At 38.9% G+C, this 72,089-nt stretch overlaps 5 non-coding genes across 5 annotated transcripts; 3 read left to right on the forward strand and 2 right to left on the reverse strand.

Annotated features, from left to right (window-relative positions):
- Positions 1-5,895: 5,895 nt before the first annotated feature.
- On the reverse strand, positions 5,896-6,002 carry LOC131238415 (small nucleolar RNA R71). The gene has a single exon (XR_009167825.1). It is a non-coding gene; the product is annotated as a small nucleolar RNA R71 (small nucleolar RNA).
- Positions 6,003-21,737: 15,735 nt separating this feature from the next.
- LOC131238389 (small nucleolar RNA R71) lies at positions 21,738-21,844 on the reverse strand. Its single transcript, XR_009167794.1, has one exon. It is a non-coding gene; the product is annotated as a small nucleolar RNA R71 (small nucleolar RNA).
- Positions 21,845-47,184: 25,340 nt separating this feature from the next.
- LOC131238165 (small nucleolar RNA R71) lies at positions 47,185-47,292 on the forward strand. Its single transcript, XR_009167575.1, has one exon. It is a non-coding gene; the product is annotated as a small nucleolar RNA R71 (small nucleolar RNA).
- Positions 47,293-55,023: 7,731 nt separating this feature from the next.
- Positions 55,024-55,130, forward strand: LOC131238283 (small nucleolar RNA R71). Its single transcript, XR_009167688.1, has one exon. It is a non-coding gene; the product is annotated as a small nucleolar RNA R71 (small nucleolar RNA).
- Positions 55,131-64,607: 9,477 nt separating this feature from the next.
- On the forward strand, positions 64,608-64,714 carry LOC131238132 (small nucleolar RNA R71). Its single transcript, XR_009167545.1, has one exon. It is a non-coding gene; the product is annotated as a small nucleolar RNA R71 (small nucleolar RNA).
- Positions 64,715-72,089: the final 7,375 nt, after the last annotated feature.

Genomic DNA, 72,089 nt, shown 5'->3' on the forward strand with positions numbered 1-72,089 from the left:
AGAATGGTGGAACATACATTGACTATGGCCCAAGCATTCATTTGATCAAGATCAGAGTTGGAATACAAGGTTTATGTAACTGGACCCTACAAATGAATGGGAAAGATCTATTGTACTTCATTTCTAGGGTAGAGATGTAGACGTTCAATGTTTCTAAAATTGCACGTGAAGGACCCACATGCTATGTGCAAAAGCTTGGTGGAGCTAAGGAATGATGGCTATATCTTAGAAGGGGGTCATTAGGACGAATTAAAAATTATGCCTTTTAAAACACAATTACTTAACTTAAACTAATATGTAGATTTAACTGAGAGTCCAATCACATAGAGTATAAAAGATTTGACAATTAAGCAATTAGTCTATAAGCATGATAGTTTACATGTGTGTGTAGGATGTGCTACTTATCAACTCCTAGCATTCATATAATCATGCATACATATAATTAAACATTTATCATAGAAGCATAATTAAATAAGTGCTCAAATGTAATTCCAAACACAAGCGTGTATAGCAGTTCGATTTTTCTACTCCACTCCTAAAGGACACACTCTCTTTTAGAGTGTAATGGTACTCACTATCTTAAAGATTTTAAATTAGGTTTTTCTCTAATATTTACAATCCTACACAAGGACCGACTCTCTCAAAGACTTACATGATTTTCTACAAGCTAACCACAAACCTCGATCCTACCCAAGAACCTTACATGCACATACCCGTGTTAGTGGCCTATATAATGACTTAATTTAGTTCCTGCACATGAACCTAATCAAGTTTGGCAATTAAACTCTTACATTTAATCTTACACAAGGAATAAGTGTATATGTACTATACAAATGACAACCTAACTTATCAGATTGAGCCCCGTTGATGTGTCGACCTTGAGTTGCTTCTTCAAATCTTTTCTGTGCTTGAATCCTCTCCTCAAATGCTCCCCCGATCATGATGTCGATGTATTGCCAATGCTTCAGCTTCAAGATTAAACACATTATATGTGATGCTCCTTTGAGTTGCCTAAGGTGATGGGAGTTGTGTGAATCTCCTACAACTAATGATAGGATTGAGTTCCTAGTAGGGATTCACATAGATGACCATTTTAGAGGTTATTTAGACAAAGAATATATCTATTGGGGTTTAGTTTAACCTCTAGAAAATATGATATGTCAAGTTCTTCCACAAATGGAGCATTTGAATGCTCATAGAGTGATGAACCACTTGGAAGAGGGTATAAATCAATGGGTGAGAACTTAGAAGGATTTGGAAGTATTGGACACTCTAAGGTCTTTTTCTCACTCCAAATCATCATCTCCACAAAGATTTGATTGTAAGATTTACAGGAAAAAGGCTCTAATGGATCTATAACATTTAGTCTTTGGTCGGATCGAATGTAGGTTCGGTCGCACCAACTAATATTTAGTCGCATCTGTTGAGACTCAAATAATGCATAATTTTCCCCATTTATATCTTGGTTTTATGAACATGAATCAACTTAATGTTCTATTTTACTCATATATGTATTGCAAGGTGAATTTAAGAGCTTGGATTGAAAAAGGAAAAGCATGAATTTGATGCTCAAGAATCACCAAGGCAAGGGATGGATCTTAGGAGACCAAGATTGAAGAATTCACATGTCAAAGATCCAAGAAAACCAAGTGAGGAATGAAAAGAATCGAAGATTTGAAGTGAAGAATCCTGAAATCATCCTGAAAAGTGTATTCTGAAGCTCTGAAGTATATTTTGGAAAACTGTGTAGCAGAAAATCTATTTTAAACAAACTGTGCAGTGAGAAGTCTATTTTGAGAAACTTTATAAATTTGAGGCGGTTTCTAGAGTTTTCTTACTCTGTATGATAATTGGAGTTCCCCACTTATAAATAGGGCTTCCTAGGGCATTCCTATAGATCATTCAAGGCATCCCAAAGTAAAATTTAGAATTTTTTTAAGAGTTTTAAGTTTTATTAAAGCTTTATAAGTTGTTTTAAAAAAAATTTAGATATTTTCTATTTGCATTTTTTTCTTTCTTGTTGCTTTTTATTTCTGTAATTTAATTATGTTTTTCTAAGTTCCTTTTAGCCCAAGCTAGAAAGGAAGCACATGGGTTTAATAATTCTTTAAGTTATGATGATTGATTGTTTTAATAATGAGAAGAATGGTGTATGTATGTTATCTATTGTTTAAGTTTTATTTTTTTATCCTCTTGTGAGATCCATATGTTTCCATCATATGAGATCCACATTGATAGATAGGCTTACCCTTGATCAATCAGATTTCCTAGATAGGAGAGGTTCTCAACCTGTTATATTTCTTTGATTTTCATTATCTCATTGATATTGAATTCTTAAAATCACTGACGCTTGAGAATATATATCAATGGTGCAAATCCATGATTTTTTAATATTTTATATCACTCATTAAAATATTTAAACTGTTTTATTTTCCGATTAGGCTGACCATAGTGCTCAGATCCTAGTTGTGCTATCCAAGTCATCATGATTTTAGAACATTAACCTATAAGTAGAACTTTGAAGCTTGGGTATTATTTTAATTTAGTTGAATTACATCCATTCAAAAATTCCGAAATCAAATCATCAGTTTAGTTTTTATTACTTAGTTTGTTTTGCATTTGATTTTTCCTTCTTGCATTTCATCTCCCTGTGGGATCGACCCTATATTCATGGGATACTACTTACGAACCTCTGCACTTTGAGGCAAGCAATCAAGTTTTTGGAGCCGTTGCCGGGGAGAGACTGAGATAGATTAGATCTATGCAAGATAGCTAAGGTAAGTTCTTTTCTAAGGTAAGTTCTCTTTTAAACCCTCCAAATTTTCTGTAGATTTTTTTTCTTTGAAAGTTAATTCAGTTGGGTCTTTCAAGCACTAACTATGACATAAGGTTGCCCTGCTTGGGATTTTATCACCCAAGTGCTATGGTTGTCCTACAGTTCCTGTTTAATCACAAAGATCATCCGCTAAATCTATTTTCTAGATTTGCATAGTTTAATTTCTGCATTAGTTTTACTTTTATTGATTTATTTATTTTTATTATTATTATTTTTGTGGATTGAACCTTCTGAAAAGGCCAAGCTAGAGTCCTCGAGAGAGGGGGGGTGAATAGGACTATGCCAAATTAAAAATGATAACAGCGGAATTTAAACAATTAAAGGAAAGATAGCACTATAAACAATCCATAATATGGAAATGTAAAGCAACCTCAAAATTCTAGTATTGAGAGGTTGATACAAATGTTGTTTTAAGGACAACCTTATACCATAAAAACCAAGGGTTTATGGCAGGACAACCTTACTAGAATAGTTTGTGTATCAAAAACTCAAACTAAAGAGGAATAAAAAGGAAATAGCTAGAAAGAAAATATAAGCTATTACAACATTCCCAACAATGCTTAAAATGTAAAAGATTACAACATTCACATCCACAAATACATCCCACAAACTTGAATGATAAAAGATATAGAAAATAAACCACACATCCACAAAGCACAAAGAATTATAATGGTTCGCCTATGTGTACACCAACTGTTAAACAATAGCCACACAGCTACTCCACTCCTAATATCCTCACAGAGTGGATATTAGCATTTACTACGAAAATAGGTTTTTCTAGGTTCACCTAAAACCCTCACAATTGTGTCTTTCAAGTGGGCTTAAACAATTCAAAAAACCCCACACTCTGAGTTTTCTGGATCTCCTCAAATAACCAAAAGAATGAGATTTTTCTGGCTCAATCTCAAAAGAAACCAATACAAAGGAAATTACAATAATGTAAAATACCTGGATATTCTTCTTTTGTTGCAGTCCAGAAGAACCAAATCAGACTAGAAGTTCGAATATAGAAGTTCAATGTCAACACTCACTATGAAAAGGTTTTAGGTTCTAAATTGATTTTAAATTAAATCAAGTTGGGCTAGCTCTATTTGATTTTGATTCCAAGAAGTGGGAATACTTCAATCCCTCTTTCAAATCAGATTGGAATGCAGAATACAAAATCAAATATAAAAAGTTAATAAAAGAGAATATTAAATATGCACAATATAGCTTAAGAAGTTTACAAACTTATCACTCAGAGTGATGTCTTGATTATACTTGAATTGAATATCAAACTCTGAAAATCGTGCTCTATTTATAGGTGAAGAAATCATGTTCACGACTGGTCTTATGGACACTATGACTGGTCGTAGGACTAATGAAATTTTGAAATTTAGAGTGCGATAAGATAAAGCCGTTCCACAACTAGTCGTAGGCCCTACACGACTGGTCGTGAGACCTCCACAACTGGTCGTGACTTGTTCACGACTAGTCGTGTGGAACCAAAAACAGTTGTTGGAGTTTGAGTCGTGGTTACAGGACTAATCATGAACGAGTCGTGCACTGTTCACATGACCGATCAAGTAGTCTCTAGGACTGGTCGTGGCTTAACAAAAAATTCTGAAAATTTGCAACAAACTTAGGACTGGTCAAGGCAGTACTAGGACTAGTCAAACAGAGTCTGGGACTAGTCGAAGAATAGTCCAAACACTTATAAAATGATTCAATTTGAATTATGTATAGAAAATGACCTACCCTAAGGTCAATCTAAGGTCTTTCATACCTTGGACATGATGTATGAACATTGAACCTTCTTTTCTTCAAATGATAAATGATCTTTGAAGTTCATGAAGCTTAAGATCTCGACACATAATGGAGCAGCTGCTTGAGATCTTTTGAAGCTTGAATTTGTAGTACTTGAGTTGTACTTCACTTTGAGTCTTGAGTATGAACAGTTGACTTGTCTTTTGATGTCGCTTTAAAACATTGAACTTTGAAGCTTAAAGGAGTGAACAATGTACTTGATCTTTGAATTTCTTGAAGTAGATCTTTGTTCTTAACTTGAAGCATTGTCCTTATATATGTAATACATTACCTTGAACAGATATATCAATGTGCTACACAAGACACAGATTGTGGTTTTGGCACTACAAAATTTGACAATCAAAGAAGCAAGAAACCATAACACTTACACCCTCATGGTCAGCCCTGCCGCCTGGGTTGTTGATTTATTTTTGTTTTATAGACTAAACCCTCATGGTCGGCCCTGCCGCCTGGGTTGTTGATTTATTTTTGCTTTGTGGACTGAACCCTCATGGTCAGCCTTACCGCCTGGATTATTGATTTATTTTGCTTTGTGGACTGAACCCTCATGGTCGGCCCTATCGCCCGGTTTGTTGGTTAAGTTTTTATTTTTATTTTAAATATCATACTTACTATTTGAATTATTGATATTTGTTATGTGGTGTGGATTGTTTATGTCCCGTTGGAGTAAAGATCAAAACAATCGACTCTCCCCCTAAGGTGGACTAGTTCTAGGCCTTAATTATTCACTTAGAAGAGGCACTCAACATCATTTGGATTTCATGGCAGACCTAATTGATAATCCAAATCCAAATCTACCAGATCCAACTATAAATCAAAACAGAGAAAATCAACCTAGTCCTCCTCTTGAGGATGAAAATGAAGTTCATAGGAATGTGTTAAACCAACCATATACTTTACGTGAACATTTACACCCTGAGAGATCAACTTTATCATCTTGCATAGTGTTCCCTGCTCACACATGGAACATTGATTTTAAACCAAGTGTGATTCAATTGATTTTTAAATTTCATGGCTTGGATTCTGAAAGCCCCTACTTACACCCCAAGGACTTTGAGGAAGTAATTGCAACATTACAAGTAAATAATGACACTAGGGATGAACTTAAACTTAGGTTATCCTCATTTTCTTAAGAGAGGATAAAGGATCGGGCCAAAGCATAGCTCAACTCTCTAAGACCTAATACCATCACTTCATGGCAAGCCTTAAGTAGAGAGTTTTTGAAAAAATTCTTTCCCAAGTACAAAACAAATGCACTAAAATAAGAAATCATGTCATTCTCCCAAAAGGGGAATTAACTATTTTTTCAAGCTTGGGAGCGCTTCAAAGGCCTTCTAATTACTTGTCCACATCATGGTTATGAACCATGGCACGTGATTGATGCGTTCCGAAAGAGGCTCACCATAGATACCCGTCAGTTCATATAGATGATGTATGGTGGAACCTTTCTTAACAAGGATCATAATGAGGCTTGGGATTTTCTAGATATGTTAGCAGAGAATGCGCAGACATGGGATATCTCTGCTAAACCAAACCAAACTAGACCCATTCCTAGAGAGAAAGCGAGAATGTATGTCTTAAGAGAGGAAGACGACCTTAATGCAAAATTTATTGCATTGGCTAGAAAGGTTGAAGCCTTGGAAATTAAGAAAGTTGATATGGTTAAAGCAAACACTTCCTTAGGTAATTTTTATAGCATTTATGGTGGTACAGACCATGACACAAAGGATTGTCAAATAATCTCAGTTGTACAAAATATCACACATGAGCATGACCAAGCAAATACTATAAATAATTACCAAAGGTCAGTTATGCAACCAATGGAAAACACGTATTATCCAAATTGGCGTAACCATCCTAATCTTAGTTGGAGGAATGGACCATAAATTAATGCACCTAATGCACCTCAAATACCTCCTCAAAATAACTTTTTTAGGGCACCTAACAATGCATCATATGTGCCTCCACTAAAGCGATCATCTGTAGAGGATGCATTGACCACATTCATAAACTCTTAAGCTCAAATGAATCAGTCTCTAATCCAATAAAATCATGAATTAAAGACGGTCGTGGCTAGGATTGAGACTTAATTAAATGCTAGGGAAAAAGGCACCCTTCCTTCTTAACCTGTGCCAAACCCTAGAAACACACATTTCATTGGAGACTCAAATCCAAGTGAGCTACATCATGAACAAGCTAAGGCCATCATTATCTTGAGAAGTGGAAAAGAGGTTAATACCAAAATAATGCAATCGGTAGAAATACCGGAGAATGAGCCACCGTCTCAAGAGAAAGATGAACCGGCTATGGTTCAAGAGCCACAACAACAAAAGGATAAAGAGACTAAGTCATATGAGCCTCCAGTTCTGTTCCCATCTAGACTTTGGAATCCAACTGTCCCTATGAAATATCAAGAGGTGTTGGATGTGCTCCAAAAGGTTACTGTCAATATTCCTCTGCTTGATGCCATTAGACAAATTTCATCATATGTTAAATATCTCAAGGAGTTGTGCATTATAAAGAGGAAATTAAATGTGCACAAAAGGCCTTCCTTACTGAGAAAGTGAGCGCTATTATTCAACAAAGGGCTATACCCAAATACAAAGAGTCGGGAAGTTCCACTATTCCTTGTATTATTGAAAATTTTCAAATTAAGCATGCTTTGCTAGATTTGGGTGCACGTGTCAACTTAGTACCTTATTCGGTTTACAAATAAATGGGGTTAGGCGAGCTTAAACCAACCACAATTACACTCCAACTTGCTGACCGCTCCATTAAGGTACCAAGGGAAATTTTAGAGGATGTGCTAGTCTAAGATAAGAAATTCTACTTCCCCGTGTATTTTATTGTACTAGACACTGAACTATATGTAAATTCTAGTGCTCAAGTTTCCATCATTTTAGGCTGCCCATTCTTAGCAACTTCAAATGCAATCATAAATTACAGGAATGGAATGATGAACTTGTCTTTTGGTAACATGACTCTAGAGCTAAATATTTTTAATTTATGTAAGCAGCCCATTGATAATAATGAGATCTATGAGTTGAATTTCATAGACTACTTGATAGAAGAAGAGGAATTAGAACCTAGTCTGACTGAGGAATTGATTCAAGTCATTGGGGACTTGAAAAATTCTGATTTAGAAAAAGTACTTGTTGAAATTTGTGATGATAATGAGAGCACTACCACCCAGGACATTGGTATGTACCAATGTAGACTGCGCACTCAAATCCTATCTATCGAGGACTCATGACCTCTGTCATCACCAACCAATGTTCTAAGGTTTGATTTAAAACCACTACCAAATGAGCTTAAGTATGTATACGTAAGTGAAAATAAAACGTATCTTGTGGTGATCTCTTCATTTTTAGACAAGGATCAAGAGATTAAATTGTTGAATGTTCTAAGGGACCACAAAGGAGCCTTGGGCTGGATGATTTCTGGCATCAAGGGTATAAGCCCTTTCATATGCACCCATCGGATTCACCTCGATGAGGACGACAAACCAATTAGATAACCTCAAAGGTGTCTCAATCCAAACATGATGAAAGTTGTAAAAAATGAGGTGATCAAATTATTGAATGTGGAAATCATCTACCCAATATCCGATAGTATTTGAGTGAGTCCAACTCAAGTAATTCCAAAGAAATCTAGAATAACTATTGTGAAAAATTTTAATAATGAACTCATACCAATACGTGTCACCACAGGTTGGCATGTTTGCATTGACTATAGAAAATTAAATTAGGTCACAAAGAAGGACCATTTTCCTCTACCATTCATTGATCAAGTTTTAGAGAGGGTAGCAGGTCACTCCTTCTATAGTTTTCTTGATGGATATTCCGGATATAACCAAGTAGATATGGCCCTGGAAGACCAAGAGAAAATCACGTTCACTTGTCCATTTGGCATGGTTGCTTTCAAACGGATGCCATTTGGATTGTGTAACGCCCCAGCAACTTTTCAATGGTGTATGTTAAGTATTTTTTCAAATATGGTTGGAAAGTTTCTTGAGGTTTTCATAGATGACTTCTCTGTATTTGGGAGTAGTTTTGAGGAATGCTTCAACAATTTATCTCTTGTCTTATCTAGGTGTGAAGAGAAGCACCTTGTCTTAAATTAGGAGAAATATTATTTCATGGTTTAAAAAGAAATTGTTTTGGGCCATGTTATCTCCAAAAATGGAATCGAGGTAGATCGCTCAATACTCGACATTATAGCTAATCTACTTATCCCCCGAACTGTTAGAGATATTAGATCACTTATAGGGCATGCTAGTTTTTATAGAAGATTCATCAAGGACTTTAGTACCATTATTAGACCTTTGACTAATGTTCTTCAAAAGGATGTTCCATTCAAAAGGATGTTCCATTTAAGTGGACAAATGAGTGTGCAAGTACCTTTAATAAAATTAAATCATCCCTTACCATTACACCTATCATGCATCCACTGGATTGGACTCTTCCTTTTGAACTAATGTGTAATGCAAGTGATTATACCATGGGGGCTATTTTGGGTCAAAGAAAAGATAAACGGCCCTATGTTATTCACTATGCAAGTAAAACTCTAAACTCGGCCCAAGTGAACTACTTAATAACTGAAAAAGAGTTACTTGTAGTAGTTTTTACTTTGGATAAGTTTAGATCCTACCTGCTGGGATCCAAAGTGGTCATTTTCATGGACCAATCAGCTTTTAAATATTTACTATCTAAGAAGGATGCAAAGCCAAGACTTTTAAGATGGATCATCCTACTCCAAGAATTTAACTTAGATATAAAAGATAAGAAAGGAGTAGAAAACGTAGTGGCTAATCACCTTTCCAGATTAATGTTAGATGATTCCACTGAGGAGATGCATATCTAGGAAACTTTTCCTGATGAACAATTATTTACGGTCTCCAAATTGCTTTGGTATACGGATATAGTGAACTATCTTGTAAAGGAAAAAATGCTCTATCATTAAAAGTCATAAGATAGGAAGCGTTTTGAAACCAAGGTTAGGAACTTCTTCTGGGATGACCCGTATTTATATAAATCTAGGATTGATCAGATTTTTAGACATTGTGTCCCAGAGGATGAAGTTCAGAGTTTTATTTCCTTTTGTCACATGGAAGTATGTGGTGGTCATTTTTCTGCTAAGAAAGCCACTGCAAAAATCCTACAGTGTGGTTTTTACTAGCTCACCATGTTTAAAGACATCCATGCTTTCTGTGTTGCTTGTGATAGATGTCAAAGGTTGGGAAGAGTGTCTCGGCGTAACATATGCCTTTATCCTTAATTTTACCATTGGAGATATTTGATTGTTGGGGTATTGATTTTATGAGCCCATTTTCATCTTCTTTTAGATTTATTTATATATTGGTTGGTGTGGACTATGTTTCAAAGTGGATTGAGGCAGTTCGAAGTAGGACCAATGACAATAAAGTGGTCATACGATTCCTAAAGGAAAATATTTTTTCTAGATTTGAAACTCCAAAGGCCATCATTAATGATGGCGGGTCTCACTTTTGTAATAAGACGTTTGAGGCTTTGATGAAGAAATATGGCATCAAGCATAAAGTGAGTACCCCATATCACCCACAAACGAGTGGGCAAGCTGAGATTTCTAATCAGGAAATCAAACACATTTTATAGAAAACTATAAGGACAAATAGGAAGGATTGGTCCCTTAGACTATCCGACACTTTATGGGCTTATAGGACTACTTATAAGACCTCGATTGGAATGTCTCTATACAGATTGGTGTATGAGAAGCTTGTCACTTGCCTGTAGAATTGGAACATAGAGCCTACTGGGCAATAAAGAAATTAAACTTTGATATGGACCAAGCGAGTGGACAAAGGAAATTAAAGTTGAATGAATTAGAGGAGCTGAGGAGAGACTCCTATGAAAATTCTAAAATCTACAAAGAGAAGACCAAAGCTTTTCATGACAAAAACATCCTAAGGAAGAATTTTGATCCTCAGTAAAAGGTCCTATTGTACAATTCCCGTCTCCATTTCTTTCCGGAAAAGTTAAGATGAAGATAGACAGACCCTTTTATTGTGAAGAATGTTTATACTCATGAGGTTGTTGAAATTGAGAATCCATGTAATGGCAATGTGTACAAGATTAATGGTCAGAGATTAAAGCCTTATATGGAAAACTTTCATTTGGGAGAGGAGTTCGTCCCTCTTCATGAGCTAGAATATTTAAATAGATACTCCTAGTCTGATGGAGCATGTATGTAGGATTTGTATCATATTCAATTTTTTTAGTGTCACCTAGCAGGTGAGTTCTTCATGGTAGGTACTATTCACCCTTTCTTTTATTTTTATTGTTCTCTGCATTATATTATCATTACATTGGGGACGATGTAGATTTTAGGTTGGGGGTGTGGATAGTCATCCATGTGAGGTTTTTTTTTTAAAGGTTTCAGTTTATTTTATTATTATTATTATTATTATTTTAGGTTTCAGTTAGGTTCAAGTTCATATTTTTTAGGTTTATGGGGATTTTTTTTCAACATTTTCAAAATAATATATTTATATACAAGAATGTGAATATGATATTATGCGAATTTCAAAGGCAAAGTTGATAGTAGTCAAATTTATGATAACTGAAAATTATAAAATTGAGTTCAATTATCTAATCACTAATTTAAAGCGAGTTGTAATTTAATGTACTGAATTCACAATACACCCTAGCTAACTAAGTGAGGAATATGATATGAGAACTAGAATAATAACTTTTGATTCAAATAAGGTTGAATAAACTAGTACCATTGATATATGTTTAAAAGAGAGAATATTGAAGAAAAAAAAGTGATGGAAAAAGAAAATTTATTATAAAGCATGAATGCAATGACCATAACAATCGTGTTAGTAATCCGGAGTAAGGATACCTAAGTATCCATTACTGTTACCATTACAAGTACAATATCTTAGGTTATGAAGCAAACCCAATGGGAATCTTCATCTAAGGGTGGTCTATAATAATGAGGATATGATGATAAAAGAAGAAACGTCATGAAGAAAATGAGATAACTAGAGATTTCATATTCTTGGAATGATTGAAAGGAGTTAGAATAGAGAACATGCATATTTCTCAAAGTTAGACTAGTGTCAAGGAGCACCTAAGTATATTGGATCATAACTATTCTAAATTTTGATTAAGTCTCTGAACTTAAGGATGTAATGGATTAGGAAATTGAGATTCTAACTAACTTCAGACTTAGGGTAAGTTGTTTTGGAATTCATATGATGAATGGAGGCATAATTGTATAAATTTCTAAGTGTTGAACTATTTTTCATATTTTCAATGTTTATGGGTAACATTTCTGGAAACCCTCAGGAGACTATAACTCATCCATTAGGGGTAACTTAGGGGTTTAAAGGCTTTTTGCATATGCTAAATGCAATCGAGATTACCTGCGAAAGTGATGTAAGTAGATTTTTTTTTTCATTTTAATTTTGTTTCTAAAATTAATTTTATTCTTTTTTTTTTGCTTATTTTGCTCAGGACTAGCTAAATGCTAGTTGGGGAGTGTGTTGAGACTCAAATAATGCATAATTTGCCCCATTTATATCTTGGTTTTATGAATATGAATCAGCTTAATGTTTTATTTTACTCATGTATGTATTGCAATGTGAATTTAAGAACTTAGATTAAAAAAGGATGCTAAAAAGTATGACTTTGATGCTCAAGAATCACCAAGGTAAGGGATGGATCTTAGGAGACCAAGATTGAAGAATTCACATGTCAAAGATCTAAGAAAACAAGTGAGGAATGAAAATAATCGAAGATTTGAAGTAAAGAATCCTGAAATCGTCCTGAAAAGTGTATTCTGAAGCTTTGAAGTATATTTTGGAAAACTGTGCAGCGGAAAATCTATTTTAAACAAACTGTGCAGTGAGAAGTCTATTTTGGGAAACTGCGTAAATTTAAGGCGGTTTCTAGAGTTCTCCAACTCTGTATGAAAATTGGAGTTGCCCACTTATAAATAGGGCTTCCTAGGGTATTCCTAAGGATCATTTAAGGCATCCCAAAGCAAAATTTAGGATTTTTAAAGAGTTTTTAGTTTTATTAAACCTTTATAAGTTGTTTTTTTTTAAAAAAAAAAAATTTAGATCTTTTCTATTTACATTTTTTTCTTTCTTGTTGCTTTTTATTTCTGCAATTTAATTATGTTTTTCTAAGTTCCTTCTAGCTCAAGCTAGAAGGGAAGCACATGGGTTTAATAATTCTTTTAAGTTATGATGATTGATTATTTTAATGATGAGAAGAATGGTGTATGTATGTTATCTATTATTTAGGTTTTATTTTTTTATCCTCTTATGAGATCCATATGTTTCCATCATATGAGATCCACATTGATGGATAGGTTTACCCTAGATCAATCAGATTTCCTAGATAGTAAAGGTTCTCAACCTGTTATATTTCTTTGATTTTCATTATTTCATTGATATTGAATTCTTAAAATCACTGACGCTTGAGAATATATATCAATGGTGCAAATCCATGATTTTTTAATATTTTATATCACTTATTAAAATATTTAAACTGTTTTATTTTCTGATTAGGCTGACCATAGTGCTCAGATCCTAGTTGTGTTATCCAAGTTATCATGATTTGGGAACATTAACCTATGTGTGGAACGTTGAAGCTTAGGTGTTATTTTAATTAAGTTGAATTACATCCATTCAAAAATCCCAAAATCAAATCATCAGTTTAGTTTTTATTACTTAGTTTTTTTTGTATTCACAATTCATCTCCCTGTGGGATCGACCCTGTATTCACGGGATACTACTTACGAACCTTTGCACTTGGAGGTAAGCAATCAGCATTGAATTTATGTTTGGTTGCACCAAATTTAGACATGAAAGCCCTTAGACAAATTGTCAGCACTTTCGGTCGCACTGAAAGTGGTATTTCGTGAGACCAAATGTAGCACTCAGTTGCACCCGAATTACTCATAATTCTGCCCCAGCACACTATCCTATTTTAATAATTTTCAATCAAATTGAAGATGGGTTTGATGAGACCAAAGGTTGCTAAAATTGTGCAGTTTTCTCAGTAACACGGGACTTCTAAATCCAATATAAGGATGGTTAATTTAGGCTCATATAGTTTAAGGGATGATCTATAAAAGGTTTATTTGTTAGGTTTAACATCATCTAGAGGTTTAGGTTCTTTTGGGTCAAGGGTTAGGGTCACCAAGGCATCGCGTTTACCTATTCTTCACTCCATGATGCTTCATCTTCACTTGTATCTTCGATCTTCAGCTTCCAAAATCTCAATCGAGTACATGACATATATATGGGCTCACGTGATTGACAAATGGGGTGCATAAATTAGTGCACGAACCATCTTTCCCTTTGTTAATTATGTGATAAAAACCTAACCTAGACAATGTCATGGTCCATACCAATGACATACCAAAACAAGTCAAAATATTACATGCCTAATATTACAATAATTTACAAATTTAAATACAGGGCTCGAGACATGTAACATTTGTAATGCTCCCCCATACGTGATCCCCCTATATCATCAACCCATGCAATAATAAACAAACAAATCCTATAAAACAGAATTCATTAGTTTTGTGGGACTTGATTTTTCTCCCACTTTTTATCAGTATTTAACAAAGAGTTAGTTCTAATAAATATACAAATAAAAACATAACATGAAAGTACTCAATAAGTCATAGATTTACCAATTATAAGGCACATGCTAATAGGGGTTTAAAGGGTGCATATAATCATTAAAAACATTAAGCATGCTTATGGTCATTCATGTGATGAATCAATTAAAATTTGGAATGACCAATGATAATCTAAGTTAAAAACATGTGATATCAAAATTCACCAACTTTAAAGCTTAAACTATCAAAACGAATGTGGCTTAGTCCTTAAATTTACCAATAAGCACAAGATGAGGTTATTCTCAGATTTTCCTATTTGCTTAAAATGATGCTAAAATCCTCAAAATTTCAAATTAGGCTCATAAATTAGGCTAAAATCCTCATATTTATCAATTGAGCCCAAAGGGACCTTCTAAGGTCACCTTCTTGAGGTGTTATAGTCTCACAAATCTCTAGGGAGGAATATCATGGTATAGGCCATTAAGACACACAAATGACTAAGGTCTTCAACAGTAGAGCTAGGGGTTTATTGGTGTGTACCTTTCACTGTAGATTGGTCCTCTATTTATAAGCCAAGAGTCAATTACGTGGGGAGAAATGCTTCTTAAATTATTGGCATGCATTTAGCAATCGTTTCTTGACTGTTTCCCGAGATCCTCGATGGTGATAAGATTGAACGGCCGGGATCTGAAGACACGTGGTCGGTGGTCGAGGTCGACCATCTGAGCCAAGCTCATGATTTAAAGTTTATGGACATCCCAAGGAAGACCATCCTAAGCAGAGTTCTTTGGTAGGATGTGGTTGGGCTTCCCTCTAACGCTACAGTTCATGTCATGAAAACAGGTCTTTGGTATTGAATTCTTAGGGTTTGACCAGATTGTCGATCTGCTCACGAAGGTTGTGTCATAACACTGGGACTGAACTCTCTTTGGGACCTTGATGGCATCTTGGAGGCACTAGGGATGACCATCCTCTTGATCTTATCGTACGGTGTGAGGGCTCCCTTACAGGTCTCGAGCAACGCGAGTGTAGCAGCTCCACATTTGGTCCTGTGTGAGACCGTGCCTCGGATGCTTCTCTAGGGGATCTGAGTGAGAGGTTGGAAATGGATGGGACCGTGGGAGAAATCGGTGTTCGTCCTCTTTTGAAGGAAGTGGAGGTACTTCATCTCCTAGCGAACGAGGCCATCGAGCAGGCAGATCTCCTAGCGGTGGATCATTGCTACTATCTGGCCGTTGAAGAACTCCTTGATTAGGATTCACGCCAGCTGACCATGTAACAAGTACATATATCCGAGTCGACTTCATCTCTCTGACTAGTTCACATAATAGCCCCCAACTTCCGAGATGGCTGCGTAATATCAGGAAGTAAGTCGGCGTAATGAGGTGGATTTATAATATTTTTCACGTGGGAAGCCGAGCCAACTCCCCATTATTACGGAGAAGGGTGGTAGGCACAGAGATCGAGGAGGATCTTCAATGATAGTACGATGCGCTCAAGGCAGTGTGCACTGGCAAGGCGGCTTTTTGGTTTCTGACTAATGGGGCACGGACGGGTGGCGCTACCTGGGAAGTTGGGTCATTTATCGAGTGGGAGGCCTCCAGTGGCAGTGCGCATGCATCGAGGTGCCTATTCAGCTATTGCATTTAATGCAAGTAATTAATGCATGCGGCCGAGGTCCCTATGAAAAAGAGGGGAGCCCTAGCAGCCTCATTCATTTACCTCTGTCGCCTCTCCCAGACTTCCCGGACTTGACGATTTCCTGTAAGTCAAAATTCTCTTCTCTGGCAAGCTTTGTTTCTTCGAATCCTCTTCATTTTTCCTTCTCTTTTTCATTTTTTCTTTTCTACTTCTACTTCCTGACTACTTTCCGATCAGAAATGTCGGATATGTCAGATGAATGGGATGAACCTATGGCTTTTTAGGGTGACTTAGGGCTGAAGAGTTGGGGTTCATCGTTGGGCCACCCCCTATGATCCACCATCTCTGATTCCACTGTTGAGTGATAGGGAGACTGCGTCTACCTCAATAAAGAGGACGATGACCTAGTCCTCTGCTGAGCGGCCTATAGATGCTAAAGAGGGGTCTACTTTAGCGAAGAGAGGGATGGCTTGATCCCCTATGGAGGGACCCGAAGAAATTGGCCTATTCGAGTTGAGACTTAAGGAATCTAACCTAGTTCAGATCAGGTCAGAGTATCACAGTCCTGACTCAGTGGTACTCCGAGCTCCTGTACTTGGTGAGATTCTGGGCGATCCTCGTGAGGGTGAAGTGGCCATATACTTGGTCGCTTTACAATGTGGCCTCAGACTCCCCTTTCACCGTATTGTTAGGGAGGTCATATCTCATTTAAGGTTGGCCCCAGGCCAAACAATTTTGAATGCCTGGAGGGCTCTGCTGGGGGCCTTTATATTGTAGTTTTAGCTTGGGATTACCGAGCTGACCACCGACGAGTTCCTCCACCTCTTCCAGACGAAGTCTAACCCAAAGTATACGAGTTAGTATTATTTCTCAGCCTGGTCGAACAAGGGTCAAGCCCTTATTACAAATAACCCGTCCTCCAACAAAAATTGGAAGGACTAGTAGTTTCGGACATCTGGAGATTGGGAAGCTCCGACAGTTGATTGGGTATGACCTCGAGTCCCCACCTGATTTTCCAACCCAGGTTGGATGTATCCGAACTACAGACCTCATAGTTTTATATCCATTTCATATTATCTCTTGCTAACCGTAGTAGTCTTTTATAGTTCTTCCCAAGAAGCCTGCTCTGATAACCAAGTCAGAGCACAATCAGATCGCCTACACGAGGTTGGTGAATGCTTCTAAGAGATCTTGGAAGAAGTTGATCACCCCAGAACTCCTTTACCAATTCGGCCACACCCCATCCATCTCAGGAGGTAAACATACTAGATTCTTCTGAACTCATGTGGCCTTTTATTTTCATTTCTAATCGGCATTTGTCATTACGTAGGAATGGTTGATCTCCCTTGTTCTATCAAAAGATCTCGTGCCCCTTCTGAGGTTGAATTGACCCAGAAGAAACCATCTTCGAAGAGGAGGGCGGTCATACCCCCAGTTAAGCAACAATTGAGCTCTTCCATGGTCGTGGAGGGGAGGTTGATGCCGGGCACTGGTCAGCCCGTAGTGGAGTAGTTGAGCTCGGCTGCCATTGAAGGGGGGCTCAGGGCGCCCTTACCATTACAAATCCTCTAACAGCTCTGAAGGTGGTGCATTTGGAACCCTCCCTGGCACGGGAGGTCACTCCCACCATCGAGTCTCAGTCCCCCCCGGCCCAGGTTCAAGAGGTCACCTCATCTGGTCAGAAACGTGCGAAGCTCAGGACAACCCTTTTCCACAGGGGTACTATACGCAGGGTCTTATCCCATGGGTGGCCCGACACGTTCCTAAGGCCGACATCATAGCTTTGATAAGGACTCATCTGGTCACCTTTCTAGGCGAGGTGGCTGTGGCCTTTTATAAGGTAGAGCTCTTTCCTTATATTCTATTTGCTTTTGTAATCTAACGTTATCTAATGTATGTCTTCATTTGTCTTTTTAGCTCACCCCTGTTATCTTATCCACTCACCGAGCAATGATACACGCCATGAGGGAATGTGAGGAAGTAGAGGCGATGCTTCAAGCTAAGACTATCAAGGCCAATCAATTTCAATCTGCCTTGGAGAAATTTAGGGAGGAGCAAACAACTCGGAAGATCCAGATGGAGGAGGCCCAAAAGGGGGAAGCCCAAGTGAAGGCTGATCTGGAGGTGTTGCGGTCATGCCTTAACAAGGCAGAGGGTAAAGCTGAAAGGCTAGAGGCCAAACTAGCCAAGTTAAAGGTTAGCTCGGTAGTGAAGTTGGCAAGCTCAGCAGCGAAGTTGGATGAGGTCGAGGCATCCATCCTGTTGGCTAAGGTAGTGATGGTTGTTGACGGTCAAATATTGCATATTAGACCCCAGTTATTACCTGAATTACGAACATGATAATGTTTTAACGGGCTATTTTAACCGCGTTTGTGATGCAAGGAGAATTGAAGAGCATGGATTGAAAGGATGCTAAAGGCATGGATTTAATGCTCAATCATCACCAAGGCATTGGACGAGACTCCATGGGAACAAGATAGAGGATTTACACGCAGGAGATCAGAGAAATTCCAACCACTCACATCAAACAGGCCTGGAAGACGTCCATAATGCAAGATCACAGTGTTTCTACCATCTGATCGGCTCCAAACTTTATACATGGCCTGAGGACCATAAATGAACCGTACACGTAAAATTTCAGCTCCTGGATCCTTGTGGAAATGGCCCAATGGACAGATCAGCCCATAATATCTAATCTAGGGCCCACCTGATATCTGGATATGCTTCAATTTTGGTCTCAACCCCTTAAATCAGATGAGTAAGGAGATAGACGGTGCAGATATCTCACACTACATCACTGTGGACCCCACCTCGGGTAGTGTGTACACGAGCACATGTATATCGGATGTGCACCGGATAGCTCAAGCCGGTCAAACTTGGTTTGACCGAGTCTTCTTCACAAAAAAAGGAAACAGCAGCTTCCTCTTCCAGCGTCCGTGTAACGGACGGACTCTGTCTGTCTTGCGGAAGTTAGTGGGCCCCACACATCAGTCATTTGAAGGATTTGGACCGTCCATTGTGTCCAGAGGGGGCGTGTAACTCTCGCCTAGCTCTCCTTTTGACACCATTCAAGTGATTGAAAGATCCTAGCCATTAAATGCAGGATGGACGGCAAAATAAAAGATCCTATGGGCCACATCAAAAGAAGGTCAAAAATACACCTTCCCGACTGAAATTCCGAGAGAAATTCAATGGATGGATCGGATCTCTCCTATAACATCAATCATGGGCCCCACTGACGCCGAAAATCTGAAATTCCGCACTTCTTACGCACTACGCCCGTCCGGACGTTGTCCGATTTTGACGATCATTTTGTGAACAAGATCACGGTTGAATCTTTAATCCAGACCGTCCACACGTTGCAACAGGTGGCCAAGACCATGACCATGCAGTCAAAACCAAAGATGAGACGTCCACTGTCCAGAAATTCAAGCCAAACGCAAGCTGATTTACGTTGTTCTTCCGCATGTGCACGGTGATGCGTAAAGGCTACGAAACCGACTTCAGCAACACCGACATCTCCCTTGCTAGCTATAAAATAGAAGAAGAAACGAGAGAGTGGGGATCGAAGAGGGAAGGGGAACGTGGAGCCGAGAAAGAAGTGAAGCACGGGCAAGCTGCAAAGAGTTCTTTTTCTTTTCTTCGTTTCTGCTTATGTTTATTTGAGATGCTTAGCCTCATCACGTTCATGAGTAGCTAAACGTCTTAGCTAGGGCTAAGAGGTGAAGCTTGTGGTGTGATGGGAACGATTCTATAGCTTTGATTCATGTTAGACTAAATTGATGTTGATTTAGTTTGATTAATAGGAATGCTTCCAGTTTTTAATAGTTTGTTGTGACTAAAATTACAATAGATCTGCGATGGCTTTGAGCATGTTCTTAGCATTATATGGTTTATGAATTTGGGAACCCTGTTGTTCACCATCGTCTCTTGGGCATGGTTGGATGAAGGAACTCTTCCTGACATTCATACATCATTCAGATTGGCTATGAATTGGTTTAATTCTGTTGTTTGCTTTGTCTCATGGGCATGGTTTTGTGATGGAATCCATTCTAATTTACACCTGTCTGATCTCTTGAAAACTAGATTAAATAAAGTTAAGAATTGATTTTCAGGTTATATCTTCTAACTAGATGAAGATGGGACTCGAAGTCCAGTTGAGTTCATGAATCGACCGTAGATCTCCCTGATCTCTACAAGTGGATCCTCTGAATCCCTAGTTTCCTACCTCTGAATTCTTTAAGTTTTAGATTAATATTTCACCATTATTCCCTCAAATTCATTCGATTTAGATTTCATCTTAGTCTAATTCTAATTCTACCTAGTTTTAGATAACGTACAGGTTTCAGTCCTTTGGGATTCAACCTCGGTCTCACCGAGTTTATTACTACATCACAACCCTATACTTGGGGAGTGAACAAGTTTTTGGCGTCGTTGCCAGGGATTGACAGTTATGATTCTTTAAAATTAATTAGTTTTAGAATTAGTTTGAGATTAGGATTTTTACTAACTTTAGTTTTAGGTTTTTATTTCTATTTAATTTCTAGAACTAACTTGTTTCCTATTTTGTAGGATCCTGACATAAACTTCTAAATTGGTAATCCTTTTCTAATTCCTCTACTTTTTCTATTTTTAAAATTAGGGCTTGAGTTTTAGAAATTTTCTAATTCTAGTAGTTTTCTATTTTTAGGAAATAGTTTATTTTTAGAAACTTTCCTCTTTTGTTTTTAGAAACTAGGTTAGTTATTTCCCTTTTTAGAAATTCTTTCTAATTTTAGAAACTAACTTTCTATTTTTTATTTTTAGTAACCTTCTAATTCTAACTCTTTTAGAATCTAACTTTGTTTCCTAATTTTATTTTTAGAAATTTTCTACTTGTAGACTTTTTTTTTTTAGAAACTAACTTTCCTATTTTGTAAGCTTTTAAGATAGAAATTTCTAATTCGGTAAGTTCTTTCTCTACTTCCAATTTTTCAGATCTCTTTTAGTAACTTACTTTCTAGTTTAGGACTTCCCTAATTTATTTTAGAAATTTCCACTTTACTTTAGGAATTTCTTCTTTTAGAAACTAGTTTACTTCTATCTTTCTTTTTAAGGATTTTCTAATTCTAGACCTTCTCTTTAGAAACTGACTTATTTTGTTTTCTTTTGCAGGTTTTTAACTTAGAGACTCCAATTTGGTAACTTCTTTCCAACCCTCTCTTTCTTTTTAGATTTTCTTTTCCTTTCTTAGGATTAGGTCTCGAATTTGATTGAGGGCTGCGAGTGTTTCATGCCCAAGTGGGCCCGTGACAACACTCGATGTCTCTTGACTGAAGGAGGATTGGTTGAGGGGTTAAATATCCATCACAAGACTAGACACCACTCGAAATCCCCTGAGTTAATTGAAGTGATGGCTGAAAACCAACCTCTTCTACCCCAACCTAGGGTGAAAGACATTCAGGATGAGAATGAGGTGCATCAAGCACCCCTGCCTCATACTTTACGAGATTCTTTACAACTAGCGGGGGTGAGTACGCTCTCATGCATGATTTTTTCTGAAAATACAGGACATATGGTCATCAAGCCAGGGGTTATCCAACTCCTTCCTAAGTTCCATAGGCTTGAATTTGAAGAACCATATCTACATTTGAAAGAGTTTGATGAGATCATAGCCACTTTATATTTTCAAAATGTGTCTGAGGGCATAGTCAGGTTGAGACTCTTTCCTTTTTCCTTAAAGGAGAAGGCTAAGACGTGGTTACATTCACTGCGTCCTAGATCTATTGGCACATGGAATGATATGCAAAGGGAATTTATAAAGAAATTCTTTCCACATCATAAAACGATTACCCTTAGAAAAGTAATTATGAACTTCACCCAAAAGGAGGATGAAACATTTTACCAATGTTGGAAAAGGTTCAAGGATTTGGTCAGTTCATGCCCACAATACGGCTTTGAAATGTGACACATCACAAATTTTTTCTACGATGGACTGACATCTTCCATGCGCCAAATGGTCAAGAAAATGTGTAATGGAGAATTCATTAATAAAAATGTCAACGAGGTATGGGATTACCTCGATAGTCTTGATGAAAAAACACAATCATGGGATTATTACCCAAAATCGAACACCATGTCTAGGCCGACTCAATCTGAGGAGAAAGGTGGATTGTATCTCTTGAAAGAAGAGGATGATCTCAAGTATAAAGTGACTACGCTCATAAGAAAAGTTAAGGCCATGGAAGGAAAGAAGGATAAGGCTAAGGAAAGTGTTTGCGACATCTGTAATTACAACATTCATATAACTGAAAATTATCCTACGATACCCACCTTTCGAGAAGTGTTGAATGAACAATCCAATACCGTAAATAATTATCAAAGACCTTTCAATGGACCGACCTCTAATACATACAATCCTGGTTGGAAAAATCATCCAAACTTTAGTTAGAGAAATGGACAAACTACTACTCCTCAAAGTTTCTTCAATCAAAATCCAAATCAGGGGAAACCTCAAGAAGAACCAGTTTAAAATTCCATGCAAGAACTGACCCAGGCAATGCGAGATTTTATGCAAAAGATGGATTCACGTATGACGGTTATAGAAAAGGGGATGCTTCCTGCACAACCGCTCCCCAATCCTAAACCATAATACGAGATAAGTAATCCCAGCTCTTCAAATTAAATGGAGCACGCTAAATCCATCACCACTCTTAGGAGTGGGAAGATCATTAATAAAACCCTTCCGGTTAGGCCCGAAAAGCCTCAAGAACCAGAAGAGGACAATAATGATGGATCTAGTGAGGCTCCACAAAAATTAGAACCGGAACTTCTAGAAAAGCCAGTTGCTCCATTTTCCTAACGGTTGGTCGTACCAAAACCTCTTTCTAACTCTCAGGATATCATAGAGGTGTTGAAACAAGTGAAAGTCAACATTCCTCTACTTGATGTGGTAAAACAGATACCTTTATATATAAAATTCTTAAAAGACTTATGCACGACCAAACGACCACAGAGTATTCAAAAGAAGATCTTCTTGACCGAGAAAGTGAGTGTCATCCTAAAGCAAGATGTGCCACAGAAATTCAAAGATCCTGGTAGCCCAACCATATCATGTGTAATCGGGGACCATCGAATTGATCATGCACTTCTTGACTTAGGAGCGAGCGTCAATCTGATTCCCTACTCGGTATACAGACAGTTAGGTTTGGGAGAATTAAAACCCACTATAACCACACTACAACTTACTGATCGCTCTGTTCGTGTACTAAGAGGGACAATTGAGGATGTGTTGGTCCAAGTTGATAGATTTTACTACCCTGTAGATTTTATCATCCTGGACACCGAACCCATCAATAACATGAACACTCAGATTTTCGTCATTCTTGGTCGCCCATTCCTTGCCACTTCAAATGCAATTATTAATTGTAGGAATGGTGTTATGACTATGTCTTTTGGGAATATGACATTAGAGTCAAACATCTTTTTCAATAACGGTAGAAACGTAGAGGATGATGACGATTTCCACGACATTAACATGATTGACTCTTTAGTGGAAGATACGACACCTCTGACCTTATCCTCTGACCCTCTAGAGATGTGCCTGGCCCACTCCCATGATTTTGATGATGACATGATTAGGGAGACATGTGCCTTGATTGATACTGCACCGGTACTTGAAGTTAACCGGTGGAGGTCACAATTTGAAGAGTTGCCCCAAACTGATGTAGTGCCTTTACCGTCTAAACTCAAGCCACCAAAGCTTGACCTAAAACCTTTGCCTTCTGATTTGAAATATGTCTATTTAGGTCAAGATGAGACATACTCGGTGGTAATCTCTGCCCACCTAGAGAAAGATTAGGAGAGTATGCTTATATCTACTCTCATTGAGCATAAGAGAGCCCTTGGATGGACGATAGCAGACCTCAAGGGAATCGACCCCTCGATTTGTACTCACCGCATATATCTTGAGGATAATGCGAAGACCGCTCGGCAATCACAACGTAGACTAAATCTAAACATGAGGGAAGTGGTTAAGTCTGAGGTTCTTAAACTATTGGATGTGGGTATCATATACCCCATATCCGATAGTCAATGGGTGAGTCCAACTCAGGTGGTTCCTAAGAAATCTGGGATCACCATCGTAGCCAATGCCAATAATGAACTCATGCCAACTAGAGTTACTACTGGTTGGAGAATATGCATTGACTACAGGAAGCTGAATATCGTCATGAGGAAGGACCACTTTCCTTTGCCCTTCATTGATTAAATCTTGGAAAGGCTAGCTGGTCATTCCTATTACTGTTTCCTTGATGGGTATTCGGGCTACAATCAGATTGAAATCGCCCCTGAGGACCAGGAAAAGACCACATTTACATGTCCCTACGACACTTTTGCCTATAGAAGGATGTCATTCAGATTATGTAATGCCCCTGCAACCTTTTAGCGATGTATGATGGGTATCTTTTCTGACATGGTGGGGAAATATCTAGAGGTCTTCATGGACGATTTCTCTATTTTCGGTTCATCTTTCAACGAGTGCTTAGAGAGTCTTAAATGTGTGCTGAAAAGATGTGAAGAAAAGAACCTGGTACTTAATTGGGAGAAGTGTCATTTCATAGTTCATAAGGAAATTGTCCTTGGACATATTATCTCATCCAAAGGAATCGAGGTGGATAAGGCAAAAATTGATCTTATTTATAACCTACCTCCACTCAAGAACATACGGGATGTGTGATCCTTCTTAGGACATGCTGGGTTTTACAGAAGATTCATAAAGGAGTTTAGTCTCATCTCTCGTCCTTTATATAATCTACTTCAAAAGGATGTAGCATACGAGTGGACTGAGCCATGTCAGGAAGCTTTCACTAAGCTTAAGGGCATGTTGACTAGTGCACCCATCATACAACCACCCGACTGGGCCATTCCTTTTGAACTTATGTGTGATGCGTCTGATTATGCTCTTGGGGCGGTTCTAGGCCAAAGAAAAGATAAGAGGCCTTACGTCATTCATTATGCGAGTACGACTCTAAATCCTGCCCAAGTGAACTACTCGACTACAGAAAAGGAACTTTTAGCCATAGTGTTCGCCTTGGACAAATTTAGGTCCTACCTGATTAGATCCAAGATCATTATCTACACAGATCATGCGGCACTCAAGTATTTTCTTTCTAAGAATGATTCTAAGCCCCGCCTGATAAGATGGATCCTTCTACTCCAAGAATTTGATTTAGAAATTAAAGATAAAAAGAGAGTAAAGAACGTAGTAGCTGATCACCTTTCTCGCCTTAATACCTCTGATTCCCTTGAAGTGACCCATATCAATGATATATTTCCTGATGAACAACTGTTTAGAGTCTCACATTCACCTTGGTTTACTGATATTGCTAATTATCTTGCCACAAGTTCCATACCGACACATTGGACTGCACAAGATAAGAAAAAATTATTTACCAAGGTATGCAACTTTTTCTGAGATGATCCATATTTGTTTAAATATTGCCCAGACCAAATCCTGAGAAGATGTGTGCCAGATAATGAGCATCAGAGTGTCATCTCCTTTTGTCACTCACAGGCCTGTGGTGGTCACTTTTCTGTTAAAAAGACCACGGCTAAGATTCTGCTGTGTGGCTTTTATTGGCCCACTATGTCCAGGGACACTCATGAGTTTTGCAAAGCTTGTGAGCATTGTCAGAAATTGGGAGTGTTGTCCCGTTGAAATATGATGCCCTTGAATCTCATTCTTATCATCGAGGCATTTGATTGCTGGGGCAATGACTTCATGGAACCATTCCCCCAATCTTTTGGAAATCTATATATTTTGCTCGTTGTAGACTATGTCACTAAATGGGTTGAAGCGATTCCGTGTCGGAATAATGACCATCTCATGGTCATTAAATTCCTAAAAGAGAACATCCTTTCCCGATTCGGAATGCCTTGAGCTATCATTAGTGATGGGGGCTCACACTTTTGTAATAGGCCATTCGAGAGTTTAATGAAGAAATACGATATCTCTCATAAGGTGAGCACCCCATATCACCCACAGACAAGTGGGCAAGTTGAGATTTCCAATAGGGAGATCAAACACATTTTGGAGAAAATGGTTAACCCTGACCGTAAGGATTAGCCAATCCGATTGACTGATGCCTTATGGGCTTACCGTACTGCGTTTAAAACCCTTATTGGAATGTCTCCCTTTAGACTTGTCAATGGAAAGGCTTGCCACTTGCCTGTGGAGTTGGAACATAAAGCTTACTGGGCAATCAAAAAAATTGAATTTCAATCTTCACAACGCTGGCTCGCTACACAAACTTCAGTTGAATGAATTCGAAGAAATCCGGAACGACGCATACAAGAACTCGAGAATTTACAAGGACAAGATGAAGGTGTTTCATGACCAACATATTCTACGAAAATCATTCACACCTGGTCAGAAAGTCCTTTTGTATAATTCTCGATTACATCTCTTTTCAAGTAAGCTTCAATCTCGTTGGACCGACCCTTTTACCATTATCACTGCGTATCCTCATGGGGCCATCGAGATAAGAGATCCCGACAATGGCAAGGAGTTTAAAGTAAATGGTCATCGACTAAAGCCATTTGTCAAGAAATTCGACGCAAAGGACATGTCCATGCCTCTGACTGATCCTGTTTACTAGGAGTGATCTCTTAGTCTGATGGAGGTATAAGTAGGTTTCCTGTTTTCATAGGACTAGGGTAGTTTGCTTTTGTTGTTTTCTCTCTTGTGCTGACTTGCTTTTATGCTGAGATCTTTGTGGAAAAGCTTCTTGATTCCTTCATCCGGGTATTATCTTCCCTTCACTTCTCGTTTACTTTCATTATCCCATGTGCATTACATGCTCATATATCTTTTACATTGAGGACAATGTAGATTTTAGGTTAGGGGTGGGAGATTAGGTCTCCTAATCGGTGTTTTCTTGGTCTTAAGCGCGAAAATTCTTGGTCTTAAGCCCGAAAATTGTGAAAATTTTTAAATTTTTCTGAAATTTCGTATGAATTCGAAGTGATTTTGATGGCCATCTTAGATTTAGAATTACAAGATAAGTGATGTTGGAAATTTATGACTCTTGGATTCAGCTATTTGTTAGATTTCACAGTTACGTTCGAACTATTAATCCATATTTAGAGGTTGTAAACATTGATTGAGTTGTGATTTCACAAGACACATCTTGCTTGTACATTACGGTTTCGGTTCAATTTTGAAGTGTAACTTGGTGATCATTAATCATGGAAGGAACCAACCTGGGAATTTGTCCATCATGTTCAATAAGAAGAATAAAAGAAAAAGAAGAAAATACCCACCTACAAGATAGCTGCCTGCTGAAAGGGTTGGGCGAACAAACTTCACCATAGGTTTGCTCCCTATAGGTTTAGATTCGATTCCCCATGGTTAACATTTGGGAAAAGTTGGGCGACTAGTCTTCACCATGGGTCTGCTCCCTATAGGTGAGGATTCGTTTCCCCTCAGCTTTATCTTAAAAAGTTGACAGTGTGAAAATCATCAAAAGTTGGAAGAATGAATCAAGTTTTGGTTTAGGTTTTGGTTATCATGAATTCTCTTGTGGTTACCAATGATATCCTGAAATAGAGAAGTGAATTTTAATGATGATAAGCCAAGATTACACTATACACCCATGGAACTCAATGTTTAGAATTTCTCTGATTGATGGATTAATACTTTGAACGTGACTATGAAGTTTACCATGTGCTTGAGACCAGGAGAAAATAATGCCCAACATTCATGAATCTTAGAATTCTAGTATCTGAATTGTTTTTCATAAATCACTCGAGTTTATAGAAATCGTCCTGTAATTCTCAATTTATTTATTTTTTTCGCATGCTTTGCTCGAGACTAGCAAAATGCTAGTTGGGGGGTGTGTTGAGGGTCAAATATTACATATTAGACCCCAGTTATTACCTGAATTACGAACATGATAATGTTTTAGCGGGCTATTTTAACCGTGTTTGTGATGCAAGGAGAATTGACGAGCATGGATTGAAAAGGATGCTAAAGGCATGGATTTAACACTCAATCATCACCAAGGCATTGGAAGGGACTCCATGGGACTAAAATAGAGGATTTACATGCAGGAGATCAGAGAAATTCCAGCCACTCACTTTAAACAGGCCTGAAAGACGTCCATAATGTAAGATCACAGGGTTCCCACCATCTGATCGGCTCCAAACTTTATACATAGCCTGAGGACCATAAATGAACCGTACACGTAAAATTTCAGCTCCTGGATCTTTGTGGAAATGGTCCAATGGACAGATTAGCCCATAAATATCTGATCTAGGGCCCACCTGATATCTGGATATGCTTCAATTTTGGTCTCAACTCCTTAAATCAGATGAGTAAGGAGATGGACGGTGCAGATATCTCACACTACATCACTGTGGACCCCACCTCGGGTAGTGTGTACATGAGCACATGTATACCGGATGTGCACAGGACCGCTCAAGCCGGTCAAACTTGGTTTGACCGAGTCTTCTTCACAAAAAAAGGAAACAGTAGCTTCCTCTTCCAGCATCCGTGTAACGGACGGACTCTGTCCGTCTTGCGAAAGTTAGTGGGACCCACACATCAGTCATTTGAAGGATCTGGACCATCCATTGTGTCCAGAGGGGGCGTGTAACTCTCGCCTGGCTCTCCTTTTGACACCATTCAAGTGATTGAAAGATCCTAGCTGTTAAACGCAGGATGGACGGCAGAATAAAAGATCCTGTGGGCCACATCAAAAGAAGGTAAAAAATACACCTTCCCGACTGAAATTTCGAGAGAAATTCAATGGACGGATCGGATCTCTCCTATAACATCAATCATGGGCCCCACTGACGTCAAAAATCTGAAATTTCGCACTTCTTACGCACTACGCGCGTCCGGACGTTGTCTAGTTTTAACGATCATTTTGTGAATGAGATCACAGTCGGATCTCTGATCCAGACCGTCCACATGTTGCAACAGGTGGCTGAGAGCATGACCATGCAGTCAGAACCAAAGATGAGACGTCCACTGTCCAGAAATTCAAGCCAAACGCAAGATGATTTGCGTTGTTCTTCCGCATGTGCACGGTGATGCGTAGAGGCTACGAAACTGACTTCAGCAACACCGACATCTCCCTTGCTAGCTATAAAATAGAAGAAGAAGCAAGAGAGAGGGGATCAAAGAGGGAAGGGGAACGTGGAGCCAAGAAAGAAGTGGAGCACGGGCAAGCTGCAAAGAGTTCTTTTTCTTTTCTTCGTTTCTGCTTATGTTTATTTGAGATGCTTAACCTCATCACGTTCATGAGTAGCTAAACCTCTTAGCTAGGGCTAAGAAGTGAAGCTTGTGGTATGATGGGAACGATTCTATGGCTTTGATTCATGTTAGACTAAATTGATGTTGATTTAGTTGATTAATAGGAATGCTTCCAGTTTTTAATGGTTTGTTGTGACTGAAATTACAATAGATCTGCGATGGCTTTGAGCATGTTTTTAGCATTATATGGTTTATGAATTTAGGAACCCTGTTGTTCACCATCGTCTCCTGGGCATGGTTGGATGAAGGAACTCTTCCTGACATTCATACATCATTCAAATTGGCTGTGAATTGGTTTAATTCTGTTGTTTGCTTTGTCTCATGGGCATGGTTTTGTGATGGAATCCATTCTAATTTACACCTGTCTAATCTGTTGAAAACTAGATTAAATAAAGTTAAGAATTGATTTTCAGGTTATATCTTCTAACTGGATGAAGATGGGATTCGAAGTCCAGTTGAGTTCATGAATCGACCATAGATCTCCCTGATCTCTACAAGTGGATCCTCTGAATCCCTAGTTTCCTACCTCTGAATTCTTTAAGTTTTAGATTAATATTTCACCATTATTCCCTCAAATTCATTCGATTTAGATTTCATCTTAGTCTAATTCTAATTCTACCTAGTTTCAGATAACGTACAAGTTTCAGTCCCTTGGGATTCGACCTCGGTCTCACTGAGTTTATTACTACATCACAAACCTATACTTGGGGAGTGAACAACGGTGGAGGAATTCAAGGCCTCGAAGGAGCTAGTAGAAGAGAGGGAGATGATTTATAACTATAGCTATGATAAACGCCTTGAGGATGTCAAAGAGAAATACCCTGAGCTCGACTTGAGCGGCCTAGAAGATGGTGCTGCTAAGGACCTAACGCCGCAAGAAGCCGAGCGACCTCCTCAAGGGGATTAGCCTCGCCGAACCACTTTTCCCTGTACTCCTCATGATGTAATCATTTCTTACCAATGGAAGAGGAATTTTGTTGTACATGTTCATTTGTACATTATATTTTTTAGTAGATTGGGTGTTGCATGTTGATTGTACAAGTAGATCGATTATACCATTTGGGTAGTCAAAGAGTGTTCGGGAGGAAATTTTCCCTTTGCTTTAAGGGAGTCATGCCCTTGTAGAACAGAAGAATTAACTACTCTGACCTATTCATAATGGGTCGAGCATTTTAATAAGAGGATTGCTTTCCCTTGCACTAAGGGAAATCTTCATAGTAGGCCATGTAGTCCAAGTAGCTAAAACACTGAGTAAAAGTTTAAATTTCCTGACCTCAGAAAATTTTATTGTAGATTCCGTAAAGTAGATAAACAAGCCATTCTTGGTCCAATAGGTCGATTATTTCCAATCTGAGATCTGGTGGGTCTTCATGGATAGTAAATCTTTAAGTGTTTTGCATTCCATGGGCGCGGTAGAGATCATCCATCCATATCTTCAACCCGATATGTTTTTAGTCGAGTTGTACCCGTTATCCTATAGGGGCCTTCCCAGTTCGGCCCTAAGGTCCCTGAACTGGGCTCCTTAGTATTTTTGGAAGGCTCTGTGGAGGACTAGGTCTCCTAGCCAAAACCTTCGCACCTTTACTCAGGAGTTGTAGAACTGGGCGACCTGTTGTCGATGAGTCGCAATCTTCGGTTGTGCTTGCTACCTCTCCTCTTCGAGTAGATCAAGGCTCAAAGCTATTTTCTCGGCATTTTGAGCCTCGTCATATGATTGATTCATACCATGGGGTGTAACACCCTGAATTTTCACAGCCAGAGTTTATACTTGTGCCCAAGAAAACCAGGTGTTAATAATGTATAAATTGGATGATTTAAAAATCATGTTTCATTTTTTTCATTTAGATTACATCCAGATACATTCATGAAGGTAACATTAACGAGAATAAAATTGACTATATTAATTATTTCATCATAGTAAAAGAATTCAATAAATAATCAAATGCCCTCTCAATGGGAACTTATTACATTTATCGAGTTTACAGCAAAAGCATAAAACTATCTTATTATTCTTTCAGTGTAATCTTCTATAGGGAGATGGTCCTCTGGGTCTTCTATCTATGCATCACCTACACCATCTGTATGGTTAGAGAGGGTCAACGTCCTACTCATAGTGATGGTTATCCTTTAAGATTAACAATAATCTAAAAGATTCATAAAAGTAATGTAAGGGTTTTGATACATCACGTACTCCACTGCTACGAGAAGTATCAATATGTGCAAACGACCTACATGAGATGCATGCCTAGCAAAGTGGGTGTGGCTCATTATACTTAGTGATAATCACAATGTGGAATATAATTCATAGAAAACCCTACTCAACCCGCATCCCATAACTACAGATATTTTTCGGCGTGTCCAACATTAACGTGGATTTATGTGAACATTTCAAGGCGACACAACAACATGGTTGGGGGATTTACGTAACACGATGTGTTCATGGAGTGATTATTTGCGACATCCAATCTTGAGAAGTGATGTAACATGCATGATGATTTACTTACATCGATTGTGCACCATGTCAAGTTCCGACCAAGAGGGCCGCTACCTTTAATGCATTACGTTCACGATAAAATATTTAATTTGCTAGTTGTGATATTTATAACACATCACTTGCATTGATAAAGAATGTAAGCTAAATCATGGGGGCTTTGGAATACCAAGACAGATGCCCAAGCCTTAAAGATAGATAGCACAAGGCTAATAATACAGAGAAGAGAGTAGCAATGGCTAACTCAATAAGAGGAGAGTCGCAATGGCCAACTCAACAAAGAGGAGATTAGCAATGGCTAACTCAACAAAGAGGAGAGTGACAATGGCCAACTTAATAATAAGGAAGAGTGGCAATGGCTAACTCAATAAAGAGGAGTAGCAAGGGCTAACTCAAAATTTATTAGGCAAAGACAAGGCTTCTATCCATCACCCCACATAAATTCAAAAAGATCGCATGTAATTACATTTATACCGTAATCTCCAAAGGATAGACAATTGATAGTGAAAAATTATATGATAGAGGGAAAGAATCATAGTAACATAAAAAGAAACATGTAAAAGGAAATTAAATCATACCAACTTAAATTAAGATAAGCTTAAAGGAAAAACCCTCACCTTTAGTTGTCTCATCATTCACTACTAAAGTTATATGTCCAAATGTAAAGATTTGTCCTAGACCACATGATTTGAATGGTTAAGGTTAAAATAGGGTTTAGTTTATGATAGGGTTAGATCTAGTCTAATATAATTTGAAACTCAAATTATTAGAGCTGAACATCTTACCTTACTCAGACCCATATTCTCAACCAGGCAACCCAACTCTGGGGAATCACCTGCGAAATCAACAAGCCTTTCTGATGAGTCGAACTGAAGCTTTACCCTCTTCTTCTTCTTTTCTTCTTCCTGAAAAGCTGGATAAAAAATCTAGGTAAACCAGACTCACAGCCAGACCAAACCCTACCGAGTTAACCCAGTTCACATCCACATTCTCTCTCTCTTTCTCATTTCTTCTCTTTCGTTTCTCTCTTGTTGGTCGGACAGATGATCTGGACAAACCAAACTTTCATCCGAAACTCTCTTTCTCTCCCTTTTTCCGTGGAGTGCTACTCCTGGCTGAGAGCTCTCTCTCTCTCTCACGATTTCTCTTCCTCTCTTTTCTTGTTTTCTTTCTTGCGGAACAGCAGGGCTCTTTTATAACTGGTCCAAACCCTAAAATCTCTCTGCATAAATTCATTTATGCAGTAAAGAAAATGGGCATAAAATCGTACACAGCTCCCTGTTTTCTTGCGGAACAACGTCGCTGCTGTCAGTAGCCGGTAATCCTCTTTCGTTTTACACCTCCTATCCTCTCTTGCCGACGTAGGTTCAGTTGGAAATTCCCTCACTTAGCTTTGGACATTTCAGATCAAAATCTAATCTTCAGGTTCAGTTGTGTTGGGTCTTAGAAAATAGCTAGTTTTTTGCCACGATCGTCCTATATAGAGCAGTTGGTTCTTGTTGTGGTCTGGGATGATGGACAACAAATGATGATGAACGGCTTGGATTCATTCATCATTTCATGATGATGGGTCCCACAACATGTTCTTATTGCAGTTGGATTTAAATCCCGAATGTGAGAACGAAGAAAAAGGAAGAGGAGGCGAGAGTGGTCCAATCGTGGATGAGTTTGTGCGTGTACGGGAGCACGTCTGTGTGCAAAACGACCTAGGGTTTGGTCGAATTTTCCTCAGCTTTAAGATGGATGGTTCAGATCATTCAAGATGATCTTGATAGTGGGCCACGCCATCACCCAAACAGATGTTGTCCATTCGAGCAGTAAGCGATGGAAAAGGAGGATTCCTTCTTCATTTGAAATCTTTTGAGTCGAACCCGGTTTGACCGTGGGTTTGGCTCGGTGCTCCGCTGCCTTATACGCATTATGCACACACACTCTATAGGGTGGGGTCCACCATAATGATTTCAATGGATCTACCCCATTCATCAAGTTCTGTGGGTCTTATTAGGGCACCCAGCCAAGAATGGGGCAGATTCAAAGCTTAGGTGGGCCATACCTGAGTGAATACTTGTTTACTTCTGGATCTTGCTGATTTAAGGGTTGCACTTTGGTGTGTATGGTTAGTTTATGATATAATGGCACTGTGTAACATTTCACATCAAACGGATCGTGGGAACCATGTGATCTAGAATTCAGGGGTCTAAGTTAATGGCATTTTCATAATTATTAATGATCTAAGAGTTTTGTGAAATCTAATGGTTCTACAGGATTGTATGCACCTTTCTAAACAATTCTTACAAACGTACTTACCTCTAAATCATTACGGGTAAAGGGTTATTCACCAATTCATTTAAGGGAAGGTACATACGTCAAATCTCATGATAGATAGTCTTGTCTTAAAATTAACGGTCAAATGGCTTGCTCTGTGAATGGAGACTATTCCCAATGGTTAGATTTGCATTGGGAAGTAGATGTAAGGTTAGGTTAGCTAGATTGGTACCATACACATGTACATGATAGGTTAAATTCAAGGTAACACTTGAGAAATTTCAATACTCGAGTATTGAAAAGTTCGGGGTGTTACATGGGGATCCCTATTTCGACTGGAGCAACGGCCTCTCCCCTGAAGGCTAGGGAGAAGGAAATTTCTCCTGTAGATGTCCGAGCAATTGTATGATATGCCCAGTGGACATAAGGAAGCTCCTCTACCCAAGCCCTATTCACAACCCCAAGTGTAGGGTCACGATGTAGTAATAACTCGATGAGACCGCGAGGTCGAATCTGCAGGGACTAAACCTGTACATAATTTGAAAATAATTAGAATTAGAACTAGAAGAAGATCTAAATCTAAATTTGAAATAAAAGAGACTAATTTTGAATGGGATTTCAATAATCAAAAGGGAACTAGAGCACCAAGGATCCACTTGTAGTTATTAGGATACTACCTTACTTTGATTCAAAAAACACAATTGGAATTGGAGTCCTTTCCTATCCAATTGGAAGATGAAGTAATTAAACCAAATCTAAACTTTTCATTGACCTACCACATATAAAGGAGTATTGTTATGATCGGAAGGCATTCCATCATCTTACCATGCCCAGGAGACAATGGTGAACAATATAATTTACCATTCTCACAATCTCAAAATAGGAAAAGAAGATATTCAAAGTTATCATAACATCTATTGTAATTTGAGTCACAATAAATCATAGAAAACTAAAATATTTTTTAAAATCAAACTAGAAATCAATGAGATTCAAGAAAAATAAGAATCAAAGTAAGAAAATCATCCCAACACGCTACAAGCTTCACCTCTTAGCCCTATCTACGAGGTATAGCTAACCATAGACATGATTCAAACTAAATCTCTTAAAGAAAGCTTTTAAAATAAATAAGGAAGAAAAACTCTTGGGAGGCTGCTCCACTCTTTGGCTCTGCTTTGTAAAACCTAATTAATGCTTAGAACACCTCAAAGAACCCATATTTATAGCCTTTGTCCGACCGTCTTTGAAAACTGTCTCAAATTTATGCACTCCACATAATGCCTTCGATGTCATTAAATAGTCGTCGATGTCTTTTCACAACCCCAAGTGTAGGGTCGCGATGTAGTAATAACTCAATAAGATTGATGTCGAATCCATAGGGACTAAACTTATACGTATTCTGAAAATAACCAGAACTAGAACTAGAAGAAGATCTAAATCTGAATTCTAAAATAATTGAAAGTGAGTGTGAATAATGTTGATTAAAACTTGCAAATTTAATGGTGGGAACTAGGGTGTCAAGGATCCACTTGTAGCTATTAAGATGCTACCTTACTTGATTCAAGGAACACAATTGGAATTGGAGTCTTATCTTATCTAATTGGAAGATAAAGCAATTTAAATCAAATCTAAAATTTTCATTAACCTAATTCTCAATGGAGGAGAATTATGATGATTGGAAGGGATTCCATCACCCTATGTGGCCCAGGAAACGATGGTGAACAACAGGATTTAGCAATCTCACAACCTCAAAAGAGGAAAAGAAGATATCTAAAGCTATCACAACATCTATTGTAATTTGAGTCATAATAAATCATAAAAAACTGAAAATATTCCTTTAATATCAAACTAGAAACTAATGAAATTCAACATAAATAAGAATTAAAGCAAGATAAACATCTCAATACGCTACAAGCCTCACCTCTTAGCCCTAGATAAGAGGTTTAGTTAACCATAGACATGATTAAACCAAAAACTATTAAATAAAACATGAAAATAAACTAAGGAATAGGAAGAAAAACTCTTGGGAGGCTTCTCCACCCTTTGGCTCCACTCCTTAAACCCTGGAAGATGGTTTAGGACGTCCTAGGGACTCCTATTTATAGTTGTGAAACACTATCTTTACACGTTTTGGAATTTCCACAAACTGACCTTGAAACCGCATCAAATTTATGCAGCCGCGTTACACTTCGATTGAATCGAAGTCACCTTCGGTTGGACCGAAGTTGAGTTTGAATCATGATAGGATTCTGTTTCAGCAGTTGCCCGATTTCGGTTACACCGAGCTTATGTTTGGTCGGACCGAATTAATCCTCGATTGAGCTGAATTAACTCTGAAATTCGTCGTTCTTCGCTGGTGCTTTTTGTGCACTTTCGATCGTATCGAATCATTCCTTCAGTCGGACCGAATTAGCTTTGAATTTCATCGTTAGTTGCTAGACTGTTTTGTGCGATTTCAGTCAGACCAAACTTAGGTTCGGTTGGACCAAACCTGTCTGTTTTCTGATGCGAATTCTAAAATTTTCGAGTCCTTTCATCATCCTTTATACTTGATTTTTTTGGATATTTTGCATGTGAACTCTTTATTCATGGTCTCCTAAGATCCATCCTTTGCTTTGGTGATTCTTGAGCATCAAATCTATGCCTTTTGCATTCTTTTCAATCCAAGCTCTCAAATTCACCTCGCAATACAAACATGTATAAAATATATCCATTAAGCATTATCATATTCATAAAACCAAGATATAAATATGGAGAAATATGCAATGTTTGACACTCAACACACCCCCAACTAGCATTTTTCTAGTCCCAAGAAAAACATGTGTGACATAATCTTCAATTCTCAATATTCAAACATCTTTTAGAAAATAATCTTTTGTGCAAACAAGTATGAATAGGTATAATTCAAATAACAAGAGTGAAAAATTAAAAACTTAGGGCCGAATCAAACGAGCAATCAATCTAATAGTTCTTTATCAATTACTTAAGATCATAAGTTCACATATCAAGTTTCTTAATGTACTTAGTGAATTTCACCTTATTTTCCATAAATGTATTATCTTTTCATAATGTTAGCCATGCTCATCACCTCAAGATTGATTGAATAATCAAATACTGATTCCGAACTTATCCCTTTTTTTTTTAGTTTTTTATTTTATATCGACGGTTACTTTTATTTATTCTTTCTTTTTAATCTATTTTTTTCCATTCTTTGCCAATCTTTTCATCATACATGACCTTTTTGTCAATCTCTCTACTTTTTAACTAATTTTTGTTCATCCTTTTAAGGTAGATAAATTCTCCAGACTTAATTCTCAACATCTGTCAATGATTCACATACTAACAATCAGAAATTCTAACACAATTCACAAAAAATAAACTGAATGTGTCTTGTAATTTAGGTCAACACGATATTCAAACTTCCTCTTAATCAATTAGATGAGAGAACTTAAGTGATAGTCTACTTGGTTGATCAAACTCCAACAATTCAAAATTCTTTTTATTCTTATCAACATACTCAAAGCATTCTTAAATACACAAACTTTTGTTTTCCAAAGAGTTCTTTTACTTGAAAAATTGAAAAATTTTAAGATTTTTGCTCAAAGACTAAGAGAATACTGATTAATTTACCTAATCCACACCCCCAACCTAAAATCTACATTGTCCTCAATATAAAAGATAATGCATGTAATGCACATGAGACAACGAAAATAAATGAGAAGTGATGGAAAGGTAGTACCTGAAGAAGGAGATTTGAAGCTTTTTCAAAGTTCTCAACATGTAGATGGGTTAGCATGAAAACTAAACTTATTAAAAAACAAACTATCCAAATCCTAAATCCATTGAAAGTAATAAACCTAACTACACCTCCATTAGACTAAGAGGTCAATCCTTGTACAAGGATCAATCAGAGGCATGAACATGTCCTCTGAATCAAACTTGTCAACAAATGCCTTGAGACCATGTCCATTTACCTTGAAAACATTGTCATTCGTCAGATTTTTTATCTTAACGGCCCCATGAGGATAGACATTAGTAATATTGAAAGGGTCGGTCTAACGAGATCGAAGTTTTTTCGAAAAAAAGATGTAACCGAGAATTGTACAGAAGGACTTTCTGACCGGGTGTGAATGATTTCCGAAGGATGTTCTGGTCATGCAACACCTTCATCCTATCCTTGTAAATTCTCGAGTTTTAATAAGCATCATTTCGGATTTTCTTGAGTTCATTTAATTAAACTTTACACAATGAGTCAGTGTTATCCAAGTTAAATTCAAATTTTTGATAGCCTGGTAGGCTCTATGCTCCAACTCCACAGGCAGGTGGCAAGCTTTCCCATAGATGAGTTTAAAGGGAGACATTCCAATGGGGGTCTTATAAGCTGTATGATAAGCCTATAAAGCATCGGTCGAACGGATTGACCAATCCTTACGGTCAAGGTTAACAGTTTTTTTCAAAATTTATTTAATTTCCCTAGTGAAAATCTCAGCTTGCCAGCTTGTTTGCGGGTGGTATGAAGTGCTCACTTTGTTAGAGATGTCATATTTCTTTATTAAGTTCTCGAATGACCTATTACAAAAGTGTGAACCTCCATCACTAATGATAGCTCGAGGTGTTCTGAACTGGGAAGGGATGTTTTCTTTTAAGAATCTAATGATCATTCAATGATCATTATTTCGGCATGGGATCGCTTCAACCCACTTAGTAACATAGTTTACTACCAATAATATGTAATTATATCCAAGGGATTGGGGGAATGGTCCCATGAAATCGATGCCCTAACAATCAAATACTCCAATGATAAGAATTAGGTTTAGTGACATCATATTTTGACGAGATAATCCTTCCAATTTTTGACAACGCTCATAAGCTTTGCAAAACTCATGAGTATCTCTGAATATAGTGAGCTAGTAAAAGCCACACTGTAAAATTTTGGTCGTAGTCTTTTTAGCAGAGAAGTGACCACCACAGGCTTAAGAGTGACAAAAGGAGATTATGCTTTGATGTTCATTATCTGGCACACATCTCCTTAGAATTTGGTGTGGGTAATATTTAAACAAATAAAGATCATCCCAGAAAAACTTACGTACATTGGCGAAGAATTTTTTCTTATCTTGCGCAGTCTAATATATTGGTGTTAACCTGTGGCAAGATAATTCGCAATGTCAGCAAACCAAGGTAATTGGAAGAGTTTAAACTATTGTTCATTAGGAAACATGTCATTTATAGGTGTCGTCTTAAGGGAATCGGGGAGATCAAGTCTAGAAAGACGGTTAACCACTACATTATCTACTTCATTTTTCTCTTATTTCTAAATCAAACTCCTTGAGTAGAAGGATCCATCTTATCAAGGGAGGCTTGGCATCCATATTAGAAAGAAGATACTTTAGTACTGCATGGTCTGTGTTGATGATGATCTTGGATCCAATCAGATAGGACCTAAATTTGTCCAAACCGAACCCTACCGCTAAGAGTTCCTTCTTCGTAGTAGAGTAGTTCACTTGGGCAAAATTTAGAGTTTTACTTGCATAGTGAATAACATAGGGCTTCTTTTCTTTTCTTTGACCTAACACCACCCCAATAGCATAGTCAGATGCATCGCACATAATCTCAAAAGGGATGCTCCAATCGGGTAGCTACATGATAGGGGCGGTAGTCAACATGCCCTTGAGCTTAGTGAAGGCTTCTTAATATTACTCAGTCCACTCATATGGTGCATCCTTTTGGAGTAAATTACATAAAGGATGAGAGAGGTGACTAAAGTCCTTTATGAATCATCTATAAAATTCGACGTGTCCTAGTAAAGATCGCACATCACGTATGCTCTTGGGAGGTGGTAGGTTAAAGATAAGATCAATTTTGGCCTTGTCCACCTCAATTCCCTTGGACGAAATTATATGTCCAAGAACAATTCCTTTAGGAATTATAAAATGACATCTCTCTCAATTTAGAACCAAATTCTTTTCCTCGCATCGCTTCAGCACATTTTTAAGATTTTTCAAACATTCATTAAATGATGGACCAAAGACAGAGAAGTCATCCATGAAGACTTCTAAATATTGCCCCACCATGTTAGAAAATATACTCAACATGCATCGCTGAAAGTTGTGGAGGCATTACATAGTCCAAATGGCATCCTTCGGTAAGCAAAGGTGCCATGGGGACATGTGAATGTTGTCTTTTCTTAATCTTCAGGGGCTATCTCAATCTGATTATAGCCCGAATACCCGTCAAGGAAGCAATAGTAAGAATGACCAGCTAGCCTTCCCAAGATTTGATCTATGAAGGGCAAAGGAAAGTGGTCTTTTATTGTGACAGTATTCAATTTCCTGTAGTCAATGTACATTCTCCAACTAGTAGTGACTCTAGTTGTCACGAGTTCATTTTCAGCATTGGCTACAATGGTGATTTCGGACTTCGTAGGAACCACCTGAGTTGGACTCACCCATTGACTGTTGGATATAGGGTATATGATACCCACATCCAACAACTTAAGTACATCAGCCTTAACCTCTTCATTCATGTTTGGATTTAATAGACGTTGTGGTTGTCGGGAGGTTTTTGTATATCCTCAAGATGAATGCGGTAAGTACAAATTAAATGGTCAATTCCCTTGAGGTCCGTAATCGACCATCCGAGGGCTCCTTTATGCTCAATGAGAGTGAAAACAAGCACACTCTCCTGTTCTTTCTCAAGGTAGGTAAAAATCACCACTGAGTATGTCATGCCCCAAACTCAAAAATCGGGCTCACAAAATTTTCGATCGCTGAATCCGTTGCCCACAGCCTCCGTCATACCCCATTCTCGACTCCCAGCCCCCATACTCCAGATTCCGATTCTGGGATCCTACAAGCAGGATTTTTCAACATACATTTATCTTGTAAGAAGCATAACCACAAGTTTGCCCAAATCACAAAGGCAACATCATCATCACATATCCACTAATATAAACTTTTGAATACAGTTCTGAAAAGGAAATACATATATCGATAATCATAGCTCCAGAAGACAGCTGTATGCTCCAAGATCAACGCTGCTGTGACCTAACGCCACCTGCATGCATCTTTCGTGCATAAGCTTATAGAAAGCTTAGAGGGTGTTGTAAGTATGTGCGCAAGATAAGTGTGCTCAAAATGCAATATTAGAGTAATACGGAAACATATTGGTAAGTTCATAAATATCATTAGCCTTATCCAAGTTATGCGATACAAAAACATAATAAGTCAATATCATATATTAAAGAAGCAATGTAGATCAACTATGCAATGTGAAGACATAGTAAGCCAAATATCAAATACTGAGTCCATGAATACCGTCAACCTTAATCAGGTTATGCAATACAGAAGTACAGTAAACCAAATGCTATGTGTTAATGATGTAATGCAATGTGTGATGTGAATGAAATGACTAAGCTGGAGTGTGAAGTCGGGATGATAGTACACAGTATCGCTAGCTACGGGGTCCATCACAAGGGACTTCTATCCAAACCAGTCCCATACCTAAATTTGGATAGTTAGACTCAATGTGGTAAACTCCTGATCTCAGGTTAGTCGCACGCCCCAACCGAAATCATAGCCATTGCGAAGGTACATATATCAATTAGTTGCGAATCACCATTCCAAGTGGATAGTGAATGAATGAATGAATGAGTAAAATGCTGAGTATGCAACTCTTGCTCAATAAGTCCACATATCAGTATTATACATCTTTGGAATTATCACTAGGGCTAGTACACTCTACACGCGATCACCGCCCACTGGACACGCAACCATGCAAGTGGAAGAGATCTCACTATCCGCCTAGCCAGTAGTCATCCAATATCTACCCAGCACATCGATAGCGGACCAAGTTACGAGCTGGTCAAACTCAACCTAGCTATGCCCTCTTCCCTCGGGTGGGTAAGGCCACACCTCCTTCCAACCGATCACGACACAGTGAGAGACACAACCTACTGGTATTCGGCACTCGGGCGCTCATGTATCCACTCAGTTTAGACGTTGGAGCATCTCCTAGCCACGGAGGTTTAGGAATTTTCACCCAGGGACATCTATGGTGCCCCAATGTTAGTAACAGATTTTTGTGTCCCATCTGGCCATTCATGACATTCCTGTGGAGGCTATGGCCCTGATGTCACTAGGGTGTATAGTAATCACAACACAAAATACAAGATGTATAAGTCATACAATCCAATCATACATCAATCCTGCGCATACCATGCTCTCATGTGAGACAATCTCCGCCTATCAGGGGGTCTCATAACAACCTGCCCAATGGCATATGCATTGGTCAACCACATCTCATAACAAACATGCAGATGATGCTTATGGGCATGTATCATGATGCTATGATGTCACATACTCATAATCGGTATCGATAACCGGCATCGATAATTAACCTCGATAATCAGCCTAACAAAGGGCCTAAGGGAAGGTCACAATGCGGACATTTAACCATCATTACCCATCAATGTGGACATTTAACCAACATCACTCCCAAGGAGTGACCCTCATAGGATCAAACATATAGTGGGCCCATGGCCTCACACAAAGGCCTCATACACAACATAATGGGCTGCATTACATGGGCGATATATACATCACATTGGGCCTTACTCATGGGCCTCAAATACATCATATCGGGCCTCATACCTGGGCCACAATTACATCATAGTGGACCTCGTAAAATGGGCCTCATATAAATCATAATGAGGCCGCATCAATGAGTTGCACCAATGGGCCTCATATACATCAAGTAGGCCGCATCAATGGGTCGCGTCAATGGTTCTCATATACATCAAGTGGGCCGCATCAATGGGCCGCGCCAATGGGCCTCATATATATTAAGTGGGTCATTTCAATGGGTCACGCCAATGGGCCTCATATACATCAAGTGGGCTGCATCAATGGGTCGTGCCAATGGACTTCATATATATCAAGTGGGCCACATTAATGAGTCGCGCCAATGGGCCTCATATACATCAAGTAGGCCGCATCAATGAGCTGTGCTAATGGGCCTCATATATATCAAGTGGGCTATATCAATGAGTTGTGCCAATGGGCCTCATATACATTGAGTGGGCCGCATCAATGGGCCGCACCAATGGACCTCATATAATCAAGTGGGTCGCGCCAACGGGCCTCATATATATCAAGTGGGCCGCATCAATGAGCCACACCAATGGGCCTTATATATATATCAAGTGGGTCACATCAATGGGCCGCACAAATGGACGACATAGATATACAATACATACATCATGATGCATCCCACGGCATGTCCAGATGGACGGTGCTGATGTGCAATGCATACATTAAGGTGGGCCTCACCCTAAAAAACATATGAAAGGCGTGGTTAAGGCCCATACACCACGGTCGGCCCCACATACAGATGGACAGCGAGGGGGATACAGATGGACAGCGTGGGGGTGGGGGGGGGGGGGGGGGGACACATATATCATGGTGGCATTCCACTGTCCAGACAGCTGGACGGTGTGGATGCAATATACACATCAAGGTGGGCCACCCATCCGGCATATGGACGGTGTGGATAACACATATATCATAGGTGAGACCCGCAGAACTTGGGACGTCAATACAGCAACTATATAGCTGGTATATGCGAACACCAGCCAATCCTCTTCATAGGTGGGTCCCACGTGGGGCCCACCATAACATTTATTTTCCATCCCATCAATTGATAAGGTCACAAAGACCTAAATAAAGAGGAAAAACAAATTTCATATTTATCCAAAACTTCTGGGACCCAAAAAGGGTTTCAACGGTAGACGTTCAATCCCCTACTATTTTTTATGGTGTGGACCACCTGAGTTCCATGGACAGCTGATTTTTGGGGGATCCCAGTTTCTAAAGGGGGCCTATCAAATGCACGGTGTTGATGTTCAACATACATCATGGTAAGGCCTGTGGTGGGGCCCACTGCCCCTGCCCATTTTACAAGCAACAGGACAAGGATGCTACTTGCTGCAGCATCCTCTGGATGCTGGCAGCAGCAGCGTCAACTATATATATATATATATATATATATATATATATATATATATATATATGTTTATCTGAGGTTTTTCATAGGTGGGGCCCACATCAGGATGATCCAGTCCATCTGTTGGATTCTATGGCTCATGATAAACCTAACAAGTCCAATATTCAGCATGTTTTAACGTGCGAAAATATTACAGTGGGTCCTAACATGTTTTAACAGTAAATATCAATATTTTCTATGATGTGGCCCGCTAAAGTTTCAGATTAGCTTCATTTTTCGGCTCAACGCCTAAAATGAGCTGAGAGATAGGGTGGATGATGTGGATCGGATACACACATTAAGGTAGGGTCCATATGTGTGGACAGCGTAGATATGCAACACAAACATCACAGCCGATCCCAGCTGGTCTAGTTAGTGCATCCAACACCATCCCATGCTGGGCAGTGTGAAGGGCACACACGTGCCATCTGGCCCCACCGTCCCTGCCTTTGGACGGTGGTGGCATAATAGATACATCAAGGTGGGTCCACGTAGTGGCCCACCATAGTTTGGACCAAATTGATATTTGTGTTCTCCCTTGTCCAAGCCCACATCTAGGCAAGCAGGATGAAACACGCCCAACATGGTGGGCCTGAAGATGGACAGCATTGTGATAAAATACATACATCATAAGTGGGCCATTAAATCGGGGAAAAGAGAGAGAGAGAGAGAGAGAGAGAGAGAGAGAGAGCCGTGTGATGGAGGGGCCTCACCACTATGGGTCTCTCAATACATAATACAAAGCATACATCAAGATGGATCCCAATAGGATCCATACCATTAATCGGTAGGCCCCACTTGGTCCATCATCGAAAATAAAATCTAACCTACAAATCACCCACCAATTGCAAATTTTCTAGGCTCCTTGGGATGCTAAGCTCCTAAGCTCCCTCTTTAATGGAAGATGATGATGATTGAAGGGCTAGGATTAAAGATCTTGGGGTAGAAAGTTGGCCACACTTAGTTCTCTTCTCTCCTTGAGAATAGCTTAGACGGTCACCTCCTTAAGCTGCTTGGGAATGAAGAGAGAGAAAAAGAGAGAGGAGTGATGTAAGGGAGAGGGATGGGTGTGATGGCTGAGTGATGGGTGTACTTAACTTGAGGGGTATGGGTTATTTGACTTTGAGGAAAGAGAGGTATGGGTGTACTTGATTGATGTGATTCATTTAACATTTGATAGAGACTCTCTTACGCGGTGTTTTAGCTCGAAATAAATGCAGGCCCACAACTCCTGGCCAGGGTATCGCATCGGTGCGCGAGACGCGGCGTTGGAACTACAGCGACAACGCAGTCGCAAGGGTATAAGTCTCAGGTCGAGTTGACTCAGATATACGAGACACGACTCAAGGTCATAGGCAAACGCTAGTTACAGGTCGCGGGTTGCTGAAATTTGACAGGGATGATCGCGAGAGTCTAAGGAATGATACAGATTAACATACGGGTCTGACAGGGTATGCCTCATTTTAACCTAAATAGACATATTTAAGATCAGCGGGCAAAGATTTTAGGTCAAGCTCCGATGCTTTGAGGCTAGATGGTAGAGGTACTACATTGGTTTGGGGTAATTTCTCAAATTGTGGCCTCCACTGGTTAACTTCAAGTACCTACGTGGCATCAAGCATGGCATTCATCTCCCTAATCATGTCATCATCCAAATTAGGGGAGTGAGCTAAGCACTCCTTTAAAGGGTCAGAGTATAGAGTCAGAAGTGCTTTATTTTCTACGAAAGAATCTATCAAGTTAATGTTGTGGATATCATCAATATCCTCTGACTTTATGCTCATGTTGAAAAGGATATTGAGCTCCAATGTCATATTCCTGAAAGAAAAATTCAGAATTCCATTCTTACGGTTGATAATGACGTTGGATGTATCAAGGAATAGGCGACCAAGGATGATGGGGATCTGAGTGCTTATATCTATAATGGGTTGAGTATCTAGGACGATAAAATCTACTGGGTAATAGAATTTGTCAAACTAGACCAACACATCTTTGATTATCCCTCTCGGTACATGGACTGAATAATCAACAAATTGTAATGTGGTCTGGGAGGGTTTTAATTCACCTAGACCTAGTTGTTCGTATACTGAGAAAGGAATCAAATTGACACTCGCTCCTAAGTCAAGAAGTGAGCGCTCAATCTGCTGATTCCCGATTATACAAGTGATAGTTGGGCTACCAGGATCTTTATATTTTTGTGGCACATCTTGCTTAAGGATGGCACTCATCTTTTTTGTCAGAAAAATTTTCTTTTGAATGTTTTACCGTTTTTTGGTAATGCATAGACCTTTCAAAAATTTGGCATATGAAGGGATTTATTTAACAAAATCCAGTAAAGGAATGTTGACCGTCACTTATTTTAAAACCTCTAGAATATCCTGTGAGTTAGCTAGAGGTTTTGGTACAATCAATCGTTGAGGGAATGGCGCAATCGGGTTACTTTAAGGTTCCAGTTCTAACCCATGTGGAGCATTATTAGGTCTATCATTCTCAGCTTCTTCCAAGTCTTTAGGCATTTTAGCCCTCGCTGGAATAGTTTTGTCAATAATCTTCCCAATCTTAAGAGTGGTGATAGACTTAGCTTGCTCCATCTGATTTAAAGAGCTTAGGTCACTTATTTCATATTACAATTTTGGAATGGGGAGGGGCTGGGCTGAAAGGATCCCTTTCTCCCCAATTGAATTTTTGTCTCAAGCCCTTGTATGACCTTTGTAACATCTTGAAAAGCTTACAACATACCTTGATTAAAAAGTTCATGATTTTGAATATGTTTTAAGACTAGATCCTCTTGAGGTTTCCTTTGATTCAGAAATTGGTTAAGGATCCCTTGAGGAGTAGTAATTTGTCCATTTCTCCAACTAAAATTTGAATGGTTCCTCCAAGTTGAGTTATATGTATTTGAGGTGGGTCCACTAAACGGTCTTTGGTAGTTGTTTACGGGATTTGATTGCTCATTCAATATCTCTTGAAAAGTAAGAATTAGAAGACAATTCTCAATTGAGTAGGCTTAGAAGTGGTAGTTCTTAAGGAGGTATCCCATGATTACGCGTTTTCAACAAGTTTATCAAAATAATCCTATGCATCATGGCTTCCTTGTTCATGAATTCCCCATTAGACATCATCTCCACAAATTGGTGCATGGATGAGGTCAATCCCTCATAGAAAAAGCTTGTTATCCTCCATGTTTCATAGCCATGTTGTGGACATGAATTTATGAGATCCTTAAATCGCTCCCAACATTGGAAAAAGGTGTCATCCTCTTTTTGTGTAAAATTCATGATTGCTTTCCTTAAGGTATTCGTTTTGTGATATGGGAAGAACTTTTTAAGGAACTCCCTTGTCATTTCAACCCATGTGCCAATGGACGGTGGTCTTAAGGAATGTAACCACAATTTAGGCTTTTCTTTCAAAGAGAAAGGAAACAATTTTGAGTCTTACCATGTCCTCAAACACGTTTAGGAAGTGTAATGTAGATATTATCTCATCAAACTCTTTCATATGCAAGTATGGACTTTCAAATTCTAGTCCATGAAACTTAGGAAGGAGTTGAATCACCCCTAGTTAAACATCTACAGTTCCTGTATTCAATTGAAATATCATGTAGGAAGGTGTACTCACCCCCACCAGTTGTAAATAATCTCGTAGAGTACGAGGCAGGAGTGCATTATGCACCTCATTTTCATCTTGAACTTCCTCAACCGGAGGTTGAGGTTGATTTGCAGCCATCACTTCTATTGACTCAAACGGTCTCAAGTGGTGTTTAATCCTGTAATAGATAGGCAACCCTTCGACTAATCCACCTTCACTTAAGAGACGGAGAGTGTTGTCATGAACCTACTTGGGCATGAAACACTCGCAGCCCTCAAGTAACTAAACCTACGAAGAAAGAAAACTAAAGCAAATAAAAAATCTAAAAGGATAAGAGAGAATTGGAAAGAGCTTACCAAATTCGAGTTGTTGTGTTAAAATCTACAAAACACAAAATAATGTTACTTTCTAAAAACAATTTTAGAAAAAAATTCTAATCTAAAAACAAAACAAAAAAGTTAACCCTAATCTTAACCTAATTTCAAAACTAATTAATTCCAGAAAAATTTAGTCATAGTCCCTAGCAACAGCGCAACACCAAGTGTAGGGTCGCGATGCAATAATTACTCGGTAAGACCGAAGTCAAATCCATAGGGACTAAACTTGTATGTATTCTGAATTCTGAAATAATTAGAAGTAGAACTAAAAGAAGATTTAAATCTGAATTCTGAAATAATTACAAGTGAGTGTGAATGCTGTTGATTAAAACTTATGAATATAAAGGTAGGAACTAGGGTGTCAAGGATCCACTTGTAACTATCAAGATGCTACCTTACTTGATTTGAGGAATACAATTGGAATTGGAGTCATATCCTATCCAATTGGAAGATAAAGCAATTTAAATCAAATTTGAATGTTTCATTGACCTAATTCTCAATGGAGGAGAATTGTGATGATTAGAAGGGATTCCATCACCCTACTATTTCTAGGAGACGATGGTGAACAATAAGATTTACCAATCTCACAACCTCAAAATAGGAAAAGAAGATATCTAAAGCTATCACAACATCTATTGTAATTTGAGTCGTAATAAATCATAGAAAACTGAAAATATTCCTTTAATATCAAACTAGAAACCAATGAAGTTCAACATAAATAAGAATCAAAGCAAGATAAACATCCCAACACACTACGAGCTTCACCTCTTAGCCCTATCTAAAGGTTTAGTTAACCATAGACATGATTAAACAAAAACTCTTAAATAAAATATGAAAATAAACTAAGGAAGAGGGCAAAAAAAAACTCTTGGGAGGCTTCTCCACTCTTTAAACCCTAAAAGATGGTTTGGGATGTCCTAGGGACTCCTACTTATAGTTGTGAAACACTATCTTTTGCACCGCCTTGGAATTTCCGCAAACCAACCTTGAAACCGCCTCAAATTTACACAGCCACATTATGGTTCGGTCAGACTGAAGTCACCTTCAGTCAGACCGAAGTCGAGTTTGAATCATGACAGAATTTTTTTCAGCAGTTGCAAGATTTTGGTCACATCGAGCTTGTGTTCGGTAGGACCAAACTTAAGTTTCGGTCGGACCGACTTAATCCTCGATTGAGCAGAATTAACTTCGAAATTCATCGTTCTTCGCTGGAGCTTTTTGTGCACTTTCGATCTCACTAAATCCTTCCTTCAGTCGGACCGAACTTGGGTTCGGTTAGACCAAATTATCCATTGATCAAACCAAATTAGCTCTAAATTTCATCTTAGTCGCTGGACTATTTTCGACAATTTCGGTCGGATCGAACTTGGGTTCGGTCAGACCGAACCTGTCATTTTTCTGCTACGAATTCTAAAATCTTTTGAGTCATTTCTTCATCCTTTGTACTTAGCTTCCTTGGATCTTGGGCATGTGAATTCTTCATTCTTAGTCTCCTAAGATCCATCCTTTGCCTTGGTGATTCTTGAGTATCAAATCTATGCTTTTAGCATTCTTTTCATTCCAAGCTCTCAGATTCACCTTGCAATACAAACATGTATAAAATATATCCATTATGCATTATCATGTTCATAAAACTAACATATAAACAAGGAGAAATATGCAATATTTGACACTCAACAATGTCATCGAACGTAACTTGAATTTAGAAGTCACTCCTTTTTGCACTGCATTACTCTTCATATCATTGAACATACCTTCGATGTCATCTAACAGTCTTTCAATGTCATCAAAGGTTGTTTGAGTAATCGAGAATGTGTCAAGAGCGTTTCAAGGAGTTGCTTCAGAAATCTGTAAAAATGTCGATGTCATCGAACTACCTTCGATGTCATTGATCAGGTCTTCGAGCAATTGAACAAGGCTTCAATGTCATTGAGAACTGCATCTAATTTGTCCAGCAACCAACTTAATTTTCATGTAATTCTTCAATGTCATCGACCGGTGGTCGATGACTTAGACAGTGAAGTTTAGATTTTGTGAATTTTCGCATTTACACTTTCGACTTCCTTCTCCACTTGGTTTCCTTAAATCTTAGGGTCTTGAAATCTTCAATCTTGGTCTCCTAAGATCCATCCCTTGCCTTGGTGATTCTTGAGCATCAAATCCATGCTTTTAACATTCTTTTTAATCCAAGTTCTCAAATTCACCTTGCAATACAAACATGTATAAAATATACCCATTAAACATTATCATGTTCATAAAACCAAGATATAAATAGGGAAAAATATATAATATTTGACACTCAACACACCCCTCAACCAGCATTTTGCTAGTCTCAAGCAAAACATGTGTGACATAATCTTCAATTCTCAATGTTCAAACCTCTTTTAGAAAATAATCTTTTGTGCAAACAAGTACGAATGAGTATTATCCAAAGAGGTGAGTGTGAAATTTTGAAAACCTAGAGCTGAATCACACGAGCAATCAATCAAAAAGGTTCTTCATCAATCTCTTAAGAGTATAAGTTCATATATCAAGTTTTTCCAATGTGCTTAGTGAATTCCAACTTACTTTCCATAAAAATACTATCATTTCATAATATTAGTCATGCTCATCACCTCAAGATTAACTGAATAATCAAGAGCTGATTCCGAACTTATCCCCTTTTCCTTCTTTTTCCATTTTTTGATTTTATATCAACGGTCCCTTTTTATTCATTCTTCTTTTCGTTCTTTTCATCTTCATTCTTTTCAGACTTTTTATTTTTTTCATTCCTTTCCAGTCTTTTCATTATACATGATCTTTTTGTCTATCTCTCTATTTTTTAACTGGTTCTTTTCATCTCTTTAAGGTGAATAAAATTCTTCAGACTTAATTCTCAACATCTATCAATGATTCACATACTAACAATCAGAAATTCTAGCACAATTCACAGATAATAAATTGAATGTGTCTCGTGATTTAGATCAACACGATATTCAAACTTCCTCTTAATGAATTGAATGAAAGAACATGAGTGATAGTCTACTTATTTGATCAAACTCCAATAATTCAAAATTCAATCTCTATCTTATCATCATACTCAAACTTTTATTTTTCAAATAGTTCTTTTACTTGAAAAAATTGAAAATTTTCAACAATTTCTGCTCAAAGCCTAAGAAAATATTGATTAGTTTACCTAATCCACACCCCTAACCTAAAATCTACATTGTCCTCAATGTAAAAGATATAAGCATGCAATGCACATGAGACAACAAAAAGAATGGAGAAGTGATGGAAAGGTAGTACCTAAAGAAGGAGAATTGAAGCTTTTATAAAATTCTTTACATGTAAATGGGTTAGTACGAAGACTAAACAACTTGAATAACAAACTATCCTAATCCTAAATCCTATGAAAGCAATAAACCTAACTACACCTCCATCAGACTAGGATGTCAATCCTAGTACACAGGATCAATCAGAGGCATAGACATATCCTCTGAATTAAACTTCTCAACAAATGGCTTGAGATGATGTCTGTTTACCTTGAAAATATTGTCGTTCGTCAGATTCTTTATCTCGACGGCCCCATGAGGATAAACAGTAATAACAATGAAGGGACCCATCTAACGAGATCGAAGCTTACCCGAGAAAAGATGTAACCGAGAATTATACAGAATGACTTTTTGACTAGTTATGAATGATTTCCAAGAGATGTTCCGGTCATGGAACACCTTCGTCCTATCCTTGTAAATTCTCGAGTTCTTGTATGTGTTGTTCTAGATTTTTTCAAGTTCATTCAATTGAATCTTGTGCAGCGAGCCAGCGTTATCCAAGTTAAAATTCAGATTTTTGATAGCCCAGTAGGTTTTATGCTCCAACTCCACAAGCAAGTGGCAAGCTATCCCATAGACTAGTCTAAAGGGGGACATACCAGTGGGGGTCTTAAAAGCTGCATGGTAAGCCCATAAAGCATTAGTCAAGCAAATTGACCAATCCTTATGGTCAGGTTTAATCGTTTTCTCTAGAATTTGTTTAATTTTCTCGTTGAAAATCTTAGCCTGTGCACTTGTCTGCGGGTGGTATAGAGTGCTCACTTTATGAGAGATGTCATATTTCTTCATTAAGTTCTCAAATAGCCAATTACAAAAGTGTGAACCTCCATCACTAATGATGGCCCGAAGTGTTCCGAACCAGAAAAGGATATTTTCATTTAAGAATCTAATGATTGTTTGATGATCATTAATGTTCCAGCACGGGATCGCTTCAACCCACTTAATGACATAGTCTACTGCCAATCAAATATAATTATCTCCAAAGGATTGGGGGAATGGTCCCATGAAATCGATGCTCCAACAATCAAATGCTTCAATGATAAGAATTGGGTTTAGTGGCATCATATTTCGACGAGACAATCCTCTCAATTTCTGACAATGCTCACAAGCTTTACAAAACTCATGAGTATCTATGAATATAGTGGACTAGTAAAAGCCGCACTGCAGAATTTTCACCGTGAACTTTTTAGCAAAAAAGTGACCACCACAAGCCTGAGAGTGGCAAAAGGAGATAACACTCTGATGTTCATTGTCTGGCACACATCTCCTTAGAGTTTGGTCTGGACAATATTTAAACAGATAAGGATCATTCCAGAAAAATTTATGTACCTTAGTGAAGAATTTCTTTTTATCTTACGCAGTCCAATATGTTGACGTGAAACCTGTGGCAAGATAATTTGTAATGTCAGCAAACCAAGGTAACGGGAGAGTTTAAATAATTGTTTGTCAAGGAATATGTCATTTATCGGTGTCAGCTTAAGGAATCAAGAAGATCAAGCCTAGAGATATGATCAACCACTACATTCTCTACTCCCTTTTCATCTCATATTTCTATGTTGAACTCTAGAAGTAGAAGGATCCATCTTATCAACTGGGGCTTAACATCATTCTTAAAAGAAGATACTTCAGCGTCATATGATCAGTGTAAATGATCTTGGATCCAATCAAGTAGGACCTAAAGTTATCCAAAGCGAACACTACGGTTAAGAGTTCATTCTCTGTAGTAGAGTAGTTCACTTGGGCAGAATTTAGAGTTCTACTTGCATAGTGAACATTTGAGTACATTTCTAATTTTAAATTATAAATAAGATGACAATAGAGGTACTACATCAGTTTGAGGAAATTTCTCAAATTGTGGCCTTCACTGGTTAACTTCAAGTACCATCGCAGAATCAAGCAAGGCATTCATCTACCTAATCATGTCATCATCTAAATTAAGGGAGTGTGCCAAGAATGTCTCTAGAGGGTCAGAGAATAGAGTCAGAAGTGCTTTATCTTTCACGAAGAATCTATTAAGCTAATGTTGTGGATATTATCAACATCCTTGACTGTTTTCTCATGTTAAAAAAGATATTAAGCTCCAACATCATATTCCTGAAAGACAAATTCATAATTTCATTCTTACTGTTGATAATGGCATTGGATGTAGCAAGGAATGGGCGACCAAGGATGATGGGTATTTGAGTGCTTATATCTACAATAGGTTGAGTATCTAGGATGATAAAATCTACTAGATAGTAGAATTTGTCAACCTGGACCAACACATCTTTGATCATCCCTCTCGGTACATGGACTAAACGATCAGTAAGTTGTAACCAAGGATGATGGGGATCTGAGTGCTTATATCTATAATAGGTTGAGTATCTAGGATGATAAAATCTACTGGATAGTAGAATTTGTCAACCTGGACCAACACATCTTTGATCATCCATATTGGTACATGGACTGAATGATCAGCAAGTTGTAATGTGGTCCGGGAGGATTTTAATTCACCTAGACCCAATTGTTCGTATACTGAGAAAGGAATTAAATTAATGCTCACTCCTAAGTCAAGAAGTGCGTGCTTAATCTGGTGATTCTCAATTATACAAGTGATAGTTGGGCTACCAGGATTTTTATATTTTTATGGCACATCTTGCTTATGGATGGCACTTACTTTTTCTGTCAGAAAAATTTTCTTTTGAATACTCTGTCATCTCTTGGTTGTACATAAATCTTTAAGAAATTTGGCATAAGAGGGGATTCGTTTCACAGCATCCAGCAGAGGGATGTTAACTTTCACTTATTTCAACACCTCTAGAATATCATGTGAGTTAGCTACAGATTTTAGTGTAATCAACTGCTGAGGGAATGGCGCAATCGACCTACTCACTCTTTCTGGTTCTTCCTCATGTGGGGCATTGTTAGGTCTATCATTCTCAATTTCTTTCGGGTCCTTAGGCTTTTCAGCCATTGCTGAAATGGGTTTGACAACAATCTAACCACTCCTAAGAGAGGTGATAGACTTAGCCTGCTCCATCTGATTTGAAGAGCTTAGGTCACTAATTTCACATTGTGGTTTTGGATTGGGGAGGGGTTGGATGATGGAAACATTCCCATTGTTGTTTTGAGATCCTATAATGCTTGTACCATATTCTCTTTGAATAGCTCTTACTTTTGCATGAATTTTTGAACCATATCCTCCTGAGGCCTCTTTTGATTTAAAAATTAAGTAAGGGCCTCTTGTGGGTTAGTTGTTTGTCCATTCCCCCAACTGAAATTTGGATGGTTTCTCCAGCTGGAGTTGTATGGATTTGAGGTGGGTCCTTTGAAAGGTCTTTGGTAGTTGTTTACGACATTTGATTGCTCATTCAATATCTCTTAAAAAGCAGTAATTGTTGGACAATTTTCAGTTGTATGTATGTTGCAAGCACAAATACCACAAACAACTTCCACAGCCTTTTCGGTTTTTGCGGCCTTTTTAAGTTCCATGGCCTCGACTTTTCTTGTTAGTTTGGCCAATCTTGTATTTACATCATCTTCTTCTTTTAAAATATAAATTCCTCCCATTTCCTTCGATTAAGTAGGCTTAGAAGTGGTGGTTCTTGAGGAGGTATTCCATGATTGCGCGTTTTCAGCAAGTTTATCAAAATAATCCCATGAATCATCAGCTTCCTTGTTCATGAATTCCCCATTACAGATAATCTCCATAAATTGGCGCATAGATGAGGTCACTCTTTCATAGGAAAAAGCTTGTTATCTGTCATGTTTCATAGTCATGTTGTGGACATGAATTTATGATATCCTTAAATCGCTCCCAACATTGGAAGAAGGTCTTATCTTCTTTTTATGCAAAATTCATAATTGCTTTCCTTAAGGTATTTGTTTTATGATATGAGATGACCGTTTTAAAGAACTCCCTTATCATCTCATCCCATGTGCCAATAGACTATGGTCTTAAGGAATGTAACCATGACTTAGCCTTTTCTTTCAAAGAGAATGGAAACAATTTCAGTCTTACTGTGTCCTTAGACACATTTGGGAAGTGTAATGTAGATATTATCTCATCAAACTCTTTCATATGCAAGTATGGACTTTCAGATTCTAGTCCATGAAACTTAGGAAGGAGTTGATTCACCCCCGGTTTAACATCCATGGTTCCTACATTGAATGGGAATATCATGCAGGAAGGTGTACTCACCCCCACCAATTGTAAATAATCACATAAAGTATGAGGCGAGGTGCATGATGCACCTCATTCTCATCATGGGCCTCCTCAAGTGGGTGTTGAGGTTGAAGTGCAGTTATCACTTCTACTGACTCAGAGGATCTAAGGTGGTGTCTAATCCGGTGATGGATAGGCAACCCTTCAACTAATCCTCCTTCACTCAAGAGACGGAGAGTGTTGTCACGAACCCACTTAGGCATGAAACACTCACAGCCCTCAAGTAACTAAAAAATTAAACCTCAAAAGGAAAATTAAAAACTACAGTAAATAAGAAATCTAAAAAGATAAGAGAGAGTTGAGAGAAGTTACCCAATTAGGATTGCTATGTTAGGATTCTACAAAACAGAAAACAAAGTTAGTTTCTAAAAACATAAAACCCTAACCTAAAAGCATAGCAGAAATTAACCCTAATCTTAATCTAATTCTAATACCAATTAATCTAAGAAAAAGCACAGTCGTAGTCCCCAGCAACGATGCCAAAAACTTGTTCACAACCCCAAGTGCAGGGTCACAATGTAGTAATAACTCTGTGAGACTGAGGTCGAATCCAGAGGTACTAAAGTTGTACGTATTCTAAAATAATTAGAACTGGAACTAGAAAAAGATATAAATCTAAATTTGAAATAAAAGAGAGTAATTGTGAATGGGATTTCAATAATCAAAAGGGAACTAGAGTGCCAAGGATCCATTTGTAGCTATCAGGATACTACCTTACTTTGATTCAAGAAACACAATTGGAATTAGAGTCCTATTATATACAATTGGAAAATGAAGCAATTAAACCAAATTTAAAATTTTCATTGACCTAGCCACACATGAAGGAGTATTGTTATGATTAAAAAGGTTCCATCATCCTACCATGCCCAGGAGACGATGGTGAACAACATGGTTTACCAATCTCACAATATCAAAATAGGAAAAGAAGCTATCATAACATCTGTTGTAATTTAAGTCACAATAAATCATAGAAAACTAAAAATATTCCTTAAAATCAAACTAGAAATCAATGAGGTTCAAGAAAAACTAGAATCAAAGCATGAAAATCATCCCAACAAGCTACAAGCTTCACCTCTTAGCCCTATCTAAGAGGTTTAGCCAACCATAGACATGATTGAAACTAAATCTCTTAAAGAAAGCATTAAAAATAAATAAGGAATGAAGAAAAACTCTTGGAAGCCTGCTTTACCCTTTAGCTCTACTTCTTAAAACCTAATCTAAATTTAGAACTCCTCAAAGAACCCATATTTATAGCCTTTGTCCACCATGTAAGACCTGTATCCTAGATCGTACCGTTCCATAGGCTTCCACGGTCTTTCCAATCAAATTCCGGCAACCCTCGACCTGTATCTGACGTTTACGCGCGATCCTAAGCCGAGTCCTTCATACCGAAGTCAACTTGACTCGAAACTTGTACCCTAGTGATCGCGCCATTACCACGGTTCCAACGCCGTGACTCGCGCACTGATCTGATACCTGGGCCAGGAGATGTGGGCCCATGTTCATTCCAAAGAAACGTCGCACATTGCGAATTCTGAGAGAATCTCTACAACATTTCCCATTAATCAATCAATCAATCAATGTTAAGTACATATCCTATCACAAGTACAAGTCAAGTACAAGCAACCCATCTCTCTCCCATTCACAAATTCAACTCTCTCTCCACCCATCCCTTTCTTACAACTCCACTCCACCCATCACCCATCACCTATCATCCCATCCCTTTTCACCCATCACTTCTCTCTCCCTCTCATTTCTCTCTTCACTCCCAAGCAACCCAAGCCCCAACGTTTGAACTCCCCAAGCTTTCCAAAAAACATGTGTGGCTCACTTTCCCACCCTCTCATCTCTCATCTCAACCATTCATTCTTCATCATCCTCCATCAAAATTAAAGGCAAGGAGCATAGGAGTCTAAGGAGCTAAGGAAGAAGGCCGATAGGTGGGTGATCCACCGTTGAATTTCATTTAGGGCCCACTTGTGATGGGACCCATGTTGATGTATGTCTTGTAAGCTAGAGGGACCCATAGTGGCGGGGTCCCTCCATCGCACGTCTCTCTCTCTCTCCCTCTCTCTCTTTCTCTCTCTTGTGATGGCCCACCATGAGCATGTATGATGATTCACACAGTCCGATCGTGAGACCCACCTTGCTGCTGCCTTTTGCAGACCCGGATGAGGGCGAACCACATATAGGAGCCTGATCAGATGGTAGGCCATGCACATGTGGACCCACCTGACGTATGGAGCTCACCCACGCCGTCCATCTCTTATGGCATGCTACTGGACTGATTGTCCAGCAGCTGCCGGTCCTAGTTATACAAGCAGTAAGTTGATTTTTTTTAAAAATGAATAAAATATATATATAGTAGGGTGGGCCCTGCATGGGACACACCTTGATGTAATTAGTTTGTATCTGCACCGTCCATTTGGATGATGTTGTGTAACACGCACTGATGAGTGGGTTTCACCCACACCGTCCATCTGAGGTGGGCCCCAGCACTTATGCGGGATGTGTGGGGCCATTGTGATGTATGTGTTACACCCACCGTCCATCAACGTGATGAATGGCTGGTCCACACCGTCCAAATTTCTGGATAGTGGGCCATGCCCTGATATATGTGCTTTATCATCGTCGTCCATCCAGCATGTGGGACCCTACCTTGGTGTATTGATCCAGACCATCCGTTGGAGGGACGTTCAGCCTTCTGGACGCTAACACTCCCACCCTCCCACACACACACGTGTATATATACATATATGATATATATTATTATATAATATAATATTTTATATTACACAATGCTATGGTGGGCCATGTGTGTGGGACTCACCTGATGAACGGATTGGTTGGCATACTCCACACAGCTCACTACTGTGAAGTAAACATCAGCAAGTTCTGGTGGGACCCACCGCAGTGTATGTATTTCATTTGCACCATCCATTTAGATGGTGCCATTTACGGCCCCACCTGATGGATGTGTTCCATCCAAACTGTCCATCTTTTGGTGATCCACACCGTCCGTCTGATGGACGGTGGGCCAGCAGCCACAGCTGCTGCATCTTGGCAGCTAGTTCTGTGGGGCCCTCTGATGTATTATGGTGTTTTATTTAAACCAACCTGATTTAAATGATTTTAAACTCGCGAATCAGATGTAGATATGGTACGTATTACGAGATCGTTCCCACGAGGACTGGTTGTCACAATTCAAAATTAAAGACTCTTCTTAACTAATCCAACAAATATTTGAGATGGTAATTGAGTAAACTAAACAAAAATCAATGGAAAAATAACCAAGAGCAATAAGGAAAATTCAATCAAGGAGAAGACTAGGACTTTCGAATCCACCCTTAATTATCATAAACCTTGTTCTACCTGTTGATTCACCCTAATTCAGATTAATATCAAAATAAATACAGCGCATTCTATGTCCTTGGCCGGGCACACAGAATGTATAATTCCTTAAAGCATATGGATCACATCTTTCCATCCATGGTCAGGCATGGAGAGATGTAGATTCCTGTTTCTTCCCCTATAGGAAACCTGTTCATGGTCAGACACAAGCGCCTAGAATAATATTCCAAACAATATCCATAACTAGATTTTGGTTAAACTCATAGCATGGTGAAGTACAGAAATTCCAGTCAAGTACACCAGAGAAAGAAATAAATCAATTAAATCAACATGAAATCAACACATAACAAGGGTTATTCAAATTAGGGGCTTCATCTCAGCCCTAGCTAAGAAATTAAAAATCCATGGAATGTAGCATAGATTCAGAGAAGGAAGATGTAAGTGATGAAGAGCACGTCCACATATTTTTCTTTGCTCTACGTCCAACCAAGCTCTCCCTCTTTCTTCTCTTTTCTTCTCTTTCTCTTCTCTGGATCTTCTCCTCTGGATCTTCTCAGTTCTCAGATCCACGTCCAGCCACACACTCCTATCTTCTCTCTTGCTTTCTTCTCTCCAAAACGAACCTCTTCCTTGTATTCCCCTCTTCCTCTCAAACGAGCCTTTTCTTTCTCTTTTATAGTTCTTAGGTGCAGTGCAGAGCTGTGCTGGGATGCGTACAAAGAGTCGGTGGGAAGGTCTTTACGCACCAGCGTGCATAACTTCTTTACACAGCCAAGATCTGACACAAAACAGCCCATCTTTCCTTGCTCAGTTTCCAAATAAATACCGTCCCTTAGGACGTTTTCGAGTTCTCTACATGATGGACGGATCAGATCTTTTATCTGATCAAGTATGGTGGGCCACAACCACCCGGAAAAGTCGGACAGCGTCCGTGGGAGCGAAAACAGGGGGCCTGCGAATTTTCTCACGCTGTTTTGATGGTGGAGCCCACTTCGATGTTATTTTGATAAATACAATCCGTCCATTAGATGCAGGACGAATTTTTGACTGCATATGGATGGTTTTGGATTTATGTGGACGCGGTCCATTGTAGTAATCTTGCTGTAATCATTCTAGACGTCACAGGGCAATCCGCTTGTGACCTCTGTAGCGTACACGTGTTCTTGCTTTGTTAACAAATATTAGCTTAGGTTTAATCCTTTCGATCCCCTCTACATGATGGACAGATCGGATCGTCCCCTTGAGCTATGATGGCGACCCACCAACGTCCGTAAAAATCCAATTCCGGACATCAGTTACGCAGCAGAAACGGAAACATCCGTTTTTAGGAAGAAAGTCGGGTCAGCGCTGCTGACCGACTTGGTTCATACGGTGCACTGATAGTGCACATGTGCACTATGCACATGTCACACAAGATGAGGTCCACTAAAATGTTTCTTTCAAAATCTAATCCGACCATCTGTTTTGTCTCCTCATATAATGGGTTGAGACCAAATTTGATGCATATCCAGAGACCAGGTGGGCCCCACTTAAGGAATTAAAGGGCTGATCTGGCCGTTGGACCACTTCCTGAGATATGAAATGGTTTAAATTTTATGTGTACGGTTTATTTATGCCTCCCATCCCATGTATGAAGTTTCGAGTCAATCGGATGGCAGAAACCATGTGATCTTGCATTCTGGACCATTTTCGGGCCTTTTTAATGTGAACGGCTTGATTTCCTCGGGTCCTTGGTATGTAAATTCTTCAGTCTTAGTTCTCTGGAGTGTGTCCCTTACTCTGGTGACTTTGGAGTGTCAAATTCATGCTTGTAGTACTTTTTTTTTCATCAACGCTCCTGATTTCATCCTGCAACAAAAATATAATTAAAATACTCCGTTAAACATTATCATGTACGTAAAATCAGGTAATAATTGGGGTCTGATATGTAATATTCGACCCTCATCACAACCCCCAACCAGCATTTTGCTAGTCCCGAGCAAAACATGCGAAAAATAATTTCAGAAATACTTGACAATTCCTGTGAACCCGAGTGACTTGTGAACAGATCGTCGAGGCATGAAAATTCTAAGATTCATGAACGGTGCACAGAATTTTTCTTTCTAGAATCATGCTCACGGTAAACTTCATAATCAATTTCAAAATATTATTCCATTAGTTAGAATATTCTAAACATTGAGTTTCATGAGTGTATAGTGTAATCTCGGCTTACTATCATTAAGAGATCCAATTTTCAATTTCATGATATCATTAGTAATTAACAACAGAATGCATGACAACTGAAACCAACACTTGCCTTACAGATTAACTTTTCATTCTATCAGTCTTTGATTTTTTTTCATGAACAGTAACGCCAAGGAAGGGAATCAAATCCTCACCTATAGGGAGCAAACCTATGGTAAAGATTGTACAGCTAACCCTTTTCAAATGACAACCATAGGGAATCGAATCTACACTTATAGGAAGCAAACCTATGGTGAAGATTATATGACTTACGCTTTCTCTCAATTCTTAGTTATAGACCGAAGCTAAAAATTTCAGGCTGGTTCTTTTCATGCTTAGTGATTACCAAGTTAATCATTCAATGTTGAAATGGAAACTTAATGTGCAACCGAGATGTGATATGTGAGATCATGAATCAATCAATGTTTAAAAGTTCTAATCATGGGTTAACAATTCAAACTTAACTGTGAAATCTAACGAATGGCTGAATCCAAGAGTTATAAATTACCGACATTCTGTACCTTTAAAATCACCCTTATCCTTCACAATCACTTCAAATGCATAAGAAATTCCAGAAAAATTTAAAAATTTTCACAATTTGTGCTCAAGACCAAGAAAATACTGATGAGGTAATCTAATCGCCCACCCCCAACCTAAAATCTACATTGTCCTCAATGTAAAAGAAATAAGCATGCTATGCACATGGGACAACGAAAGTAAAAGAGGAGTAATGGACAAATAATACCTGTATGAAAGAATCTAGAGGCTTTCTAAAAAAAATATCCATGTAAGAGCAAGTTAGCATAAGAGAGAAATCAACAAAAGCAAAATGATAAAAACGTAAAAAGAAAATTCTATCTATACCACTTTCGCAGGTGCTCTCGATTGCATTTAGCATATGCAACAAGCCTTTAAACCCCTAGGTTGCCCCTAGTGGACGAGTTGTAGTCTCGTGAGGGTTTGCAGCAATGCTACCCACAAACATTGAACTAATGAATGAAAAAAAAAAGTGAAATGGAATGAAAAGATGGGTTGCCTCCCAGGAGCGCTAAGTTTAACGTCTTCAGCCAGACAAGAATGGACCATGACCTAATCAATCTTGATAACTTGGGTCCGCCAACTAAATTTCCTCAACATCTTGATTAACCAATCCCAGACTTTTTGGGAACAACTTGAACCGTGCTATTTGAAATGGGGTAGACATTCAACAATTTAAGCACCTCCGCTCGAATGACTTCTTTCACGTCTAACAACCTAAGCACCTCCATTGGAATGATACCAACATCTAACAATCTAAGCACCTTCACTTGAACATCCTTTTTTATGTTAGGTTTAAGCCCCCTTTGCATTTCACGCGATGTTTCTGTATTTTCTTCAAGATCAGTATGATGCATACACAAAGTGGGGCTTACTCCCTTCATGTCCTCTATCGTCCACCCAATAGCTGCCTTATATTCTCTAAGCACTTTAAGCAACTTGTTCTTCTGTTCCTTCTCAAGGTTAGACATTCTGATGATAGGTAGGGTCTCAGACGGACCTAAAAATGCATACTTAAGGTTTTCAGGCAATTGTTTAAGGTCAAGTTCAGGTGGTTTCTCAATAGATGGGACCGGTTTAGACTCAGAGGGTGGAAGAGGTTCCACTTTCGCTTTCCATTTGACAGTCTCCATTATAGGAGTAGAATCGAGTAATGTATTGACTTCTTGGATGGAATTCTCTATGTCAAAATCCATGCCAAAATGTGCTAAGCAAGTCTCAAGTGCGTCTTTAGAAGATTGAAGGAAAGATTCATGCACTAGACTCTCAATCATGTCCACTTCACATATATCCTCCGAGTCTGCTGGTTGTTGTGCAGCATTGAAAACGTTGAGCTTGATCTTCATGTTACCAAAGGACAACTTCATAACTCCATTCCTGCAATTTATGATAGCATTGGATGTGGCCAAGAATGGATGTCCTAAGATAACAGGGATTTGACTTGTAGGATTCTGGACAGGTTGAGTATCTAGAACGATGAAATCCACTGGAAAATAAAACTTGTCAACCTGGATTAGCATAACTTCAATAATACCACGGGGCACCTTGATAGATCTATCAGCTAGTTGTAATGTTATTTTAGTTGGTTTCAGCTCACCAAGTCCTAGCTGCTCATAGACCGAATATGGTAACAAATTGACACTGGCCCCTAAATCAAGCAACGCTTTCTGAACCTTATGCTCTCCTATGACACAAGAAATGGTAGGAGCTCCTGGATCCCTAAATTTAGGAGGAGTGTTGTTTTGAATCATAGAGCTGAGTTGCTCTGCAAGGAAGACCTTCTTATGAACATTCATCTTACGCTTTTGAGTGCATAAATCTTTAAGAAACTTAGCGTAAGCAGGGACTTGCTTGATAGCATCAAGCAACGGAATGTTGATTTGGACTTGCTTAAACATGTCCAATATCTCATTAAAGTTGTTTCCTTTCTTAACCGGTGCCAGACGTTGAGGAAAATGTGCTTTAGGCACACAAGATGGCACATGAGTGGTTCCTGGAGAGTCAGAGTGCTTTTGGGCTTTCGATGCATTAGTATGTCTGTTTGCTTCCTTTTGATCTTCTGATTTGGAATTTGATTCTTCCCTAGGCATCTCTACTTTGTTCTTAATCTGTTTACCGGACCTAAGGGTAATGATTGATTTGGCTTGCTCATGATATTGTTCTTGGTTTGAATTAGAGCCAATCTCATACTGTCCTTTTGAATTTACCACAGGTTGACTAGGGAACTTGCCCTTCTCTCTCTCACTCAATGTGGCAGCAAGTTGACCCAACTATACTTCCAGCTTGGTAATGGATTGCGCATTTGCATGTAAACTCTGCTGGTTAGCTAGTAAAGTATGTTGGGTGTCTTTTTGAAATTGAAGTGAACTCTACATAAAAAGATTGAGTGTATCCTCAAGAGATGGTTTCCTAGATTGTGGAGGTACTTGTTGATACTGTGGGAACTGCTGAGGTTGTTGACTGCCAACTTGGGAGTAAGATTGCATAGGAGGATTTCCAGATGGTCCTCCTTGTTGTGGTCCTTTTGCCCAAGAGAAATTTGGATGTCTAGCCTATCCTGGATTGTAGGTGTTTGAGTAAGGATCATTCTCAGTTCTCCGAAAGGTGTTCATAGCATGTACTTGTTCAGAGAGAAATTCTGGAAATGCTGAACTAGATGGACAAGACTACGTAGGATGGGCGAGACTAGAACATATGGCACATGACTCGACTTGAGTTGTTTGTGGAGGTCCATTGTTTAACATTAAAGCATCCACTTTCTTTGTCAGGCTATCAATTTTGGCATAAAGATCAGGTGTGACTCCTACCTCATATATACCCCCTTTCTTCAGTGGTTGAGGACTTCTTTCACCTCTATTTGAATAGTCCCATTGCTGGGAGTTTTCACACAAGGTTTCAAAGAAATTCCAAGCTTCGACATCACTTTTGGTCATGAATGACCCTCCACTGGTGGCATCAACCATGCGACGGTTTTGGGGTGTCAGACCGTCATAGAAGTATTGAACCTGTTGCCACTTTTCAAAACCATGGTGTGGACATTTAAGAAGTAAATCCTTCTATCTTTCCTAACATTCATGAAAGTGCTCACCCTCTTTTTGTGTGAAATTCGTAATTTCTCTACGGAGGGCATTAGTTTTGTGAACCGGGAAGAACTTGTTTAAGAACTTCTTAGACAGTTGGTCCCATGTAGTGATAGACCCAACTCCTAGAGAATTCAACCATGCTTTCGCCTTATCCTTCAAAGAAAAAGGAAAAAGGCGCAAACAGATTGAATCGTCTGAAAAGTTTTGGAACTTAAAGGTGGAGTAAATGTCTAAGAATTCTTTCACATGATGATATGGATCCTCCTTATCTGAACCATAAAAGGAGGGCAACAATTGTATGACCCCAGGTTTAAGTTCAAAGTGTGCTGCCGTGGTGGCAGGCAACACTATACATGAAGGCGCATTGAATTGGACAGGAGCTGAATAATCTCTAAGAGCTTTAGTTCCATTCTCTTCCGCCATTTCAAATAGGATGTTTCTAAATCTTCTACGAAAGGTTCTTTCTATTTCAGGATCGAAAGGTGCTAGTTCTATTTTCAGAGATCTACGTCCTAGCATAAACTATGTTATCAATATAAGAAAGAAAACTAAACTAAGATGCAACCTAAGATGAATAAAACTAAAAATAAAAAGTTATGAATTCCTAAAAACAAGAGAAAGCTATGTAAACGAGAATTGGAAGGAAGAACCCGGAAAAAGGAGATGATGAATGTCTGAAGATTTGAGAGCTCCTCCTTTTGAAGACAATCTTATTTAGCAGCTTCCTTCCTCAATTCCTGTAGACATAACAGAAATAAATTGAATTTCCTAAAATAATGCTAGAAAAAATCCTAAGCAACGGTTAATTTCTAAAAAAGAAAGTTTCCAATCTTTAGAAATAAAAAGCTAAGTTAGTTTCTAAAAAGGGAAAAAATTTCTAAAACTAGAAAATAGAAAGTTACTTGAAAGAAGAATCAAAATCTAAAATTAGAAAATAGGAAATTTCTAAAAAAAAAAAAATAGCCTAGAAATAGAAAATTTCTAAAAAAAAAAATAAAACCATAATTCTAAAAATAGAAATTAGAAAAAAATAGAAAATTTGGAAAGAGATTACCAAATTAGTAATTTATGTCAGGTCCCTACAAAACAGGAAATAGGTTAGTTTCTAAAAAAAAAAAAAAAAAATTTAACCTAAAGTAAAAAACCTAAGACTATGAATTATGATAAGAGAGAATCCTAAATCCAATTGGACCGAAACAGTCCCCAGCAACGGCGCTAAAAACTTGGTGTTTTATTTAAACCAACCTGATTTAAATAATTTTAGACTTGCAAGTATACGAATCAGATGTAGATATGGTACGTATTACGAGATCGTTCCCACGAGGACTGGTTGTCACAATTCAAAATTAAAGACTCTTCTTAACTAATCCAACAAATATTTGAGATGGTAATTGAGTAAACTAAACAAAAATCAATGAAAAAATAACCAAGAGCAATAAGGAAAATTCAATCAAGAAGAAGACTAGGACTTTCGAATCCACCCCTAATTATCATAAACCATGTTCTACCCGTTGATTCACCCTAATTCAAATTAATATCAAAATAAATACAGCGCACTCTATGTCCTTGGCCGGGCACACAGAATGTATAATTCCTTAAAGCATATGGATCACATCTTTCCATCCATGGTCAGGCATGGAGAGATGTAGATTCCTGTTTCTTCCCCTATAGGAAACCTGTTCATGGTCAGACACAAGCGCCTAGAACAATATTCCAAACAGTATCCATAACTAGATTTTGGTTAAACTCATAGCATGGAGAAGTACGAAAATTCCAGTCAAGTACACCAAAGAAAGAAACAAATCAATTAAATCAACATGAAATCAACACATAACAAGGGTTATTCAAATTAGGGGCTTCATCTCAGCCCTAGCTAAGAAATTAAAAATCCATGGAATGTAGCATAGATTTAGAGAAGGAAGATGTAAGTGATGAAGAGCACGTCCACATATTTTGCTTTGCACTACGTCCAACCAAGCTCTCCCTCTTTCTTCTCTTTTCTTCTCTTTCTCTTCTCTGGATCTTCTCCTCTGGATCTTCTCAGTTCTCAGATCCACGTCCAGCCACACACTCCTATCTTCTCTCTTGCTTTCTTCTCTCCAAAACGAACCTCTTCCTTGTATTCCCCTCTTCCTCTCAAACGAGCCTTTTCTTTCTCTTTTATAGTTCTTAGGTGTAGTGCAGAGCTGTGCTGGGATGCGTACAAAGAGTCAGTAGGAAGGTCTTTACGCACCAGCGTGCATAACTTCTTTACACAGCCAAGATCAGACGCAAAACAGCCCATCTTTCCTTGCTCAGTTTCCAAATAAATACCGTCCCTTAGGACGTTTCCGAGTTCTCTACATGATGGACGGATCAGATCTTTTATCTGATCAAGTATGGTGGGCCACGAAAAAGTCGAACAGCATCCGTGCGAGCGAAAACAGGGGGCCTCCGAATTTTCTCACGCTGTTCTGATGGTGGGGCCCACTTCGATGTTATTTTGATAAATACAATCGGTCCATTGGATGCAGGACGAATTTTCGACCGCATGTGGATGGTTTTGGATTTGTGTGGACGCGGTCCATTGTAGTAATCTTGCTGTAATCATTCTGGACATCGCAGGGCAGTCCGCTTGTGACCTCTGTAGCGCACACATGTTCTTGCTTTGTTAACAAATATCAGCTTAGGTTTAATCCTTTCGATCCCCTCTACATGATGGACGGATCGGATCGTCCCCTTGAGCTATGATGGCGACTCACCAGCGTCCATAAAAATCCAATTCCGGACGTCAGTTACGCAGCAGAAACGGAAACATCCATTTTTAGGAAGAAAGTTGGGTCAGCGCTGCTGACCGACTTGGTTCATACGGTGCACTGACAGTGCACATGTGCACTATGCACATGTCACACAAGATGGGGTCCACTAAAATGTTTCTTTCAAAATCTAATCCGACCATCTGTTTTGTCTCCTCACATAATGGGTTGAGACCAAATTTGATGCATATCCAGAGACCAGGTGGGCCCCACTTAAGGAATTAAAGAGCTGATCTAGCCGTTGGACCACTTCCCGAGATATGAAATGGTTTAAATTTTATGTGTACGGTTTATTTATGCCTCCCATCCCATGTATGAAGTGTTGAGTTAATCGGATGGCAGAAACCATGTGATCTTGCATTCTGGACCATTTTCGGGCCTTTTTAATGTGAACGGCTTGATTTTCTCGGGTCCCTGGCATGTAAATTCTTCAGTCTTAGTTCTCTGGAGTGCGTCCCTTACTCTAGTGACTTTGGAGTGTCAAATTCATGCTTGTAGTACTTTTTTTTCATCAACGCTCCTGATTTCATCCTGCAACAAAAATATAATTAAAATACTCCGTTAAACATTATCATGTACGTAAAATCAGGTAATAATTGGGGTCTGATATGTAATATTCAACCCTCATCATATTACATTTGAACCATCCATCCATTTGGCAACTCGTCTAAGGCTTGAGATTAAAAATAAGATAAATCTAGTATTAAGTGGACCACACTACCAAACAGTGGAATTGAATGCCTACCATTGAAACCGCTTTTGGGTTACAGAAGTTTTGAACCAATATGATATTTGTTTTTTTCTCACTGTTCAGGTCTTTGTGACCTTATGAATAGTCTAGATGGGAAATGAATGCTATGGTGGGCCCTCTAAATTTTTAACAGTGGGAATTATTATCACCACTGTTATGTGTAGTATGGTCCAGATGATCCTTTGGATATGATTCATTTTTTATATAATGCTCTATAATAATCTCTAACAATGGATGAATGGTGTATTGGAATCGTCCTATTTGATCGGTCCATTCAACTTGGCCCATTTGATTTGGCCCATTTAAATCGGCTCATTTGATTTGGCCCATTAATTCAACCAATTTGAATCGGCCCATTGATTCGGCCCATTTGATTCTGCTCATTTAAATCGGCCCATTTGATTCGGCCCATTGATTCAACCCATTTGAATCGGCCCATTGTTCAGCCCATTTGATTCAGCCCATTTGAATTGGCCCATTGATTCGGCCCATTTGATACAGCCCAATGTTTATATATATTGGCCCATGAGTGAGGCCCAATGTGATGTGTATATGCCCCATAAACAAGGCCCATGATGATGTATATTAGACCCTTGTATGAGGTCATGGGCCCATTATACGATTGGCCCTATGAGCGTCATTCCTTGAGAGCAATGTTGGTTAAAGGTCCACATTGATGGGCAATGATGGTTGGGCGTCCACATTGTGACCTTCCCTTAGGCCTTGTTAGGCCCATTCTCATCATTCTTTAGTAGGTTAACCTAAACGCTTTTGCCCTATTGATTTTAGTTGATCCATCATCAGCCGCCCATCTATGGACCCCGCCTTGCGTCGAGGTTGATTATTGATGTCAATTGCCGATACCGGCTACCATTGCCGATTATGAGTTTGTGACAGCATAGCATCATGATACATGCCCATACGCATCATCTGTATGTTTGTTATGAGATGTGATTGACCATTATATATGCCATAGTGCAGGTGGTTTATGGGACTCCCAGGTAGGCAGAGTTATCCCACATGAGTGCACGGTATGCGTAGGATTGATGCATGATTGGACTGCATGAATCATGCACTTTGCATTGTGTGATTGTGATTATTGTATGCCCTAGCGACATCAGGGTCATGGCCTCCACAGACACATCGTGGATGGTCGGATTGGATACCGAATATACTGTTTCTAGCATCGGGGCACCATAGATGTCCCTGGGTGAAAATCCCTAAATCCGATGGTACCAGAGGATGACTCCAATATTAAGACCGAGTGGATGTATGAGCATGCGAGGGCCGTATACTAGTAGGCCGCGTCTCCCATTGTGTCGTCGTCGGTTGGAAAGGGGTATGACCATACCCGTCTGAGTGAGGGGGCAATTTCTAGGTTGAGTTTGACCAGCTTGAGGAATAGGTCCACTATCAAGGAGCCGGGCCCGATATTGGCAGGCGAATAGTGAGGTCTCTTTCACTCACCCAGTTGTGCACTCGGATAGGGGCGGCAAGCTGGCGTTGAGTGTACTAGACCCCGGTGATTATCCAGAGTGAGAACTATACTGTTTTTTGATGTTTTGGCGATGAAGTGCATTGACATATGGATTCGGATGAAGACTGGTGTGGTTGAGTCACATCTTACATCGCATGGCCTTAGTATGGCCGACATCATTCACTCCTTGCATTGCATGGTCTTGATATGGCCGATAGCTTTAAGCCTTGCATTGCATAGCCTTGGTATGACTGATGACATTCATGGGCTTACCGGCATTTCCACATTACTCTGATATTACAAACTTGCATTTCTACCATATGCACACACTTTCACCACCCTCTAAGCTTTTTATAAGCTTATGCACGACCATTACGTGCAGGTGACACTAGGTAGTAGCAGTTCAGGAACAGGAGCGTGCTGCAGAGCTTCCAGAGTTTCAGCTTTATTGTCTTGTATTTCCCTTCATACGCATTGTACTTTAAAGTTTTTTATCATAGTAGATTTTGTAATGGTGTTCTTATGGTTATTGTTCGTGGGTTATGCTTATGGTTATGCTCATTACGAATCAAATTTATGTTGAAAATCCTCCTTGTAGGATCCCAGGATCGGAACCTAGTGTATGGGTGCCGAGAGCCGAGAATGGGGTACTACAGAGGCTGTCGGTGCCAAATTTGGTGATTGAAAATTTTGTGAGCCCAGTTTCTGACTTTGGGGCGTGACACACCGTCTTTGAAAACCACCTCAAATTTATGCACTCTGCGTAATGCATTCAATGTCATCAAACAGCCTTAGATGTCATCGAACGTAACTTGAATCTGAAAGTCACGCCTTTTCACACTATGTAACACCTTTCGCACTGTGTAACTCTTCATATCATCGAATAGTCCTTCGATGTCATTGAAGGTTGTTCGAGTAATCGAGAATATGTCTAGCGTGTTCCAGCGAGTTGCTTTAGAAATCTGTAAAAATATCGATGTCATCGAACTGCCTTTGATGTCATCATCCGGTCTTTGAGCAATCGAACAAGGCTTCGATGTCATCCAGAGCTGCATCTAATTTGTCCAGCAACTAACTTAATTTTCATGTAATTCTTCAAAGTCATCGACCGGCGGTCGATAACATGGACAGTAAAGTTCAGATTCTGTGAATTTCTGCACTTTACACTTTAGACTTTCTTCCTTCTCCACTTGGTTTCCTTGAATCTTGAGATATTAAAATCTTAAATCTTGGTCTCATAAGATCCATCCCTTGCCCTGGTGATTCTTGAGCATCAAATCCTTACTTTTAATATTCTTTTTAATCCAAGCTCTCAGATTCACCTGTAATACAAGCGTGTATAAAATATACCCATTAAGCATTATCACATTCATAAAACCAGGATATAAAGAGGGAAAAATATGCAATACTTGACACTCAACATGTTAGACCTGTATCCTAGACCGTACCGTTCCATGGATTCTCAAAATCTTCCCCGTCAAATTCTGGCGACCCGTGACTTGTAATTGGCATTTACATGCAACCCTAAGTCGCATCCCATATATCTGAGTCGACTCAACTCAAAACCTATACCCTCGTGACCGCGCCATCGCCACGGTTCCAACGCTGCGTCTTACGCACTAATACGATACCCGGGCCAGAAGTTATGGGCCCATGTTTATTTCAAGAAAACGCTACGCGTTGCAAATCCTGAGAAAAGAATCTCTACCCAAACATCACATCAATTAATCAATTGCTAGTCAAGTACAACCCATCACTCACCCATACCTCTATCTTCACCAAGTCAAATAAACCTATACCAAGCCATCCCCAAAGTCAACAACCCATCCCTTCCTTACAACAACCCATCCCTCTCTCCTTACATCTCCTCTCTCTCTCTCTCTCATTTTCTCCACCAATTTCCAAGCACTAAAGAAAGGGTGGACATCTAAGCTTTCCAAGAGAGAAAGAGCTTTGTGTGTGGCCCACTTCCTACCCCCAACTCCCTCATCCTAGCCCTTCAATCCTCATCATCTTCCATCAAAGAGAGAGCCAAGGAGTTTGGCATTCCATTGAACCAAGAAGATCCAACGGTGGGTGCTTTAGTAGGAGTAGATTTATGCTTTGATATTGGGCCAAGTGAGACCTATGATCGACAGTATGGATCTCACTTTAGACCCTAGGTGTGGCCGATGGCCCACCATGATTCATATGTTCATCCCATGATGAGGCTATTCTCCATGAACCCATTATGATGTTTATTTTCCTAGTAAGTAAAGGTCATCTAGACCTTGCATTTTGGTGGAGAAGGGATCTCCACCATTGATTTTGATTGGTGGGCCCACATGTAATGGGACCCACTTGATTTATTTTATAATGTATGGAAGGGAGGGCTCATAGTGGCGAAGCCCTCCATCG

This window comes from Magnolia sinica, chromosome 2 (assembly GCF_029962835.1).
Source record: "Magnolia sinica isolate HGM2019 chromosome 2, MsV1, whole genome shotgun sequence".
NCBI classification, from domain to species: domain Eukaryota; kingdom Viridiplantae; phylum Streptophyta; class Magnoliopsida; order Magnoliales; family Magnoliaceae; genus Magnolia; species Magnolia sinica.